Genomic DNA, 72,089 nt, shown 5'->3' on the forward strand with positions numbered 1-72,089 from the left:
TTTAGTTCATCCATTTCAAGTTGGTTTTTTACATGCCATGTTTTACTAAGCAGAATACACAAAAAGAAGCTTTTTTTAAAAATAGAGCAAAATATTTTTTACTTAAGTGGTAAATTTAAGAAAAGATTTCTCAAACCTAAATTATTGACATTTTGGTTCTTTGGACTATTGGATTTAGTTCTTTGCTGTGTGAGCTATCCTTGAATAGCGGAAGGTTTCATAGAATCCTGGCTTTAACTCCCTGCAAAGGTAGGCTGGGAATCTTATGGGCATCTAGTGGGTGGAGGAAGTCCGAGATGCTGCTAAACTTCCTACTAACATAAAACAAAGCCCCACAACAAATAATCATCCATTCCAAAGTGCCACTATTACACATTCTTATTTTGTCTCAGTTCTTCTGATTATATAAACATAAATCTTCCTCTACAAATTCTAACACAAAGAAGTCTCCAGACACAGTCAAATGCCCCCTTGCAATAGAAAGTAGAAGCAAAAGGAGTCAAAATGACAATGTAAGAAACTGCTGCTCTATTAGAAATACCACATTGTGTCATCAATACTCATAATTGAGTACACACCTCTAATTTTGCTACTCGGAAGGTTGAGGTAGGTAGATTTCTGCAATCCTAAGTACGACCAGTACAGGCTCCATAATGAATTATAGGAGAGCCTAAATTATAGAATGAGATCCTACGTCATACACAAAAACAATAAAACCAAAACAAGACCCTAGGGATTATAGTAAGTTTTAATCTTTATATTAACAAAGGATAACAAGTGAAACCAACACTTTATGACAGTTGAAACATTTTAAAACAAGATTTTGAAAGTATAATTACAAATTGGCCAGTTTCTCTGCAATAAGGTCTGATTTCAATTGCGTCTCAGCTAATGCCAAAGTCATCTCCGCATAGCTGGAACCATTCACTTTCAGATTCAAGTCCTGTATCAGTCTTTCTCTCTGTACTTCTTGTTCGTGCAGATGGATTTTGGCCTTTGCCTCTGAAGCACTTGTGGCACTATTACTTGTTTTGCTTGCCTTATACGGATGCACCAATCCATCTCTAACATATTCAAAGGCAGAAGTAGAAAGAGAACAAAAGGTAACTAGTTCCTGCTCCAAAGTGGATGACAAATGATTCATTAGGACATCCTCAGTTCCTAATGTCAGGTACTGGAAGAAACATTTTTCAGGGAGCACTTTGAAGAGATAGTCAAGACACTGGAATAAAACTCCTTGGTTCCTAAAAGTACAAGACAAACGTGCTACAACTGCAATGGACACAAGAGTCACACGCAACATATTATAGTAACCAATTCATATTCACTCATAAACACTGAGATCGATAATAAAAATGCATGCTTTCATTAATAAAATGCTGACTATATCAGTACACATATCCTGTACTAACTTAGTAGCAGTCAAGTTACTGGCCTGATTATGTATCTTTTGCTCAGTAATAACAGCAACATAGTATTTACTGAAAATTCACTATAGAGAAGGGGTAAACTCTAAAATAACTGCTAGGGTCTAAAATATATAAAACAAAAAACTAAAGAAAAGAAATCAAATTTCTATCCATTCAAGCAATACCAGGCCATGTTTGTGACATATCCTAACACAGAATTCTACACAGAGATTATTAGACCACTCAGACACACGAACTTCTCTGAATTGGTTTGAACGGGATATACATTACCTGCAGTATACTGTTAAAATTCCTTCAAATGTTGTTCTTGGCTTCCAAGAGAAGAGTGCCCCACAACTTCGTAGCTTTTTATAAAGGTATATTTCTCTAAAGTCATTGATGATTTCACATTTCATGTGTTTCAAGAGCCACATCTTCATTAGATTCGGGGCATGGGCAGGTGATGTGACAAGAAAACAGTATTTGTGCAATACGGCAAGAAGTGAGAAAAGATCTTCCATATGTTCTACAAGAAAAGCACATCACAAATCCTATCCTTAAATTCTGTCTGCTATCAACCAATTTTCAAAATCTTCTGATTCAATTAAGCATACAACAAAAAATTAGCCCTCCAGTTACCTATTGATTGCTTCGTTGGGAACGCCAGTAGGTGGTTCATACTAAAAAGATCTTGTAGATTAAAATCAAGGTTGCCACATACAATATAATCATGTACAGTATTTTTATCCTTTTCTCTGTCACTAATGTTTAACAGTAAAGTGCAGCACAATTTGTTAAATACTAGAAGTGGTGAAAGAGGCATGACGGCAGTCATTATGTGTGTAGGTTCTGTCTTAGAGGATTGTTCACAAAAAGACGTTTCCTCATCCTTGCTCCCAGAGGTCAACTTGACCCTTTTTCTCTTCGCTCCTGTTTCCACTGGCATCAAGTACGCTTCTGGGTGAGAACTCATACTCAACCTTGTCACCTGACTTTGACACTTCATAAGCTGAAAGCTGGACCTGTTGCCTTGATCCATTATCAGTGATAAAGTCATTTCATTAGGAGATCTGTGAAAAAACGAGAATTTGGTTTATTCTGCACATTTTTTTAAAAGAATCAAATAAATGATTAAATGTTTACAAAAAACAAGAAAACAGTTATTCTCTCCTTCCCTAGGAAAAATCATTTCAATGCAAAATTTTAAAGAGTTGGGAGTAAAAGCCACACAGACTTGAAAAGGTCTGTGATGTCAGTACATCAATCACACTCCTGGGTAGTCCCCACACCCAAGAGGAGCTGGCTAATACAAACTAGATTTCCTGGGTTTTTAAAAAAGGGAAATAACATAAAGTTTGTGGGTAGAGAGGTGGAGGTAGATCTGGGAGGAGCTGAGGGAGGAGGCTTAATATGATGAAAATACATTCTATGAAATTATCAGTGAATGAATCTTATTGAAATACATAAAAAGAAATTACTCATTTTTAAGTTCTGGTAATAATTTAGAATAAAATACCACTGAAGTAAACCTTCCCTGAGTAACTTAAAATCTAACTGTTAAATATAGATTATTTCCTATCTTTCACAAAAGTTTTTGTGATTGATATTCCTTATAATTGACAAATATGACTCAGGTTTATTTAGGCACATTCCAACTCTATCACGTTATCAAGGAATGGTGATGCATACCAAAGATAGGAATTTCACTATCTGCTGGGGTATACTAAAGATTAGGCAAAGGATTTTAAAGAAACAACTTGTAATAATCATACTGTTGATATTTTGATTCCATGACTATCATATACAGATTGTGTAATGAAGAAAGAATAATTTTGTTGGTGTAACTGAGAGCTGGGGTTTTTCAGCAAGAGGGGGAGAAACTGAGCTACAAGACTCGTAGTGATAAGACTGTAAAGTCTTTACTCCAAATTGGAAGTATCAGCACGGATTTATGCTAGATTTTACCACTAAGAATAAAACCCCACAGTCAACCAGCCAACCAAAGACAGCTCTTATCTCTGCATATAAAAATCCCAAAAGAACAATCCATTGAGCTACAAACAAGCACCTTGTCCTGACCAGGCTTTTGTTTCTAATTACAAATCACATCATTTAAGGGCATACGTATCCAATTCCTGAAGAACTGTTCTTAACAATGTTATTCTGGCTGATAAATCCCAAAGCATTTTTACATGCTTTCTGATGGAAGAAGGCATTATCTATTCAGTATTCTTTTAATATAAATTCAAACATTTAGTCAATGACTCAGCTTTGAGATCTAACTTCTGATTTAGGGGGCACACTGTGTGTGTGTGTGTGTGTGTGTGTGTGTGTGTATGTGTTAAAATACTTACAGATGACAAACTTTTGCTTCAAAATAATCTGGAAAGTTGTGAATAAAGGTGCATATATAACAAGATTAGTAATAATTTGATAATTATTAGACCTGAGTCATGAGATGATATCACCATGTGGTTTGGTATGTTTGAAATTTTCTATACATAAAAAGCATTTAAAAAAGTAATCATGTTCACCATACTAAGGATATAAAAGCTTGAAAATTATGAAACAATAAAACATGACCAGGTGAACCTAGGAAGGGATAAATAGAACAAATGTAAATGAAAATGTGGAATAAACAGTGGACTAGAAAATTGGAGATAAAATTAGTGAATAGACTATATCAGAGCCAACGAGATGAACAGAAGGTACAGAGGTAGGCTATGAAACATGGAATACAGAATGAACAAGTGTAACATCACTTCTAGTATCTTTCCTGAACCGCTTTTAAAAAAGTCAATTCTCAAAGTCTGGAAGTTTAACAGCCTAATGGAGAATATAAAGAAATCCATATCCAATCACATCATGATGAAACAGTTATAAAAGGAATAATAGTATAAGCCTAAAATAGTAAGAAAATGAAGGACTAGAAATTTTAAAAACTAGGAAACAATTCAAAATCATAAATCATTAAAGCGAAATTATTCGACTGAAAAGTCTAATAAAATGAACAAAATTCTGGAAAATTGCTCATGAACAGACACAAGATTTAGAACGAAAACTGCTGACAGCACAGTTGATAAATGTTTGTACGTATCACAGCATTCAATTACTAGAAAACATAAGCAAATGGTGTTTAAGAATAAAATCTGTGTTCTCCACAACTTTTAGAGAAATTGATCACCAGTTAAGAATTATCTCAAAATCCACTGCTTTCCAGATCAGTACAACCAAATGGCAAAGCCCAAATAATTTGGATTTTATACAGTCTTCCATAGACCAGGAAAAACAAAACAGCGCGGCTTACTAGGAGACTGAGCTTACAGGATGATTTAAACTCAGGAACTCTGGGCTAGCCTGGGCAACAAAGCAAGACTTGACATGAATAAATACATATGAACAAATGAGCAAACCGTTACAGCATTGGGACTAAAACCAAGAAAATATTATTGAAAAAAATTTCAAGGCGACTTCACTCGTGTTCACAAATGAAAATATTCTTGACCAAACATGAGGAAACCAAATCTATTATTAATGCACCCAAACTATATAATGAATTTGGGTTTATAAAACTCAGGATTGCAAAATTAGTTTTAGACTAGAAAACGGATTCACCTAACTCACCACATGAAACAAAAAAACCCATCACCTCAAACACCTTAGGAAGTCAGTGAACAGGCAGGCATGGTAATACACTTGGAATCCTTGAGCTGGGATGGCTGGGACACCAGGATCAAGAGCTTGAAGCCAGGCTCGGCAAAACAGAGTTCTAGATCAACTTAGGCTACAGTGAGATCCTTTGTCATGAAATAAAAAGGAACTCACTGAAACAAGATCAACTAGAAACCTCAAATTACTAGGTAAGTTGTTTGAACTCCACACTGTTACAGTCAAATAAACTAGCAGAGTCTCTCCAACTTGTCTGTATGCATATTTGTGCTTCATTGTTTTGTTGGGAAAGCTTTTCTCTCGGCTTCAGACAGTAGAGATATTAGTTCCCTTTCCATGATTTCAACAGCCCGAGAAGAAAAATCTTCTATTATTAGACATTTAGTTATTTAACTAAACTTTCTCCAGTCCATGCTAGTTTAAAGTTTCTACATGCTCCTAATTCTCAATGCTTTGATAAAACATTCCGTATGCTCTTTAATTATCTCCACCCTGGGAATATCATCTTAATTTTGTAAATGCCATGCTCCTCAAATAAACTCAATGCATCTGTATAAAATGGATATTTGTAGAACATTGCTGGCCAAGACACATACAGCTACTAAACAGTAGAAACATGGCAAGTGGAAATTAAAACCTGTTAGACAAACCAAATTTCAAAAGCTCAATATGAAAACAAGTATCTCATTAATAGTTTTTATACTGATTATATGTTAAAATGAAACTTTGCATGGAGGGTACCCAATAAAATACTAAAACTAATTTCACTTGCTTTTATTTCAATTTTTAATATGGCTACTAGAACAATTAAAATTACATGTGCCTTTCATTAATTTCTACTAGATAGGGTTGGTATGTAGCATTTACATAGCATTATTATATTAAAATTTACTTACAGTTTCGAAGATGTGACTTTCATTCCAACAACTAAGTCATCGTCTAGTACACGACACCATGTCTGCTCTACAATATGTTCTGGCTCTTGAAAGGTCTCTGATGACTTCCCCTCAGGGATATGGACAATGTTTTCATCTCCATCACAGAACGGAACAAGGCAGTCCTTAAAGAAAAATGTGTCAAAACAGGTGACTAAAATAAATGCACGGAATGAATCAAAAGGCATACAAGGAAGACCAGCTTTGTGGCTTTATAGCATGAAGAAGCATGCCCAGCCCCGAGCCCCACACACCACATGCTTTTCAAGATAACTATGAATGTAGCCCAACACATTTGTAGATGATATCATGTTGCAATGTCAAAATGCATTTTAAAATACATTATAATACAGTATAATCATAAATAAATAATAAAAATTATATAATAAATAAAATGTTATAGGTTATGTGTAACTTATTAAAATAAAATTCATGAAACATAATTATATGCTCAGGTCAAGAATCATGACGGGAAGATGAGTTATCTGATATAGAGGCAGTGGGGACACAAAAGTGGATTTTAATACAGTGTGATAATATATACCACAAATATACTGAAAACAGTCCACTTTGGAACTTGCACTGAGCTCAAATCGAATTTGGCTGAAGTTTTATTGTTACTGTCCGGGCCATTCCCATGTCATTACCATAAATATATAATAACAACAGAAACCAGAGTTAGGGGAAATAACTGTATTCCTTATTGAATCTTTACTTTTACGTCTAAATACCATTTGTACACCAATCCTCACAATACCATAGCCTCCTTTGTTGGTTGTATTGTTCTCTACATTTTATAGATACAATTGAGCTACAGAGAGGTGAAGAACTTGCCTGAAGTCACACAGCTACGAAGTGGCAGAGCTGGTTTTGTACTTAAACAGACTAATATTGGCTCCTTGAACAAATGTTTTTCAATATTATGAAAGTCTACCCTGTCACTCTTCTTTTCGATCCAGTAAGCAATATTTTCTACTTTATTATAATTTAAATAACTCAAACAGATTGCACATTGTCAATTGAATAAATGATAGTCACATGATTAACTTTACCTCCTCATCACTTGACGTACTATCAACTTTCCCGTAAATTGAGTTTAAAAGAGCCTTCCAAGAGTTTGCAATAAATTTATCCTTAAATGAGATATGTTTCTGTAATTTGTTAAGAAAAACAAACGAAGCCTGTAAAATAGAAAGAAAAAGTTACCAGAGACAGTTTCAAATGAAACTGGACACGTCGTTAATTCAGGAAGTACTTTGTGCAAATAAGCTCTGCAGAGAACACTTTCAGAGAAAAGCTCTTTTGTTTATAGATTCTCTTTCTCTTACATAAGAAGTGCTTTGTGTTCCCCGGAAGACACGGAAGTAACTGCTGTGGAGTTTATGCACCAAACTGAGCATACTGATACATTAGCATCCATTCCAATGCTGAGTTCAATAACATGTATCACTATGAATAAAACTGAGGCCTCCAACAGAACAATGGCCACAATCTGTTTTATGCTTGTTTTTTCCTAGTCAACTCCACTGACAAAAAAAAAATCTACTGAAAACTATTGAAGAAACTAACTTTGGCTCAGAACAGGGAATAGGGCAATACATTTCTTTTATTGTGCAAGCTAATTAGATTTCAGCTCTAAGGATGAAAAAAATCTTGGAATATATTTTGCTACTAAAAGTGTAAATAGTCTTGTTGAATTGACAGAAGTTGCTTCATTTAGATAGACATGTGAGGCTGTTTAAGTATTAATCCAGCTTCTAATAAAATGTCTTTCCATATTTAAAAACCTTTTGGGTTCCTTTCTTATGAACTAAAGTTTTTTTTTTTAATCAATCGCTAGACGATGGAGGAGGGAGACTGAATTATTTACCTTATTTACCTTACCTCATTACAAACTGTGTAAAGTGTAGCTACCATTTTGAAACATCTCATGGTGGCCTCCTCCTACTTGCTTCACAGTGCTCCTAGTCCATTGCTCAGGTACTTGGTGGCTTGTAATTGGGGTTGGAGTGGACGTATCTATTCAAGGTGAGCTGACTGAAAGTGAACCCTCAGAAATTAGCACTTAGTCTCTGTCAGTTCTTTCTCTCATCATGTCCCCTGTGCTCCAGGACAAAATAGCACATCTCTAGTTTCAAATATTGTGTAGTTTGGTTATTAAACCATAAAACTAAACCAAGCTCACCGGAAGAAATTTAGTCAATAAAGCATTTCCCTCCTTTCCCTATACACATAATCCTGCAACCAATAGATGGCTTTACCTTTCCAGAGTTTTGCCATGTATGTTAAGGACTACTTTCATTCGTCTCCTTATAACCAGAAACCCGAGCAAAAACCAGTATAGGGACAAACTGCACTGCTTGACACCAAGCCTTGCTCTAATATTCCTTACTGTGATGCTACTATACATGCCCCAAATGCCACAGTTTGGGAAAGTTTGAAGACTAAGAATGAAGTCAGCACCCACGAAACTATATCCAAGTATATGGAAGCACTCTGGGGGCTGCCTGGGAGGCCTGAATAGTCACAAATGTCTTATTCTAGCCAGAAGGCAACACTACATGGACTCTTAACATAACTTCTTTGCTTGTCTTCTGAGTTTACCATTTTTTTCTACATTTTCCTACGAAGTGTTTTTAGTCTTGTATGTTTTCTGAACACTTCTTAAATTGAACCATTCTGTGTACCTCAGATTTTAAGGTTGGTCCTGTTGTCCCTAACAGCTGGATATCTTTCCTTCTCGGCGCTCTACAGCACTTCATCTCATGAGCACAATTCACTTCTGTTGAGGAGGATCTGTGTTAATGTCTAGGTGTGGGGCATTACAAACAATGATGATCAGCATCTTGCTACATGCTCACCAGCTTCTTCAAGGTATGGGTCCTCCATTTTCTTCCCTACTAACAACTATGTTGATGCAATGGACTCTAGTTTTAGCTCTACGGCACTTAATCTTTCTAGTCTGCATATTTCATCATATACAAAATGAGGAGAAGGGGAGGAATAGTTAATCTCTAAAGGACCTTCCTCTTCCCAGATGACCCTGGCTTCTATCAAGTTGACAAAAAAACTTAAGAGCACAGGATCGGTGAAGGTATTTCCAAAAATAATAAACTTAAGGGGACAAGACCCATTCTGGATGTGAGGCAGCATCCATCACCCCACGGACTAAGGGTATGAAAGTTAAAAGGGGAGAGGAGAAATCACATTAACACAAGCACACTCTCTGCTTTGTGGATACCATGAGATGCCTCGTGGATACCATGCGATGCCCAGCTGTGCTCCACCACACCCCTGCTGTCACGATATTCTGCCTCATCTCAAGCCCTAAGCAACTGCAGCTGGCCAGCCAAGAACTGAAATATCTGAAACTGTGATCCAAAAGAAATCCTTCCCTTAGAGCAGTGGTTCTCAACCTTCCTAACGCTGCAACCCTTTAATACAGTTCCTCATGTTGTGTGACCCCAACCATAACATTATTTTCATTGCTACTTTATAACTGTAATTTTGCTACTGCTCTGAATCATAGTATAAATATCTGACATGTAGGATATCTGATATGTAACTCCTGCAAAAGGGTTGACTTCCCAAAGGGGTCATGTCCCACAGGTTGAAAAATATTGCCTTAGATCCTATGTTAGGAACTTTGTCAGTGATGAAAACTAATACAGTTGGTATATTTAACCAAAAACAATCATTGTTTTGCAGAGATTTTTTCATGGTCTGTCTGAGAGTCTCATTTATGCTGGCTTGGAACATGGTATATACTGACCTTAAACTCTTGTTACCCCCAAGTGCTGGGGTTATAGGCATGTGCCACCATGCCTGGCTTTTGTAGAGAAGTTTATTAGGGAAAATTTGAAAGTAGACTGTTATATGTCTGTTAATGTGCTATAACCTATTATACTCACTGCCCTTCTAAGAGAGATGCTGTGACATACTGATTCTGTAGGTCAGGATCCTTTTAAAACTGGGCTTCTGTTATTTTCATTCATATAGCTTGTTAACCCTACTAAATCCTACTGCAAAAAGTTATCATTTCTAGACAATATACTTATATGTAACAGCATAGTAGTTTGGGTTATTATTTTTGAGACAGGTCTTGCTCTGTTGCCTAGGCTGTCCTGGAACTATGTATAGCCAAAGCTGGACTCAAACTAACAATTAGCCTGCCTCAACCTCTCAAGTGCTAAAAGCACAGGCCTGCAACACCACACTCATCTTTATAATATTAATTTATTTTTACAGCAGTGCCCCAAACATAGAGCTCTCTGAAATACCCTTTTTCTAAACACTGAGTTGCTGAATACTGTAACCATCCCCTTTCAATGTTATTTACTTCAGTTAGAACTTGTTAATCACAAGGCAGAAGGAAAGAGCAGATTGAGACACTAACTTCTAATTGTGCTTCCAGTGCTGGAAGTACCAAACAATAATTTTCATGTTCCTCTTCAGCAAAAGAGTCTTCACTGCAATCCAGTGGTTTAGTCTAATAACAGAAAAGATCAAAACAAGCTTTGAAATAAATGGAAAATTCAGAGGATTAAAAAACTACAATCACTATTTATCTAAAGGGCAGTTCTTCATGCAAAACAAATTATGTATTTTCAACATCTGGGAATTGGGCAAGTATCACTACGGGTCCTACTGCTACCACCTAAAATTTGTATACTGTATCACAAATTTGTATACTGTATCACAAGTTTGTATACTGTATCACAAATTTGTATACTGTATCACAAATTTGTATACTGTATCACAAATTTGTATACTGTATCACAAATTTGTATACTGTATCACAAATTTGTATACTGTATCACAAATTTGTATACTGTCTCATTATTCTCTACAAAACCCTGGAGCAAGGACCAATCATCTTCATTTTACAAAAGAAAACAATTAGAGAGATTCTAATTCTACTTAAATATGAAACTTCAGGGAAAATCATTTCTCTTATGATAAAGACTTCAAGATTGCTTCACCTTTTTCTTGTATTTGAAAACATTTATTACATTTATTTTTTTTTCTGGGACTGGAAGTGTTCCACAGCATGTGACCCAGCATGTGTGTGGAGGTCAGAGGACAGCCTGTGGAGGTCAGCTTTCTCCTTCCACCATGTGGGTTCTAGGCACACAACTCAGGTCATCAGGCTAGGCAACAAAGTACCCTTGCCACTGAGCCATTTCATAGTCACTTATTTCCTCTTCTAAGAAGTAGTTTCACTTTCTTTTATTCCTTAATTAATGCAATATTATTTGTCAATACAAAATGATATTTCAGAAGCAACAATAAAGTTTGCTTACAGCATTACCATCATTTGAGTGACCCTTAGATATACATATACCACAAAACAAGTTTATATGAAAAGCAAGGTCAATTTATATAACATTTGTTGAAAAGGACAATGCATACATTTAAAGGAGTCAGTCTATATACTTTTAAAGTGAAAAGTATGAAATCATTTAGATAGAGATACACACTATTTAGAGTGAGGATCAAGCTTTTTAAGTACTAAAATGGCTCTTAAATCATACTATGTAAACAGAACTTACTGAATAGCTTATTCTGACAAAATCTGTTATTGCAAATGAAGTCAGCTGATCTGTGTTCTGAGCATCCTCAAAAATGACCAGTACTTGTTCAGTTCCAACTCCAACAAAGTCATTTATCAGGACTAAGCTAAGTTGTTCCCACTTAGCAACAACCTGAAAGAATGGGAGTGTTACAAGAGAAATACGGAAAGGAAAAATATGAACCAACTAGGAAGTCTTTTTGTTTTGTGCAATTATAATCTGTTAAGTTCATTCTCACAAATGACTGATGAAAGTTGCAATACAAAAGCTAAAGATACAGCTACTAGAGGATCCAAAACCATAAGGAACTATGACAACTTTGTAAATAGCAAGATACTTATGTCGTATTTTATTAATGCTTATCTAAAGACTATCACAGTCCTGATTTTTGTGTTCCAATCTCATGATCTATGTACAAATTCAATCACTTCTCATAACTAAAACTTTGGAAGCCTAATATTTAGCATGAGTAAAACTCTAGTGAAGATTCTTTATCTAGCATGGATAATTTAAGGATGACCCTATTTCTCATAAGCCTCAGTGGACACGCTGTTTACAATCAGACCAATTCCCCAAGGAATTCAGTAGCACTGGATAACCAAAAGGTACCAGTACATGTTTGAAGAGTTCTCAAAGTAAAATACACTCAAGATGAACTTAACAGCCTAACCCCAGTGGTGGTGGTGGTACAAGCATTGTTATCATCAGGGCCAAAAAAGGAAATGAATGGATCCTTAACAGCAGGACACCTAGAAGCATTCTAATTAAATAGAATGATCTGTTAAGTTTATAATAGAATAGGAGGCACGGAGTTTAAAATAGTTTCCTTAAAGGTCCATAGAGATAAAAGCTTTTAACATCACAAATATCAGATCACCTACCAAGGGCAGAAGAGCTACACTTCCCACCCTGAATCCAAGAACACAGACACATTATCTAGATGACACAGGAAGACGGCTTATACTTTGGAAAGAATGTAAATAAGGCATTTCAATCTACATAATGAAATATCAATCCTGGTCCTCCAGGATTAATTTCGAAAGCTGTGATTCTTCACTTGTACAGGGAGGCAGCCTATCTGAAAACCTACATGTCTCCCCACAATTATGGGGCATAATGAACTATGGAAAGGAGACACTGGCAATCAAAATTTGTTAACATGTTCAGAACATGTTTAGGCAATCATGTTGGTGAGATTTTTATGGGTATAGCTTTTGACATTCTTAGGACATGTAAACATCAAAGAACTATGCATGAATGTACATGCACATTTGTAATGACTATCTTTCAAACAGTGCTATTTAACACAAATACAAGTGAACCAAAAATGGGAAGCACACATACAATTTTAAATTTTCAGTAAAAATGTAAAAGTAATATAGTCATTTCTCAATGTAAGTAAGTGGAAGATTAGCTCCTAAACCCTCTGGAGAATCAAGACTCTGTGGATGCTTATTGGTTTAGTATTTGTATATAATATATAACCAAGCATAGTGGTGAATGCCTTTAATCCTAGTACTCGGAAGGTAGAGGCAAGCAGATCTCTGAGATCAAGGCCAGCCTGATCTACATAGTGAGCTCCAGGACATCTAGGACTGTTACACAGAGAAATCCTGTCTCGAAAAACCAAATAACAATAATAACAATAATAATAATAATAATAATAATAATAATAATAATTTACCCATATTTTGCCACATACTTTAAAATATCTCTAGATTATTTATAACGTCAAATACACTGAAAGTACAACATTTCATTGATTATACTGTACTTGTTAGGGCACAGAAACAAGGAAAAAGGTTTTTCATATTCAATACAAACCCTAGATTTTGTCAAATATTTCAAATCTGCTGTTGGCAGAATCAGTGTGTGCTGACCACTTAGATAGGAAGGGCTGACTATTTAACCCAGTCTGCCCAGAACATTACCATTTCAATTAGACGTCATCAATTAAGAATCAAAATATTTCACTGCATTTTCACTAAATCTTTTTTTCAAAGACAAGGTCTTACTGGCTCTGCCTTGGTTTACCCACTGTTGGCATTACAATGTAGCACCATACCTAGCCCTTTACTAAGTCTGATATCTCAGGTCGACTTGCCATTTTTAATATCTTTTAATTCAGACCACTCCTATTTCAAATACTGCACAACTTCCTGAGACTATTAAACAGGACAACTAGAGAACATATGAATCTCTTCTATTGAAAACACAAATATCCGTGCATACCTGACATCGGCCTCATATTCTTGTCAAAACATGCAGAGACAGTTTCCACTTGAGGGAAACCCTAAGAGAAAATGTAGTCCTATCACTGAATTAAACATCTCTGGGGCTTTTATGAAGAGCTGGTCTGGGAGCATGATGACTTAGATTTTCATTATTTACTTGAATTTATGCCTGTTTGTATTTCTTGTAAGCTACCTCAATTCCTTCTTGGAATGAAACAGAATGAACAGATTCACAGCTTCCACAAAGAAAGATTGTTACTTTCCACATGGGGACAAAACTGCTATTAAAGATAGTTTTATTATTTAAATGAAAAAGTATTCATTCTACTATCTAAAACCTCTCACAGAAGGTCTTCATAGCAAAGGCTCAGTATTCAATATTAAAAATGTTTCATTCCATTTTAAATCCTACATGGTTACTGTTTTCTCTTAACTGCTAAGTATAATTGTTCAAGTATAATCACTTTACGTCCTATAACTTAGATATTCCAATATGATTACATTAATAAAAATTACAAATAGTTATAGTAAAAGACAAATAAATATAATTGTAGGTATATATTTATGCTTCCAAACTCAAAGGCTTTATTGACTTCAAACACCAAGACCCCAAACTATTATAGAGAGACTTCAGACAACTTCAGGAAAGAAAAACAAAAACAAAAAAACAGTGAAACAGCTACAAAGACTAATGCTAAAAACTGACTTACAAAATAGGGATGCTTAGAAAGTCTAAAAATGGTTGGACGTGATGGTAGCACAAGGGTGTAATCCTAGGATTCAGGAAAGCAGGATGAAAAACTTAAAGCCGTCTGAACTACATATGAAGACCTAGTCCTATTTCAAAAAAACCAAAACAAAGCAAACACAGGAAAAGAAAAGCCCAGGCTACCAACTGAATTACTGTAAGACTGAGATCAAACACTGTACCTTCAATTTCTTTTCTGAAACAGCACAAGCCTTGGAGTTGAATGACACGATGAAAAATCGGTTTCCTTTACCTGAATCTAGAATTTGAACGGAACAAGGATCTAGAAATGGAAGCTGGCATACTCTTACAGGAACACCATTTTGGAACAAAACGAGCTGATTCTTTTTTGTAAGGGCAATCAGAGACATTCTTAACTGGTTGTTGACCATCTCAGCTGCACAGACATGCACATGAGTTACTACACTACTGTAAGCAAGAGGGATAAGGTAGCTATTGCTTAATATTTCTTGACTTTTAAGAATATATGCACAAAGGTTGGAATTGGAAAATTCATAATCTGATTCTGAAAGCTTATGGGTACATTTAGCCTCAGGTGGTTCTGCTAGACCCAAAAATACTACCCCAAAATTTTCAATCTCACCTACCCACTCAATAGAGGAAAGTTTAACTGATATATTAGTAACTTTCCCAATTTGGGACGATATATAGAAGAATTTGTCAAGATATTGCCAAAAAACTATGGGGCCATCAAAGATCTGTAAGCTGTCATCCAATGCATGGTGAAGTTTAAAACTCAAATGCTTTTCAAATTTGTTTGGATTGTGAAGAAACAGTATATAATATTTGAAAGCTCTACTACTGTATTGTGTACATTGTATCAAAATGCAAGGGAGGTTAACTCTAGTTCTGAAATCTGACACACATTTACAACACAGAATTTTTAAATGAGAAGCTTTCTCCTTAATGTTTAAAAAACCCGTGGATATCAGAACAAACGTTTCTGTTCCTCTGTCAAATACCATCCTATTGACATATAATACAGATGTATCTGTGGGCACTTCACAATCTCCTTTGGACAAATGAAACACAAGGATTTCCCCATTATAACACAAGAATTTTGCTTGCTCATTAAATGGCATTGCTTGTTTGCCAGCCATTCTAATACATCAAGTCTCTGTGTTGATCCAGTTCCAAACGCAAATGGATTCCAGTTGAGGCCTTTAATCCTAAGGGGGGAAAAAAGAAGGACTCAATGGAACAGGCAGAGTAGAAAACATAATTTGTTAGAAAATTATCACAGAGGTCATCATACATTTCATTTGAAGTAAATATATTAAAACTTCTTACACAATTGTGACAACGTTCTATGGAAAGAAGGCCTTGCTATATAAAAGACCCTTGCTGTCCCTGCCCTCATAATTCCTCTGCCTCTGTCTCTGTCTTGCTGGGATTACAGGTACGTATCATGCACCTGGTGACAACGCCATACTTCCTTAAACAACTCTAAGACTGTGAATAACTAAGTCAGAAAAGATACCTGAATGTGCTATCAGCATGGCAAGCTGCATTTTCAAGTTCTATTAAAAGTACCTTCCATCAGGAAGGTATACAAGTGGGAGGACCAGACTTCACCAAGTAAAAAGCAGCCTGATGCAGTGGTATGCCTTGTCATCCCAGCATTCCTTTGTTGAGATGGGAAGCAGAAGCAGGAGAACCTCCTGAAAGCCCCGAGGCCATCTAAGCCTGGAGTGTGCAAAGCAGCAGCAGAAACTAGACTCTGCCACAGCAGGGTAGAAGGCAAGAACTCTTCCAGAAAACCGGAGAGACCCCGAGAACACTGAAAAAAAAAATGACTTCAGATATCTTTCTGGTTCAGGAAATTTCTTATGAGTTCTACTTCCCTCTCTGTTACAAATCTACTAAATCTAATTTGGGTTTTTTATTAGCTTCTTTAGGATGAGATGCAGTTAATCAATGGTTTACTTGTCTTGAAACTCAGACTTCCCTAAATATGTTGATTGCTGAATTCGGTTGCTCCCCACAGACAAGGCACTTGGGCCCTGCTTCCTAAAAACAGTTTGTACAGGCCGCACGATGAAAGAAAAAAACTCACAAATCACTCTGGAAAAAAACAGAAATACTACTTACTTTACAATACATTTTTAATGACCCGAGGAAAAATATTAGTATTCAAAATAGGAGGAAATTGAGGGTGAATACAACTAATGAAAATGAGCAGAAGAATTAAGTAATTGTGATCAATCACTTGTGCTTATTATCTCTGTCAGTTACAATACATGCATTACATCATTTCAGGTTTATGACTATTCTCTCAGAATGAGCATTCTGATTCTTCCTTTATATAAATTCAGACCCTTTTACTGTAATGAAGGTAAACTGTCCCAAGGTTGCAGCATTGCACCATGCTTATAATACTAATCAGCAATGCTGATTTAGAAAAGAGTCATTTTGCCTCTTGAGCCAACCCTGTTAATCATATTGCCATGGCATGCATTTCTCTATTAAGAACAAACTGCCCAGAGGAAGGCAGTGTGAGAGAATGGGTAAAATCAATGTAATCAAAGGAACATCCTCTAAATTCAACAAACACAGAAAACTGTTGTCCTCTCTTGTTTCAGTGGCTGTACATGCAGAGTCACTCTTTTAAGTAACGACAACACATGGAATGAACTAACAATGCAGAAATCACAGAATGGTACTGCTCCATCTGAGTGACAGCACTAAAATACATGAATGAGGGACAAAGTTCATTAATAGGAGATAATTAATAAGTCATTTATGAAAGAGAGAGGTGACTATAGAATTTAACATGACAATAAACTGAAATGTGTATCTTTGGCAATTGTATTTCTGACCTGACCCAAGAGAAACAGACCCACATATGAAAGGATACTACTACTCTAAAATATATACTGCACTACTATTTGCAATATAAAAATTACAAATTTGAATGATTACCAGTACGAAAACAAACAAATGGAACATCACACACTACAGTTAAAAGGAATGTATTGCATATCATGATGGTTAAATTTTAATAAGTAAGGGTACTGAAGTGGGAATTGAGTCTAGAAGAGATTTTAGCTATTCAAATATTTTTATGAATATTTTCAAACAAGTTTTAAACAATGTGTTCAATTTTTCCCATAAAAATGTAAATATAGGAAACACTGTGAGGGAAAATGCTAAATGCCTTACTGTGGTGAACCAGCTACAGATGAGGGATTTATGAGAGAAGACTTGAGTTTTCCTTTTTGGCGGAGGTAAAGGGCTGCTGGAGACTGAGCATCAGGCCTCCAACATGCATGGTACCAGTGAGCTATATCCCCAGTCCCTAGGCTAACAGTTTTGCTTTATTTTTACAATTTATACAAGTAATCTTCAGTATCTGTCAATTTTTAAGAAAGGCAGCATTGTTACGTTCAACTAAACCACCAAACCTAAAGTTTGTTCCAGTACTTTATAAATCTAAGCTTTTACCAGCCTTGGCAATGTTTGCATTTTGCCCTGGATAAGCATTGTGACTTGTCCTGCAACTTTGGCAGCATCCCTGGCTTTTACCCGTTAGAAATCAGATGCACTTCCATTCCCGAGCTGTGACAACTACAAATGTCACTTACATGGCAGAAATAATAGCCCTATCCCCACCTTGATAAGAACAAGCACCTCAAAATAACATCTTTCTTTTTAACTTTCTATAGCCACTTGAACTCGGAGTTCAAAGGTATTTGCCTTGTAAGCGTCTCACACTCCACAACCAAGAGCGGTGGCCACACCTGTAGTCTCCATCAGAGTCAGAAACAGGAGCATGTCTGAGAGTTGAGGCCAACCTGGGCTATAGACCAAGTTCCAGGCCTGCCAGCACTATAATGCGAGACACTACAACAAAAAGTTCTTAACAGAAATAATCGCCGGATATACTCAACACTCACCATCCAAAGTATCCGCAACGGTCAGGAGGAAAAAACAGTTCTCCAAGGAAGCTTAATCTTCATGTCCCAGAAGCACTAATTGACTCCGAACCTCCCGCCCGCGCATTGCACGCTGGGACACCCGGCCCAATAGCAGAGTGAAAAACTCAGGAATCGAAGCCCGATAGAGGCGGTTGCCAGGGGAGACCTAAGGGGGCGGGGCCTCCGAGTGGTGGAAGCGAATGACCTGCCGAGCTGTCAGGGGCTGTGCTTTGGGGAAAGCGTCGGAGTGCTCCAGCCTGCTGGGGGCGGGACAGCAGTGCCAGGAGGACGTCGGAGGGCGGAGTTTCTCCTTAGAGAAGCAAGTGGGAGCCGAGCAGAGAACTTATTCCCGCCTCTACCCCCGGACGACAGTATGGGATTGGACAGTATGGAGTCACTTCCTTCTACCTTCCGGTGTCACGCGACCGCCTCCTCCTCCCTCCCTTCTTGGTCTACCTTTGGGCTGGGCTGACTGGTGATGAGATACTTGGCAGCCAGCTGTGGAAGCGGCAACAGCTACAACTACGATCAAGTCTCCGATCGTGACCATGGCCGAGGTGAGCAGCACTGAACCACTGCTGGGTCCCCGGACCGGGAAGCCGCCTTCCAGGCCCAGGGCCCGTGCGCTCCAGTGCAGGTGCGCTGTGCTGAGTGATCATAGTAAAGACCATAAGCACCTAAGGTTCTGTTTTGTCTCCCATCCAGAATAACGCTCAGAATAAAGCCAAGCTAATCTCTGAGACCCGGCGGAGATTCGAAGCTGAGTATGTGACAGGTGAGCTTGCATTCTAGGGGTTGAAGTGGGGTGTTCAGTGAGCATATCCAACTTTTGTTAGAATGTTTGTGGGTGTTTTTGCTGGCAGATGTTAGAGACCTTTTCAACCCTCACTGGAAAGATGCTGTACGTGTTTCAAGGGTTTTGCCATACTGTGTGAGCTGCTTCAGTGAGGCAGATGGTGTGCTCGTTTCTTCCTTTACAAGGTTAATGTAAGTTAGAAATCAGAATGTCTAGCATCTTGTGTTCATGGGCCTGGTGGGCTATCTGGTTAATGACATAGGTGACACTGTGTGCAGTTCATAGCCTTTCACCAGAAAATAAACCTGGAAACTGTCATTGTACTTTTGCTATATACTTCGTACATAATTTGGTAATCCAGTTCCTTTTATTTTGCTTAATTCCGCTTCTCAAAACCAAAAGTGCTACTCACAAGTTCTTATTTCATCACGCTCTGTACTTGAAAGTTTCTGTAAGTGCAGAATTGATTTATTGGTTAAACATTCAATGTCTCAATGTCATAGATACTTGAGTTGTCAAGTACTTATCTGATCAGTATTTTTAAACATTTAGAATAAGTTATAAATACGGAATTTAAAAGCTTAAGTTGCTGTCTGCCTTGATTGATGCTAATCTAGACCCTTCCACTAAATAGCTTACTTACATCTTCTGAGTTCCTGTTTCCATATCTGTGAAATGTAAATAAGGTTAAAGGATTAAGTGAAGAAACATGTATCAGATTGTCAAGTGTGGAACTAAAAACTAGTGGGTTGTCAATACAGATTTTGCCTTAGTCATTTGGTTACTGTGGATGGAATCAAACTTTTGTATTTTGATTTTAGTGCTTACCAGAAGATTCCTATACCCTTATACTGTTCTGTAGTGTACATCAGTTGATGACCTAGAACGAATAAGGAAATCTGTTCCAAATAGCCTGGTCAGTAAATCTTTTCATACCTCCTTGCCAATTTTCTTCATGTACCAAACTTTGTACCAGAGAGTTGCAAAATCACTCCATTCCCTTTTAGCACAGAGATCTCACTCATGTCTATTATTATAGCTGCATAGCTGGTTACAGTAAGGAGATTCTACAATAGCTTTCTATATGAATACAAGTCATAGCTCTATGGTTTATAGTGTATTAAGACATAACTCGTAACTAATGAATTGATGATTCTATAATAGTCATTTACTTATGCTCGAGGGGTCAAGCAGAAGATAGGTAAGTTATGCAATCTCCAAGGTTTTAAAGGTCATCTTGATTCAGTCTTCTCATTTTTAAAATGAGGGAAGTAAAGTGTAGTAAGATTAAGCAATTTGCTCAGAATCCCTGGTGTTAGAATTTTGGCCTGGCCTACCACTCAGGCCTTTTGGATTTCGCTATAGTAATCTTTAAGCAACATCACAATGTCAGATTAGATCATGTCACTCCCCAGTGTGAAACCTTTCAGTGTCTTCCCACTGTATGTATTTAGAATAAAGTTCCAGTTCTTCTTGGTGGCCTACAAATACGCAGTCATATATTACCTAGCTCTTGGCTACCTGTCTATCCTCATCTTTTATTACTCTCCTTCCTTAGTGCAGAGTTGAACACCCCCAGCATTAAGAGACATACAAATAGCAACCCAGTACACACATACACACACACACAGACACACACACACACAAAGTTAATTAAAGAATATTTAATCTAAAAACATGTGGCTGATGCATTTTCTTTTTTTATTTTTTATTGTTAAATAGCTCTGTTATTTATTGAAATATTTCCAAACTTACAGGAATTTTAATAATTTATCTTCAATTTGTTGTACAAATTATATTTTTTTTTATTTTTATTTTGCAGTACAATTCAATTCTACATATCAGCCACGGATTTCCTTGTTCTCCCACCTCCAGCCCCCCCACCTTCCCCCCAGCCCACCCCCCATTCCCACCTCCTCCAGGGCATTTTCTATTTGACTTCCTTTTTAAAAATGCAGTGACCCTCAAAATTGACATCACACTCCAAAACATGACTCACAGTTTGAAAAATATAGCTACACTGCTTCATTTGTGTTCTTCAAACAGAATGCATCTGTTTGCATCTTGGGACATTTCCATTTCTCTCAGCCTGGGATGCTTTTCCCCAGTTAGTGTGTATGGTTAGGCCTTGTTTTTGTCTTTTCAGGGTTTAAATGTATCTGAGAGGCCTTCCCGGGTTATTAAGTAGCTTCCTGTCCTGCATACTTTCCCTCCTAGCCTGTAATTGTCTTGTTTGTTTATTGTTCATTTCCTCCAGTAGATGATAGATGGGTTTAGTTACTAGTAGCAGCCTATAGAAGTTGAAGGCAGAAGCTGTATGTATTTTTCTCACTCCTCAATACCTTTCACAGTATTCAGTACATAATCATTGAATGAATATAGCACTACTTAAAGATGTGCATTAGAAGATCATTGGAAGAATTGATATTCCAAATTAAGAACTGACCTAACCAGCTCCCGTTTTCTACCAAAAGTCTGGCAAAGAGCAGCCTTCACAATGTAAGCCATACAGACACACTTTTTTTTTTCAGGGAAAGGCACTGTATATGGTGGCATGGGGTGGGTTTACCCTTAAATATATACACTTAGGTGTAGGTGAACCAGCATATAAGTTATCTACACAAGAGTTGTAGAAAGACTCTGTGGGCAAGAAAAGTAGAAGCCATGAAAGACTTTCTCACCTGAAAGTTGCAGGTGTACCCTGGACTATAATAAGGCTTTTTAGTTTGTATGTATTCTCCCTATAAGGTTGTTTTTTAGAAATTAACCTTGGTAACACTGATGTGGTTCTTAATTCATGGAATCCTAGAACTCAAGAGGCTAAGGCAGGAGGGCCTTTGAGTTCCAAGGTGGCATGATTTATTATAGTGGGTTCCAGGTAAGCATGTACGAAAAGTGAAATCCTGTCTTGAAAAAATATAAATAGTAGCCGGGCGATGGTGGTGCAGGCCTTTATCCCAGCACTTGGGAGGCAGAGGCAGGTGGATCTCTGAGTTCTAGGCCAGCCTGATCTATAGAGTGAATTCTAGGACAGCCAGGGCTACACAGAGAAACCCTGTCTCAAAATATATATATATATTATATATATAATATATATATACACACATATATATGTATATAGATAGATTGATTGACAGATAGAATAAAAAATTATATAGATAATGTAAGAAAAAGTTAGCTTTGTGTTTAGAACATCCACTTTTGTCTTTCACAGTCTGTATTGTCATTAACAATACTTTGTTTCATAAAAGGTTTAAGGCATATAAGCCATAATGATGTTTTTCCTAAAGAAAAGTGTTTATTATCCACAAGCATCTCTCTTCAAACATTCATTTGAAAACAGGTTCTTGGGAATTCCAAGCTCATTTTTTTGTGGCTGTAGAAAATATTGCCAAATATGGGTAGATTTTTAAGCAGACAAAAAAAAGAAAATAGAGGTCCACAATTATGGTACTTTTCTCCGTCATTGTTACTGTGAGAAGTTCCACGCTGAGTCTCAAATGAAAACCATTTCCTGTTCTTTTCTTCTTTCTCTTTGTGACATTAATTTATTCAGCTCTGAAAGTACTCATTATCAGCTTAATTCTGTAAATCAGGTTGTCAGAGAAAGGTAAATGATAGAGCCATTTTCCAAACTTGTACAATTTAGTGATGGTGTTAGAACAAAGATAAACTACTAAGTAAGGTGAACTGGATCACAAAGAGTAAGAACCGAAGGAGTCCCTTGGCACGGTGGTATACACCTGTAATCCTAGAAAGTGGGCAGTGAAAGCAGGAGGATTGGGAGTTCAAAAAGGTTAGCCTTGACTACCTAGTGATTTGCAATCCAGCCTAAGCTTCATGAGACCTTTTCTCAAAGAAGACTGATTAAGTGCTATGACAAAGAAAGATACCTACTGCTTGGTGATCTGGTTAGTACTGGGTTAAAAGCAATGTCATGGAAAAGCTCAACAGCTCCCAAACCTTAGGAAAGCTTGCTCTAAAACATGGTGCTATTGGGAAATAGCAGAATCTTTAGGAGCTGTTTGCAGCCAGGCAGTGGTGGCATACGCCTTCAATTCCAGCATTCAGGAAGCAGGGGCAGGGAGATCTCTTTGATTTCCAGGCCATCCTGGTCTACAGAGTGAATTCCAAGACAGCTAGGGCTACACAGAGAAACCCTGTCTTGAAAAACCAAAACCGAAACCAAACAAACAAAAAAGGGCCGATCCCCTAGTAAGAGTTTTTGGGAATGGTACCTTTAAAGATGATGATGGAACCCTGGTTCCTTCCTCTTCCTGTTGTTGGGCCTGATACATGCTATCTGCCTGATGTCCCTCCTCACCACAGGTTCAAAAACAGCTTGGCCATCTGGTGACAGACTGAACCTCTAACACTCGGAGCCAAAATAAACCTTTACTCTCTTCATCTCTGATATTTGTTGTGGTGACAGAAAGCTGACTAACCCAGGTGGTATTTCTTATGAACTTAGGTGGAACTTGGCCAGGTAGAGAAGGTGATCAAGGTGGGTTAGACAGTCTGAGAAAAAGTACTGGATAAAAAGGTATGCAGTACGTTCAGGAAGCCTAGGAAGCTTGCTGTAGTAAGCCTCAAAGCGACAGGTGCACATGGTTGAAAACATTACGAATACAGTGTAGAGAACCTTGGCTGTCCAGGTGATATGTTTGTACTTCAGTACATGTGGAGAGAGAGCCTGCTGTGCTCAAGGCGTTTGTCTGATCTTACAGCTATAGGAATTTATTTAAATGAACTTAGTTGATAGCAGAAAAGTAACAAAGCCTCCATACCATCTAGAAATAGTTAACAGTGGTAGGTTTTTTTTTAATCTTTTGTCTATATCCTTAAAAGCAAAATTAAAAGACTATCCTGATTATCATTTGTATGTTACATTTTTATTGACATGATCTTACTACCCATTTTATAAAGTAGGCAACATTGTATTTTTTTAATATTTGAATCTATTAGTAAAAGACAACTGCCATTTCATTTAGATAATCCCTTTTTGGACATTTAGATTACTTGCATGTTTTTGTTAGTACAACTTTATGAAGCAGTTAAGATTACTTCCTTTTAGACTCATGTCTTGGAATCAAATTATTGTTTTCACAAATAAATACTTGGGACTCATTTCATAGTATATATCAAACTTCCACCATACAAGCTGCCCAAGTTGATTTCTACTGGCCCTGTGGGATAATGTTCGTTTCCCACACCTTATCCATATTTAATGTCATCATTTCTTAACTAATAGTTTTTTAGTTTGCATTTGATTGCTAGTTTGGCTAAACTTCTTTTCATATAAATATATTCATTTATGCATACACCTTTTTTGTTAATGCCACTATCATTGATTTTGGCAGTTTCTTAATGTATTCAAAATTACCCATTATTTTGTGGTTTCTTCAGTCGCTATTAAAGTTGATTCCTCTCACCCAAAGACGTTTCTGCCCTTTTAATTTTTATTTTGTTTTGGTTGAATGTTGGATTTTTAATGGACATAATCTTTAAAGCATGAAAGAATATGTAACCATGTACTTAATGTTCAGCCAAAGGTTTAGATCCATTACCTTAGACACTTCCCATGTAGTATGACGTTTGGGAGACACTTTTCCTGTATTTTGGGTTACTCATTCTCTTGTTTTTCATTAGTTTTATCCCCTAAGAAATCTCCTCCACCAAAGCTTTATTACATTTTTAATTCTTTTCTTACCTTGATATAAAGGCTGAACATATTTTACAATGATTTGCCTCGGTTTGAGACTCCTTCATATTGTGTAACATAACTAATTTTGGAACTGTGTAATAGTTCATAGAATTCATAAAACAATTGATGAACTTCAGTTTTCGCTAGGCTTGTTATCTTACATACTGCTGCTCTGAACATTGCCTAAACATTTCTGCACACATAAAGCAATGATGGTCAAAGGATAGAAATATCAGTGAGACAGGAGAAATAAGTTCAAGAGATCTTTGTACAATATAGTGAGTATAGTTAATAACAGTATTGTATACCTGTAAATTACTAAGGCAGACTTTAAGTACACTTACAATAGAAATGAAATGTATGGAAAAATATCTTTTCATTAGCTTGGTTTATATGTTCTATGATATATACATAAGAATGTTATATAAATGTATATAATTATTTGTCAGTCACTTTTTGAAAAGGATCAATTTTTATCCTTATGATAGATCTAAAATGACCAAATCTCTGCTTCACAGGGCATGAAATGTGGCTTTCTTTTTTTAATTTTTTTATTTTTATTATTAAGAAATTTTTTATTCATTTTACATACCAACTACAGATCCCTCTCTCCTCCCTCCTCGCGTCCCCCAGCCTTCCCCCTCCACCATCCTAACCCCCATTCCTACCTCCTCCAAGGCAAAGCCTCCCATGGGGAGTCAGTAGAGCCTGGTACATTCAGTTGAGGCAGGTCCAAGCCCCTCCCTCCCTGCACCAAGGCTGCACAAGGTGTCCCACCATAGGCACTGGGCTCTAAAGAGCCAGCTCATGCACCAGGGATGAATCCCGATCCCCCTACCTTGCTCTCCCCCTAACAGTTCAAGCTAACCAACTGTCTTATGTATCCAGAGGGCCTAGTCCAGTCCCATGGGTTGTTGGTCCACAGTTCATGAGTTTCCACTAGTTTGGCTGGCCATCTCTGTACGGTTTTCCATCATGATCTTGATGTCCCTTGCTCATAGAGTCCCTCCTCTCTCACAAAGACTTGAGTCATAAACTTGGATGAGAGTGAAGAATTGGTAGTCCTGCTTACTTTTTAATCTTTTGTCTCAGTAATGACCCTTTACATTGCCTAGCAACTATTCTTTTATCTTTCAGTGGGTTTTTAAAATTCATATCTCTATGAAATGTATCCCTAGTCATATATCCTCATTTTTAATGTTTAGTGACATTTGCAGTTTGAAACCACCTGCTAATGAAATACTGCCAGTTCTAGGATGGTGATTTTGTTTTAGTCAGTTATTTTCATAGCTTAGACAATAAGAGTACAATCTGTTTATCTAATTCACAGTGTACTCTTCATTGTTTTGTGGTACTAGGGAGCCCAGGCCCTTACTTATGCTAGGCAAGCACTGTACCAATAAACTACATGTCCAGCCCTAACATGTGCTCTTGATAATAGGGTACAGGAGTGACTTTTCATTACTGAAAATTTAATGTGTAACAGTGATTCTGATTTGATAAGTATTTTAATTCCTACTACTCTGATAAAACACCCTGACCCTGACCAAAAGGCAACTGAGGGGAGAAATGGATTTATTTCACTTACAATCTAGTATTATGGGTAAATGGAGACCAGAACTTCAAATAGCAAGTCACACTACATCTCCAATCAAGAGAAGAGAGAAATGTATGCATATAGGCTCATTTGCTTTCTTACATATGCACCATTCCTCCACTCTTATACAGTTCTGGACTTCTTGTCAAGGGAATGGTGCTGCCCACAATTGGCTGGACCTTGCCACATCAATTAACTTGATTAAGACAGTCTTCCACAGACATGCCCATAGTCCAACCCAATGAACACAATCCCTCATTGAGACTCTTCCTAGGTGGTTCTAGGTTATATCAAGATGACAATGAAAGTTAACTATCACAGTAAAATATCTAGAAGAACCAAGTGTAGTAGCTCAGGTCTAGAATCCCAGCACTTGAGGTGAAGATATGAGGATCAGATGTTGAAGGTCAACCTTAGCTCCATATTGTGTCTGAGGCCTTCCTGGGCTACATGGATCCTTGTCTCAAAATCAAAAAGAAAAGAAAAGAAAAAGAAACAACAATAAAAGATCTCTAGACTTTTGAATAGAATCATAGAAATTCCTCAAGGACTTTTCCCCTCCAGTCACCATTTTACAAAGAATGAGAAAACATAAATTTGATACATTTCACTAAACAATGTAACAATGTTACAAAATTTATGTTCATTGTAGAACTTATTATTTATATCATTTACTTTTTCTAGTTCGCCATGTTTCTTGTTTTATTATACTGCTGTATATTTCCAGTGAACATGACATTCAACAACTCAAAATTACTTAATGATGTATGTAGCCTTAAAAATGCAACTTTTCAGAGTTAGAAAAGAAACTCAAGAAATCCATAAACAGGTGAAGGAATCAATTCTAACAAATTTCTTTCACACCTAGAGCAAAGCAGGTAAAAAAAAAAAAGTCCTTAAGATTTGAGATTTTAACAGCACAGTGAACAAACTTAATTGTAGAACACAGCTGAGTACATTTGTATATTTGTGTATGTGTTTGTGTGTGTTGGAGTGTATACATTTTCCTACCAAACACATAGAGAATAGATACTTTAAAAAAAATTTTTCTACTTTTGGAGCTTTTACAAATACTTTTCATGTGATAAGTAATAAAAGAAGTCTCAGAAAATTCTAAAGCAGCTAGATGATAAAGGCCAGGTTCTCACACCGTTAGGAAACTATATTTGGAGTCATAATAAACAGATACTTAAAAACAAATTAAATTTTAGGAAGCCAAAACAGCATACCTCTATGGATTAATAACCTCCCAGCAATGTGTGTATTTCTTACTTCTGCTAAATAACCCGTGGTTTAATGAGGGTGTCACAATGGAAAGTACCAAAAAAAATGTTAAAACTAGTTGAAAGCTTATATGGAAAAATCAAGAGTAATTTTAGCTGAAGTCAGTAAGCTTGGTTGGTTTTGTGTGTGTGTGTGTGTGTGTGTGTGTGTGTGTGTGTGTGTGTGTGTGTGTGTGAATTCAGAGTCTTTGCTGCCTAGGTATTTGATAACTTTATTTTCTGTTCTGTAAAATTTTAACTTTTCAAAAGGGCAAGAACAATGCAATCTATTATTGAAGATCTGGACCCTGAGAAATGTCCGGGTTGGTGAGGGGTCAGACTTACACAGGAATAATCATTCTGATTCAAAAATGTAAGGTGCATCTATTGTTGGTAGGAATTAGAAGGATGAGGAGGTGACTTTCTGAAGTCCCTGAGCACTTGGAGCTCAGCAGAGTAGAGCAGCATTAGGCCCCACTCCTCTCATGCCCTCTTCCTCCTTACACAGGGACTCTGACATTTGCAGCTGTGACTGAAGGAGTGGGTCCCTTCAAAGTGAGTGCTTATCACTTATTTATCGTGAACAGTATTTCCATATGGCGTGTGTGTGTGTGTGTGTGTGTGTGTGTGTTTTGGAGATTGAACCCAGGGATTCAGACATGCTAGGCTAGCACACTACCATTCTACCACTGAGTTGTATAACTTAGCCTTTCTCTTCTCGGTTTTTAATTTGAAGAAGTATCTTGTTGAGTCACCTGGCTGTCCTTGAATTCACCGTGTAGCTGCGGTAGGCCTTGGACTTGTGACCTTCCTGCCTTGGCCTCCTGAGTAACTGGAATTACAGGCTTGTGTCACCAGGCCTGAATTGTTATTGAGATGGGCCCCACATCCTCCTGTTTTGACTTGGATTAAGAAGAGCAAACACCAAATTGTAGATAATGAGTCCACACCGAGGCCCTGACACAGTTCAGAATATGTAGGAATGACCAAAATCCATTAAGTCTGTTTGGCCTGGATAATTAGCTGGTGACTAGTGAAAATTTAGACCTTGGTGTTCTTGAAGCAACTGAAGTATAAAGGTCCACCTTCCCTGCGACTGACTAAAAATCATCCAAGACTGGTTTCCATACAGCCCTCGCCTGAGAATTATTTTTGTTCAGTTTGCATTTTAAAGGGCTTTTAAATACACATACAAGGCCTCAGCCTTGGGATATCTGTGTCCCTCAAGGTTTAAGATATTTACCATCTAACTGTACACGGGGTAGGGTGGTGGGATTACCAAACCCTGCAGTAGACCACAGGTTCACTAATATGGTCCTTACACCAGCTTGCTGATTCTTGGGTCTCCTCCAAAGTTCACTATCGAGGTACGGAACCCAAAAATGCCTGTGTGGACAGCCCTTATTGGTTCTGATGCATGCTGAAACTTGAGACTTGTTCTGTCATAGAAGATCACCTTTCCCTCAGTCTTCCAGATACGAAGAGATTCAGAGTAGACTATGGCCAACTGCTAAGGGAGTGGGGTTTTGTTTTGTTTTGTTTTATTTTGTTTCCCATTGTTAACTCATCAATAGTCTGTGCTTCTTTCCCAAACCCCTGTCAGGGCTTTTATCTGATCTATACTAAAGATTCATGGAGGAATCTAAGGCCTGTGTATGAAAACAAGAGATTTTGGGGCCAGCAAAATTGCTCAGTGGGTAAAGGTGCATACCACCAACCTGACAAATGGAATTCAATTCCCAGAACACACACGGTAGGAGAGAACTGGTTCCAGAAAGTTGTCCTCCTCTGACAATCACACATGCACTATATATGGACACTATAAATAATACAAATAAACACATGAATAGCACAATGAATTTTCAAAGACAACAGTGGATTTTGTTGTACTAAATATAATTAAGAATGTCCTTTAACTGTGTGATCCAAAGCCGTAGCATGCTGACTGTTCACTTTCTTCTCTGTTCTTGTTCTCCTCCTTCTGTCTGTCTTTTCTGTCCCTCGTCTCTCTTGTTGCCTTTTGCTCTCTGCCTTTTTCTTCCCTTGGCCCTTTCCCTATTTCCTCTTGTTCTTTATCCCTGTTTCTACTTTTCTCCTCCCTCTCTCTGCTAAACCCTACCTCTTCCCCCTCTCCAGCTATCTCTTTCTCATTTCTTCCCCCTGCTCTGATTTCATTTCTGCTTGTCCGGGGTCAAATGGTTAAAACAGTAACAACAGTATTTCCTGTGTAAATACATTCCTATTAATAATAACGCTAAATGGAAACTTCTGGATTCAGAGATCGGTATCCATGAAAACTACCAAAGGAAGAGGGCTTTAAATTTCTAGTAGTGGTCAGTGTCTTGATGATATCACTACCAGTAGTAATAATGTGAAAAATAATGTTTCACTGTTTTTGTTGTGGTTACTTTATACTGACCTTGTATCACTTCCAAATACTTTCCTAAGAAAGTACTTTTCAGTGTAGTCTGGGACCCTGGTGGATGCCCAAGACTCATCCAGAAGTCTCTAAGGTCGAACAGTTTTTATCTTAGTCCTAAGATATCATTTGCTTTTTTTATTGTACTGACATCTGTACTGATTATACAAAAGCAATAGCAGCGAAAACTATTACCTGACTCTATGACCAGAGCCAAGGAAAGTAGTTATTGTAGTACTTACCGTGTTTGTGAAAGGAGAGAGAAAAGGCAGATTTATTTTAGAAAGTCTCTAATGATACAGCAATTTTTTTATTAAACTTTGACCTTTGAAGACATGTGCATTTAATATCTTATGTGAGAAAATGGGGGTGTACCCACAGAACATTTCTACATGCTAAGTGTGTTTGACTTGGGAGCTTATTTAGTCCCCTTTTTCACTGACTGCCATTTTTATTTAGAAGAAGAACTGATAAGTAAACTGTGCTTATGCTAACTTGGGTGTGTGGCAGACATTTTCCTGCAAGCGGATGAAGGCAGCCATAATTTTAAGGAAAATATTCTACTGGTACAATGGCCAAACAAAATGATCCCTCTTTAATGAGACAGAGGCTATGTTAACTCTTTTAAAGCCATCTTATGCTTTCAAATGTCATTTATAATTAAAGGGAAAATCTGCTTGGAATACTAATGAATTTTCAAATTACAGAGCTAAAACTGTTTCCTAAAGGTTATGTAGTACAGAACCACTCATTTTATAGATTAGAAAAATAGAGCCCATATATTAAAGTCTACACCCCAGATGACATTCCACAAATGTATGATTTATGGTCTCATATTTTGTGGTGTTTTAAATTTCCAAGCACTTTCAGATATTCTTTTTCATCTGACCCTTACCCAGGCCTCTGAGTACATAAAACTGTTTGAAGATGAGAAACTGGGAGACTCAAAGAGGTTAATTGTCTCAATGCACTTTATACTTTCCTGCCCTTTCATCTATTATCTCAAGGCCCAGAACTAAAGGCAGTACAGGTGGAGAGGACGGAGACGCTCTACAACTTAGCAACTAAATACTTGTGAAAGAAGAGGAAATGCAGAAGCCATGGAAATTTCCAGAACCGTTTGCTTTAGAACTTAAGAGAGAATGGGTAGTTGAGGAACTAAAAATAAAGACAGAATAGAGTCTGTCAGTAAATGTTGTGGCATCTGCTTTAGAGAACTCTTAAGATGTACAGGCTGTGGACCTGGTTTATTTAAGAAAGATGGCATGCATACCAGTAACTCTAATTCAAGATAAAGACTGTTGAATGCCTTATGAAAAACTTAAATGAAAGCCTGTTGCTGCTCACCAAAGAATTACGTTTGGTCACAGGAAATATTTGTGAGAAGAGGAAATATCTGAAAGAATGCTGCCAAATGGTTGAATTTGGATGTGTGGAGGTGATTACACGGAGACAAGAAGAATCCCCTTACAACAAACTAGTGAGAACAGCATGCAAGGAGGAATATCTGGTATAGACGTTAGTGGGGAATTTGGCATGTGTATGAAGACCCACAATTATAATTGAATATAATTACTCCACTAAATGATTGGAAATGTTGGCCTCAGAGTCTGAAAACATGATGATGCTGCATATTATGATTTACATGTGAAATATTCCCTGAAAAAGCTTGTGTGTTGAAGGTCTTGGTCCCCAGCTGGTAACAGATGAGAAATGACTGGATCATAAGGGCACTGACTTCATCCGTGGACAGATCCATTGACGAGTTCATAGTTGAGTGATCTATTAGGAGACAGGGCCTTGCTGGAAGAAGTTAGTCACTGGGGGGATGTGCACTTGAATAGTATACTCATTCCCTGGCCCCTTGCTGCTTGTCTCTCTACTTCCTGTCTACCATGATAGGAGACGTTTTGTTCTCTGGTACCATTCTGCCATGACATACTACCTTATCACAGGCCAAGAAATAACAGAGACAGTTGGCACAGACTAAAACCTCTGAAACTGTGAGCCAAAATCAATGCGTCCTTGGTTGATCTTGTTGATGCAACCCTGTAATTCCAGTACTTGGGAGACTGAGAAAGAAGGGCCACAAGTTAGAGAGCACCTTATAATCTCACACACACACACACACACACACACACACACACACAAAAAAAAATCTTTCCTTCCTTCTTGGATTTTGTCACAGGAAGGAAGGATTAGCTAGTAAACTCTAGCTAATGGACAGTTTTCCACTTGACTTTTTCAAAAAATGATATTCTGTGCCATGTGCAGAATTGCACACCTCTAATTCTAACTACTAAGACTCAAGTAAGAGGATCACTTGAACTCCAAGAATTCAGACATCCTGGACAGCATCGTTAGACATCTTCTCAAATCGGTAGTCTTTAGATAATTTTATTCTGCTCTCACTTAGGAATCCAGTCAATTCTTTAGATTACATTTTCACCTGAAAAACATCCCTATGTGTGTCTTGGAGAAATATGGCTTTGTCTTCCAGATTTTTCTTCTCCTTTGCCATTATTTTTGCTATTTTTCACAGCAGAATTAACCTGATTTAGATGTTCATTATTGTTTTTTTCCCTAGAAAAGTCAGAAAAATATGATCCACGTGATGTTGAAAGGCTTCAGCAAGATGATCATTGGGTTGAAAGTTACTTAGTTTGGAGACATAATGTTGTGGATGAAACACTGAAGATGCTTGATGAGAGTTTTCAGTGGAGGAAAGAATTTTCTGTCAATGGTAAGCTATTGGACTTCACCTTGACAGGGTGATACCATCTGTATAAATGTTATTGTTAGATGTTTGTCTGTATTTGCATATATCCTGAGCAGTCATCATTAACACTAGAATATTATCTTTAGGGGCCTAATCACACTTTCAAAGGGACCATTTATGACAAAAATCTTAGAAGGAGAATCATTCATAAGAAAATCAGATCACAGAGAACCAGGTCACTCATTGTCACTAAAAGCATGGTTACCTAGTCTGTGTTTGGTTCGATTCCATTAAACAATGGCAAGATAGTCTTCCATATTAGACCTAGAAATAAGAAGATATTGCTGTCCTGTTTTGTTTTTTCAGTTGTTGCCCATGCCTTTCCATACCCCAGAGTACCTCATGTTTGTGAGTGTTCCATAACTGAATGGGGAGCCCAGAAAAGCAAGCTTTTCCCCAAGGAGTCCTGTGGCAGCCTTCTCTAAACTCTTCTACTAGATTAAAATTTGTCATCAAATGGGTGTTTGAAATCTTAGAGGAAATTTTACAGTAGTTTTCAGATATGTGAAGAACTTTGCAGGAAGGTTACCTATTGCCTCCTTCTAAAATGTTAACAAGAAGAAGTAGACAAAACTGCCCATTTCAACTACCTATAAGCATGAACTTGGGAGTGACTGAGTCTAAAGACTTATGCAAAATAGTCAACAAATCTAGAACAAATTTTCTCCCTATTCTTTATACTAGAGTCCACAACAAAGGGCATACCTAAAATCTAAGAAGTCAAGTGATGGGAAATGTAAAAATGTAGGCAGTTTAAACAAAGAAACATGTATTAATCAAGAAAAAAAGCACATGTCTGCAATTTCTAAATCACAGACAGAATAAACTTATTTGCAATAAAGTTTGTTGTATGTGGCTTTTTTCCCTTTCTTTCTTTCTTTTCTTTTTCTTTTCTTTTTTTTTTTTAGCTCATGGAGAATCTCATACTAAATTCAACAATGTGTGTATTCTTGCACAGGTTACTAGTTTTGGGTGACAGAGCAAAGATCTGAGATGGGCAGAAGGGATGAGAGAGAAACCTTGACTGTTCTCTGGGAAGAGCTGGTGAATGAAACAAAAGCCTTCCCTGTACTGCCACACTGGTCCTTAGCCTCCCTTAGAGACTCGTTAGGTCTATTTGGTTTTCTTGCTAAAGAATTTGATCTTTTTTCTTGAATTCTTTTCCACTTGCTCTAAAACATTAGAGTTTACTATATATAAAACTTTGCAGAAAAATACCATCTTGGGGGTGGGGAGGTAGCCCAGTAGGTTCGATATTTGTTGTACAAGCATGACTAAGTTTAGATCCCTAGCACACACTTGAAAAGCTAGGCATGGCAACATGCACTTGTAGTCAGAGGACTGGGGGTGGAGGGTGGGGTGGAAATGGGACCCCAGGGGGCTTTGCTGGCCAGCTAGTGTAGTAGTATAACCAAATCAGCTCAGCAAGCTCAAAATCCAGTGAGAGACTTTCTCACAAAAGTAAGGTGACAGTGGAAAGGAAGACAACCCACATCAATGCCTGGTCTGCACACACACACACACACACACACACACACACACACACACACACACAGCAGGGTGGGGTGCTAAAGAGGAAGAGAGGAGATGGATAAATGGCATCTTGTTAGACAAAACTGATTTTTCCCCCTCAAATTCTCAGGTGGTTGTGAATATTTTATTAATGTAGCTTTTTTTTTTTGTTTAGGAGGAACCTAGGGATAGAATCCACGACCTTGTCTGTGCTAAACATGTACCCTCCTACCACTGGACTACACCCAGACTCCTCCTCCAGGATTAAATTGAATGGTCTCTTAGTGTTAACATGTGTTGATAAGTCAAGTCAATTTTGAAACCCAACCAGAATCTGCAGATATCCACAGAAATAAGAGAGTTTTTCCAGTTCTTTCCATTATCTGTAAATCTTTTGTCAGTAGTTTCTCAGCAAGAACTAGCTTTTGTATTACCAGCTACTCTTTCTAATTTTTTAACAAGTTACATTTATTCAAGATTTAAGTTGTACATTGTTCATGTTTGAGTAAGTGATGCTACTATGTAACATTATATTTACAGTGTGTGAGTTTTCTTTTTAGATATGTAGGTTACTATTACTGATCAAAGTTTATTACTTTCTAGATCTTAGTGAATCCTCTATTCCAAGATGGTTATTAGAAATTGGTGGTATTTATCTCCACGGTTATGACAAAGAAGGTAACAAATTATGTAAGTATATTCAATTCATATGCTAGCCTTTTAAGACTTTGAGATGCATATCTATGTCTCTATTAATAATCACAGAACTTTTCCGTATGTATACGCAATAAATTTCCTGTAACTAGAGGTGTGTGGCTATCTTTACCCCTGTCAAATACTATCAAAGCATAGTTTGCCTTATTATAAACTAAGCAGTAAACAGTTACTTGTCTATTTCCGTAATAAGACATCATGACCAAGGCAACTTAATAAAAGAGTTTATTTGGGGCTTGTGGTTTCAGAGGTTTAGAGTCCATGACCATCACGGTGGGGAGTATGGTAGCTAGCAGGTAGGCATGGCACCGGAGCAGTCGTAACACAGTCAAAGTCATTTCAGTTAGTCATTATCTTCTTTCTCAGTTGTTGCTAGCATTCTACCTAGTATATATTTTTTATGGAGAATCTTTTGACAGTTACTAAATATGTAAAATGGACTTTTAAGTCTCTCCTGGTCTCCTCTTAGCTTTTTCTGAAATGTGTGTAGTAATGGGAAGAATGTAGCAGTCGTCTGTTGTTCAGATGACTTTCTGATCCTCCTTTCCACTCGCCCAAATCTAGCTTGAGTTGGTACTAAAGGTAGGAGAGCCTATGTGCATCTTCCTTGCCTTTTCGTTAGCTTGTGAACTGCACTGTATTTTGACTTTCCTCTTATCCTTGCCTCTTCTTTTTCAGTCTCCTTTTCTCATACCTCTTCTGCAGTTTGCTCCTGAAACGTGTTTCCCAAAGCCCGTTCTTTTCTCGGTTTCTTATACTTTGCATCTGCTACTGTCCCATGGGGTCATCTCAGACACATCAGCTTTGGCAACTTCCCAATTCACAGTGCAGATCCCATGCAATTCCCAAGCTGCTTGTGCATACCCAGCTGCCTGCCAGCTGGTATCTCTTCAACACTCAACATGATCTACAACTCACACTTGTGTCCTGCCATCATGCTCCTTCTGGATTGTCAGCTCTGGCTCATTTCTTGGCTCTCTCTATAATTTTAGCATCATTTTGGTTCCCGATTCATCTTTACCAGCCACTTCCTCAGTTCAGCCCTGTCTACCCTGTTCTCTTATTGTCAGCTCCTTCCCAGGTTGTGACCCGATAGGTTTCCTCCCTGGCCTCTAATACTCCAACCTCTATGGCATTGCTCAAGCTAGGTTTTGAAATAGCAAAACCAAAATGACGCTAGGACTTCGGAGTCATCTAGCCATCCCTCCCCTGCTTCTGTTCTGCTTCTCTTCTCACCATCCCATTTCAGTCTTAGCTGTCAGCACCCTAAGCTTTTCCATGTCCCACTCCCCTGCACGGCACTCCTCAGGCCTCCCTCCTGCCTGTCTGTGTATCTCTTCTGGTTGGAACATATTTTCTAGTGTTTGATCAGACCAGTGGCTTTCCTCTTAAGCATAGTGCAAAGCACTTCTGGGTTATTACAAAATGATATTTGTTCACCTGCGTTCTCTCTTCAGCTCACTTAAAAGTGACGTCTGTTTATTTCCTAAAGGAGAGAAAAGTAGTTTGCCTCTCTTCTACTCTTTAATTTAAAGGTCCCAAGTGCAACTATTTCTCATTTTAAAGAGGGGAGAGATGTTTTTATTCAAAACAAGATGAATTATAAATGAATATGCCAAGGGAAATTATATATATATATATATATAGCCACAAATAAATAATATGCTTATTTTAATCTGTTGTTCTGCTTAAAGTCTGGATCAGAGTGAAGTATCATATAAAAGACCAGAAAACCATAATGGACAAAAAGAAGCTCATAGCATTCTGGTTGGAACGATACGCCAAGAGAGAAAATGGGAAGCCTATCACAGTGATGTTTGACATGTCAGAAACTGGACTCAATAGCATGGTAAGCATTCTTCATTAATCCTAAAGCGTGTCCTGGTTTCCTCTGTATTTCCTGTCTTCTTGACATCTGAATATTGTTGTAAAATGAAGCTAGCAGAATCTAAAGTGGTTATTTTTCCCCTTGCATTGCGTGTGAAGTCAAATGTGGAATAGGGTTTGCAGAGAATTAAATTTGCTTCAGTATTCGGTAGGGATGCTATATTTCCTAGCAATGTTCCATGTCTGATGATGTAGATGGAGAGGTAAGACATGGAGGCTGGCAGGACATGAGTCATTGTGATGAACACTGAACATTTTTAGCATGCTAATATCCACCAGCACCAACCCCCATGCCTAGAACAGAGTAACACAGTCACTAAATATTGAATAAACACATGCATAATCTCTGTGACCTTATATTTTTGCCTTGTTTTGAGGGTGCAAGGTATTCATGTGAGTTTGCCTCTGCTATTGTTGGGCACTTGTTTATACTTCTTGAATTTTTTTATTTTTTATTTTATCTAGTAAGCTTGCGGAACCAGTTTTCTTCAGATGACTTTACCAGCCTGAAAATTTAGTTAAATCACTAGTTACAATAGCAGTATGTTCTTCTATGTACACCAGTAGCCACAGCTACTTATGAAGCTGAGGTATAAAGATTATTTAAACATAAAAGTTTATAAAAGTTTGTTTAAAAAGTTCATAAAAGTTCAAGGATAGCTTGGACAGCATAGTGAGACTGTCTCAAAAAATAATGAGAGATTAGGAAAAAGTCTGTGTGTCCAACATGGCAAAATGGTCAATTAAGTTATACTTCATTGATAGAGTACACACTATGTATGTTGGTATTTGTGAAGAACTTGTAATGATATTGGAGAATACCTGTTTAAGATAAAAAGAACTGTTTTACTATAGTATGTGTGTGGCTGTGTAGCCCAAAATAATGGTGTCTTCAATTTAAACAACAAAACCAGGTTAGAGAGAACAATTAAAAAGAGCTTTAGGAGAGGAGACGGCAGAATGTTTTCTCACATTAAGAGTCTAATACCCTGCATATTTTTAAAAATGTAGTTTCCATTGAGTGGATTTTAAATTACAAAGCAAAACATTTTATATTCTAAATGAAACGAAAATGACTTAGCTAAGTCAACATTCAATAAAGATAGAGTATGATTCTGTTGTTCTTTAGCCACCTATTATTACTTCACAACCATGAACAATGTATGTTAATGTTTTCTGTACCTAATGTAGTGAATTGATAGGAGCTATCTGATGGTTTTTCAAATGACTTACAGAATGTCTTTTCTAATTTGTAAAGAATGACCATTGGTACTATTACATATTTCAGCCATTGTTAATGTTATATAGCACCTGAATCTTTACTGGATAATTTCTTTTTTTATATGACACTTTTAGGATTCACAAAGTCAGCTTATAAAGATGCGTTAAAAAAATGCTTTAGTAAAAGTTGAACTTCAATGTTGACTATAGCCTTTTACCTTCCTAGCTAAAAGAATGGAATCATTTAAAATTATACAAATAGCTAGACTTTAAATAATCAACATTTTAGGAGAGGTGTATCCATTCTCAGCAGTTGAACTAGAAAGAAAAATCTTGCATGCATCATCAGAGGGTGAACACTTTGCACGATAAAGACACCATTCTGAAAAACATCCTGAGAAATTGTACAACAAGCTGTTTCATGAAGCTATGGTATGTAGTACCCAGTGTAGACATACATCACATCCCCCAAAATTAGCAGTATTCAAGCTTTTATGAACAAGGACATTCAATTGAATACATGATTTTAATGACTACTAGATGAAGACTAGTAAGAGTATCAGAGAGTGGTCATGGCTTTTAAATTAGGTAATGTTTGTAGAGCTAGTTTTTTAAGCCCTTTCTCTGGCTCTTACTTAACCATAGATTCTTGAAACTGTGTGCAGTGGATATAATGATTATTTATAAAGGTATTATTATATACTAGGATTTCTCCCATATTAAATAGTTAGAGCTAGGGATGCTTACATTCAGTTTACTGCAATTAAAGGTGCTGCAACTCATGCCAGGAATGACTTTATAGCTTGTCCTATCCAGAATCACCAGGTTTTTAATAGCTGTCCTGGATTACAGCCTGTCTGCTTAGCTTTTCAAACTCGCAGTGTTTATAAGGTGGCTGAGCAGGATTAATAAAACAGCCTGCTAGCATGGAATAATATGGGGAATGAAACATGAATAATGTCCCTAATGACCTAATTTTCTGTTGTTGTATATGAATCAAGAGAACTACCCTGACAGCTGCTTAATACAGTCTCCTAACAATTGGAATGAATGAACAGCACTTGATTATGAGCAAAAAAAAAAAAAAAAACCAACAAAAACAAAAACAAAAACAACAATAATCTGGGTCCTTTTAAATAAAAAGTAAACGGGCAGGTCTGATCAGTGGGATTAAAAAAATTAATACAGTATTTTTATTGAAGCTCTTATAAGGTAAAAATTATATTTAGAAAGTAAATACTAAACCATAACCTATATATGTATAGCTACAAATGAATATTATATATTATTTCAGTTAGTCAGGTTATAAACAGTACCCTTTTCAATAATTCTTTAGCTGTTCAATAGAATTGTAGAATCTCTCTGTGGGGATCACTTTTATATACATAGCATACCCCATGGCTCTTATAGCCTGAAGCATATAACTAGTTTGAAGTAATACAAGTAATTTTTAAAATACCAATAAGTGTCTGACTTCTTTAACTCAATTTTAGAGCCAATTCTTAGCTTAATGACCTAAACCTTAATCCTTGGGGCAATAGATACTTATATTAGCTTATCTCTTAAGAAAAATAGTAATCTCACTTGTATTTAATAATTCATCACCTTTAGAAATGTGTAATTTGAAGTTCTCTAATATGGACAGCCTTAAAGCTTTAATCTTTATTTTTAGGACATGGAATTTGTACGCTTTATCATCAGCTGCTTTAAGGTGTATTACCCCAAATACCTCTGTAAGTAACTTACTCCTTTATAAAAACATAATATGTTGTAATTATAGATGATGTCCAAAAATTATAAAGCTTTATATTGCAGAGTCTCATACCTGGACTATTGTTTTCTGATTAAATACTTTAAATGTCTTCATAGGTAGACATGTAAATCCTCATCATGGTAGATACATAGACAATTTTTTGCAGTAATTTTCCTTTACAGTTACTGGTGCAAGTGAAGTTCTAAACACCAAGACATCCTGTAACATCTGACACACAGCTGTGTGCAATTATACATTTATTTGCAATATGAGCCCATTTTTTACTGATCTTTGTCTAAAATTATATTTATTATGTGGAACTTGCTGCATGCAAGAACAGATAAGCAGTACTGATAAGGCACATTGTACGATAAATACATACAGTATGTTACTAATTGCTGTTTTAAAATTGGCACTAAGAAAATACTGAATCACAATGCACTACATTTGACTCTTGTGTTTAGAGAGTTTGGTATTACTTTGGTTTCTTATGGTGCTGGAGATTGAACCCAGAGCCTTGTACATGCCAGGCAAGTGTTCTGCCACTAAACTAACATCCTCGGCCTTGTTTTGTTTGTTTTGAATGGTAACTCTCCGATAATGACACAAATGATGGACTCCTCGTAAGCTTTGTATGCTCATTTTTCGTCTGTTGGATTTATGGGGAAAATAAGTGGCCAACCCACATAAACAGTCAAATATATTTAACTCCAGTTCTGTAAAACTGAAAGGGCAGGAGAAGCAAAGGGCTATCAAAATGGAAATTCACAGAACTGCCTGCGCATATTTCTGACAGATCCCACAGTTAGGATCTCTTGGGTAACCGAAAGCACAATGGCTATCTAGAATCAGCACCACCTACGGCCCTATACTGCAATCCCTTTAGAGACTGTGAATGTTGGTAAAGAGAATGACAATGTCCAGGTTGGGAAACTTGAACCATCTATTGTTCCTTGTATATCTGGTACACCCTGACTCATTAAGTCTTGCTGAGCAGTGCCCATCAATGGATGCTATAGAATTACTACTTCATGATATTAACTTGCTTCTTTTATGGGCAAAACAAAACAAATGCTTGTTTATTGAAGGATGTAAAGGACATTGTGGTGAGCCATGTAGAAATAATACTAATGTAACTATTACTTTATAAAATACATTCAGCCTTCTAAAATACCTGTTGACTGAAATACTTAAAAGCATTTGTGATGAGCCACTGAGAAAAAAATATACTATAGTTACTTATCAAATATGTCCAGGATTATTTTGAAAGAACTATTCATGGATTCATATAAAAGTGAATGGTAATATTGTTCATTTCAGTTAAATACAGATGATGTCTGTGTTCTACCAAAATCATGTGGTTTTGCAGGCATTGGATTTTATGGGCTCCTTAACTGATTGTTTTTCAAAACATGCCATGAACTATTCTACTTTAGTTATACTCCCACTGAATAACAGGAATACTGAGCACCAGTCTACCTCTTCCTGTTACCATATTCTTTTTGTGTACTTTACTTTGTGCTAGTTTTGTATAACATTCTACAGGGTTCTCTGCTCAGAGAAAAATGAAATTACATATTTGGTTCATCCAGAATAGAAGAATGAATTGGCTATCACAGTCTCCGTTGTGGTTTCTGATATTTTTCCCTCACAGGTGTTGATAGCGCTACTTAATATCCTCAGTTCTGTATCTAAAATAACACTTCTGTGTACTTTGGAAGTATTGGCTTCCTGGAGCTCATAACGTTTAAGAAAAAAATAGTTTCTGTTTCTTAGAATCAGAAGGAAGGGATGGCTCTGTGACTAGTTTAATAGTGTGACTCAAGAAATGATAAGCGAAGCCATAAATTAGACATGTAAATATTTTGAAAGCGCAGTTGCTTTCTGCACTGGTCTGACATGTCACACCCATGTCCTTTTAACCATTTTCTCGTGTACCTTTGTTCAAGCAGCAAACGCAGCAAATGAACAAAGGAATGCATTGCTTGCCAAAGGACAAAGACAGTGCATTGTTGGGCCCCCTCCCCATTCTGAGACAATGGTCTGTCCCAGCACTACTCATACTTCCCTGAAAACTTGGCCAATCAGCTCAATTTGTCCTCACATGTTAGTTTTTTTTTCTAGATCGGGTCAAACTGGTAGAGTATTATAGAGGTACTAAGTCAAATTGAGTGATTCTTTTTTTTCCGTCTTTCAGCAAAAATAGTGATCTTTGATATGCCTTGGATAATGAATGGTGAGTATATTATTTGTGTTTTTCTAAAGCGTTTTGACTTTCATTTGTCTCACTTGGCCCATTCAGCCATGTTTCTACAGCTGTTTAGGAACATGTTTGTATTATACTTGTGTACTCTTAAAAGGCTACAGCCAGGGTACTGAAAGGCTGGTTTTTAAACAAATAAGGCTGACATTCTGTCTCCTCAGACACTGAGAGTTTTTCCACTAGTCTTTTCTAAAACCAGCCTCAAGATAATCTGCCATTTGGGCAAAGCAATTGCAAGAAGCCTCGTTCTGTTTCCCACACATAGGGTGTCTAACAAAACATGTGTTGCCTAGGTTTTCTCTTGGGTTTCAAGTGTGGAGGGACAAGCTGGGAGGAATCTGAAAGTCACTCTCAATCATTGTAGTCACATAGCCCTTTTGACAATCATAATTTTGCTCTGAGTCTTTTGAAATGGCCATTGAAAAAAAATTACCTAGTGATTTTAAAAGGAATGCTGCTTCTTCACATTCTGTTTTCATTGGTGTTTACAGAAGTCCATTGTTGCATGCACAGCAAACAACAGGCTAACTCTGTAAACTAGAATTCAGTTCTAGGAAAAGTCCCTGATTGGCAAACCTTTCATGCTGGTAAAGAATAAACACTTAACTTACTAAAATTTTAAATCAGAAAACAGAGGTCACTACTGACTTTGTGGAATTAAAAAACAATTATAGCAACAAAATTAGAAAACTAGATGAAAATGGTAAATTATTAGGAAGACCTAGAAACTGGCTCAAGAATAATCAGAAGTAGTAGCCAACAACCAAAAAAAAAAAAAATCCCACAAAGAAGCATTCAGGTCCTGGTGGCTTTCCTGGCTAATTCTATGAAATAGTTAAAGAATTCACCCGGATCCTTTGTAAACAGTTCTAAAAATAGGCCACAAAGGACTGATTGTAACTCATTTATGAGTAAATACAGGCCTGATACCCACATAAGATGTAAAGAAAACTCCAGACTGCAATCCTTACAACTGTAGATGCACCAGTCCTTTGAAGGGTATGGCTCAGTGATTGCGCACTTGCCTAGCCTGTGAGAAGCCCTGAGTTCCACCTCTGGTGCTACAGAAGGACAAAACTAACAAACGGTAGCCAAAGAAACAGAAAAAGCATTATAGGCTACAGAGATGCCTCAGTTGGGAAAGTACTTGAGAACTGAGTTGAATCCTCCAAGAACCTGTGTAAAGCAGCCAGTCGTAGTGGTAGCGTGTGCCTATAACCTTAGCCCAAGGAGTGAGGGGTGAGGATACCAACAGGCAGAACTCTGGAGCTGTCTGGCCAGCCAGTCTGATCTAATCAATGAGCTCAGGCTGGTGAGACCTGACAAACCATGACAAAGCAGGATTTGGCTTAAGAATGCGAAGTTGATCCAAGTGGGAAAATCAGGGTAATATACCATATTAATAAAGTGAAAAAGTGACAAAAATCTAATACCATCTCATGATAAAACACTTTAAATAGTAGGACCAGAAAGTGCTGTTTGAAAAAAATGTAGATTTTAAAGGGATCCTAGCAGTCCATACAAGGCTACCTTCCACAAATTCAAGAAGTTCCCCAAATGCCTTTCACGTTTGATCACTCACTAGGACTGCTAGAACTCACTGAAAGCAGTGGTGCTCACTTTTGTGATTTATTGCAAGGAAAGGGTTCAGAGAGACGTTTTCAATGTGAAACAGATCTCTCTGTTGGCATCAGTGTGAGCAGCACACACGCAGTATTGCCAACCAAGGAAATTCATTGAAGCCATGTGCCTTGGTACTCAGAAATTGTCTTGGAGCTCCATTATGTAGGCATCTTGATTTTGCCTGTGGTTAGTCCCTACTGATACTCCATAGACCACTGCTCCTACCTTAAATCACATGTTGGTTTTCCAAGTCCCTCCCAAAATCCTAGATCATGCTGTTCTCATTAATCTAAGGCCCCCAGGCTAAAAAAGACCTCACTTTAGGTAAGGGTAATTTTGAACTGCACAGAACAGAGCTTTTTGGCATTTATGATAACCTACAGCTAGAATCATTTGTGAATTATTTCAATAAAGCTGGCATGAAAAAAATCAGACTTAACACTTCATTTAATTCCAATAGCATGACTTCAATCCTGTCAAATCAGAAGCTGTTTTAAATTGAAAAGGAAAGTTTAAATAGTATTTGAACAAAAGCTTAAATCATAGTGAACCAGAATAAGAATAAAACGTGATTTTCTAAACCACACTTTAATGTTTTTATTATTCTTAATTCTCCTTTTCTCTACTATCACTTTTGCATATTTGTTGCAGCAGTCTGCTTTTAGTTTTTTCCAAATGTGCTAAAAATGTCCCAACAGAAATATTTTTTTTAATTAAGCATAAAACAAACGACAGGACACAGGGCAGAATTGTAACTGTCAAATAGCTACGTTTGATAGGAGTTTATTCTTGCAGCGTCTTTCTCGTGGTTATATAAACTGTGAGGCCTGGGAAAAATGCAGAGGTTTGAGTCAGGAAGGAAGCTGGTTCTGGCTCACACCCATAATGAGCAGGACCTCTTCCTCCTGTTTCTACCTTTTCCTTTGAGAAGGGTTTTCAGATTGAGGGTTTATCAGAAGAAACACAAAGTAAAGGATTCTTCACAACATCATGAAATTCCTTCCTGAATCATAGAGCAGTTTGCTTCATTGTCTAAAAGTCATAGATGTTGAGGCCGCTGAAAGATGTGGTCAGAGGTCAAAACTCTGAAAAGCTTCTCCATGAACATCAGGGTAATTTAGTCTTCCTGAATCTCTGTGGATCATTTGAAACCTGTGAGGGCCATGCATACCATCAAGCCTCCCAGAATTGAAGAACGGTAAGTGCCCTGCCTCATAAGAAACACACTAACAGCTCCTAGTTGAAACTCGTCTCAGAAGTTGCGGGTTAGAACATACAGGAAAGTACTTGACATGTCAAGTAAAGCTCTGTGACGTGATTGTTTTTCTTCAGCTGCTTTCAAAATTGTGAAAAGCTGGCTTGGCCCCGAAGCAGTAAGTTTGTTGAAGTTTGCAAGTAAAAGTGAAATCCAGGAGTATGTCAGTGTGGAATACCTGCCTCCCCACATGGGTGGGACAGTAAGTACAGGCCTTGAAACTTGTAGAATAATGCTGAATAATAAATAGCACTCTACACTGTGTACTCAAAAGGAAAAAGCCGTATCTTTTAAAAATGTTTTATTTATTCTTCTCTCATATAATACATTCTAACAATAGCTTCCCCTCCCTCTACTCTTTCCATTTCCCCTACAAACTCTCATCTCCCCCAGATCCACTCGTCCTCCATATCCCCCCAGAAAAGAGCAGGCCTCCCAGGGACATCACCCAAACATGGCACAAGATACAGTAAGACTAGGCACAAACCCTCATATCAAGGCTGAAGGAGGCAACCCAGTAGGATGAAAAGGGTCCCAAGAGCAGATATAAAAGAGTCAAAGACACCCCCATTCCCACTGTTAGGAGCCTCACAAAAACACCAAGCTAACAACTATAACATATTCAGAGGACCTGGTGCAGACCCATGCAGGCCCTGTTATTGCTGCTTCAGTCTCTGTGAGCCCATATGAGCCCTGCTTAGTTGATTCTGTGGGCCATGCTCTCCTGGTGTTCTCAACCCCTCTGGCTCATACAGTCCTTTCTTCCCTCTTACACAGGGTTCCCCCAAGTTCCTCCTAATGTTTGAGTGTGGGTCTCTGTATCTGCTCCCATCAGCTGCCAGAAGAAGCCTTTCTGATGATAATTGAGCTAGGCACTGATTTATGAGTATAGCAGAATATCATTAGGAATCATTTCATTGACTTTTTTCCATTTGTGCTTGAGTCTACCCTAGGTCTCTGGGCTATCCAGCCTTCAGTTCCTAGTCATCCAGGCAGTATTGAGCATGGGCTCCCTCTCATAGCATGGACCTCAAATTAGACATGTCATTGGTTGTCCACTCCCACAAGTTCTACACCACCATTGCCCCAGCACATCTTGCAGGCAGGGCAAGCTATAGGTCGAAGATTTTGTGGCTGGGTTAATGTTGTGGTCCCACCACTAGAAGCCTTGCCTTGTTACAAAGGATGGCCAGTTTAGGCTCTGTTACTAGGAGTCCTCGATAGGATCACCCTCATAGATTCCAGGGAATTTCCACTGCACTGTTTACCATTGGCCCCCAGGTGCCCTCCAATTCCAGTTGTTTCTCCCATACTCTCTCCCTCCATCCCCCGCACCTGATCCCTCCTGTTCCCATCCCCATCTGCCCCCAGTCCACCTCCAAAATCTGTTCTATTTCCCCTTCCCAGGGAGATCCATGCCATATCATAATGCCCAAGGAAGGATCACTGATACCCCCAGAAAAGGATGCAGTGGTGTAGATACTTTTCACTTACGTTTCAAAGTTCACTAATTTTTTGAATAGCTAATATATGTATATGATTCTAAACTGAAGTGCTGCATTTAGGATTCAGAAGCATATTCAGAAACAGGTCTTCATAAACAGGTCTTCTATTCTTGTCTCAACCACTCTATTGCCTTCCATGATTGTATTTCTTATCTTAATTTCCAGGAATGTGTATTGCGCATGTAGGCAAGTGTACATAAGACTTCCTCCTACTCATCTTTTTTTAGTAGATAGTGTATTTGTATAGTATTGTATATCTCAGTTTTTCCTTCATAACACAGCATAGAGATCATTCCAAATCAGTGTGTGGCAAGATTTCACCTATGTCTGCACCTATGTATGTTAACATGAGCATAAGTTACTGAATTTTGTGTCATCGTCCCCCTCCCCCCCCCCCCCCGCCTCCATCTTTCCTATTCAGTAGTCCGTTAATTTGAAATGCATCCTTTAAAATGTGCTGCCAAAGTTTGGAAGGGGTGTTTGCTTTTGATTGATTTCTTCTCCTTTGTTTTGGGTGCTAAGGATTAAACCAGTGGCCAAATTCATGCTAGGCAAATTCTCTTGCCCAGCCCTCAGAATTTTTTTCTTAACTGATTCGTATTACTTATTAACAGAGATCAGAAACAGGTGGGTGTGTTTGAAATTTATAATGTTGTGGCCAGATGTGGTAGTGCACACCTGTAATCTCAGTATCCAAGAGGTTAAAAAAAAAAAAAAGGAGGATTGCAAAGTTCTGGGCCATCCTGGACTACATGGTGATTCCCCACCTCAAATATTTTGTTAGTATTTACAAAGCTGTTAAAAAGAATACGAAAGTGACTTTTCCTAAAGTTCGAAACCTATGTAAATAATTATAGGTATATTTTTTCTGCCTGGCCAAATTGGGTCTCTCACTGTGTCTGGAACCTACGGATTAGCTGGACTGGCTGGCCATTGAACCCCTAAGGTCCTCCTGTCTCTGCCTCCTGGTACTAGAATTACAGGCTAGTATTACCACATGTGGCTTTTCACATGGGGTCTAAACTCAAGTCCTCCTGGTAGCTCAGCAGTCAATTTACCCACTGAGCCATCTTTAGCCCTCTTGATATTTTGTTTTGGTTTTATGGGCTTTTTTTATATTTTTTACTTGATTGAGGTTTGTTTTACTTGTAATGCTAGGCATTGAACCCAGGTTCTCAAACATGCTAGAGGAGTACTTTACCATTGAGCCACATCAGGAGCCAGTTGTCAGTGTTATTACACCACCTATGTTCTGTGTTGTGTGCAGAGTCTGCTCTCCTGAGAGTTTTGCTGAGCTGTTGTATTCCTCTTCTGTTTTAATGCACACTTTTATGATTTAAAAACCACACAAAGATACTCACGCTACATTTAATGCTTTTGGCCATCTGAACTTCTTGCTGCGAAGTAAGCTAAAGATGTAACTTGATTTTTTTTTTCTTTGAAACGAATCCCATTTTTTTCCTTATTTCACCAATGAAGCATATTTTCTTGGCCCAAGTAATCAATTTTTAACATAGCATGAGAGAAATATTTCTCTCCACATTACTACCAGGCTGATAAGGCATGTTCTCTTCTTTAGGATCCTTTCAAGTATAGCTACCCACCACTGGTAGATGATGACTTCCAGACACCACTGTGTGAAAACGGGCCGATTGCCAGCGAGGATGAAACCTCAAGTAAAGAGGATATAGAAGGTGATGGTAAGGAAACCTTGGAGACAGTGTCTAATGAAGAACAACCAGTTCCGTCAGACAAGGTAATTTGAGGGATAAAGTCGAACGGAATCCAAAGCTGCCGTCTAAAGCTTGGGACGTAGCTCAGTGGTAGAGCACTTGTCCAGCATGCATGCTGCCCTAAGTTCAGTCCCTCGTACATGGGGGAAAAGCCCTGTCATGCTTCCCCAGCTCAGCCTGCATCCTGGAGATAATCCAGTTACCATGCTTCCGCGTCTTGAGAAAATGAAGGAGTGGGGATGAGGTCAATTGAATTGCAGCATACTTTCTTTTCCCTGAATAAAAAGAGCTGAGTCCATGCTCTGTGCAAAACTTGGCAAAGTCCATCTGGAAGGAGTTTTTGTGTCAAAAATATATTTATTTATCTAAGGTAAAAATAAGTGATTAATATAAAACTTCACCTGGGTGAAGTTCCTTTTTATCTTGTTTTGAAGAACTTGTTAATTGTCAGTCTTTACAAAACTTAGCAAGGGCTTGTGTGATAAGTACATTATAATTTAGAACAAATATCTTCAAGAATGTCATGTTTATAAGAGAATCATATAATATGTTTTCACGGTCATGTCAATATATGTTAAACATGTCATTCAGACATGCTAAACATGTTAACACCTATAATTTGCATTGAATCTTGATATTTAGTTGTTCTCCCAATGACTTGTCCAACTTGAACTAAAACTGCTTCATCTTGTCTCCATTGTTTCTTTGTTTTTTAATCTATAGATCAGCCCAACTGAGTCTGCTTCCAAAGCAGATGAAAACGAAAAAGTTGATTCAAAGATGAAAACTTTTAAAAAGCCATTGAGTGTTTTTAAAGGGCCCTTATTACACATCAGGTAACAAAGATCTTTTTCACTGCATTGCTGTAACATATCTTGATCATCTTAGGAGTAGGGAGGACTGTAAGATTAAGGAAACTTCTACCCTCTTGTTTAAACTGTTGAGAGTAGACAGTACAATTTGTTAAGAGTACAATTTGCCTTCTTTTCCTGACTTAGTGACCATTTCTAACTACCCTTTTTATTATTTCTTCCACTGAGTATGTGTCAAAGCCCTTATCACACTTCAGATGGTAATATTGAATATTCATTTATGAATCTTAATGATACATTTGTTTTATTACTGATACTTGTAAAAATAAGGGGATGTATTTGTTGATTTGACCTTCTGAAAGCCCAGTGTGTTCTAGGAAAATAGGGTTTTGATGAAACCCTAATTTCAGACATATTTAGCTCCATTCTAGGTTGTTAATCCAAAAGATTTGGGATTGGGAGCTGGGGGTGCAGCTCACGGGTGGAATTGTGTAAAGCCCTGAGTTTGATCCCTAGCACCAGAAAAAAAAGTCCAGGACTATTTCCTATATTATTATTCAATATTGTTATACCAACACTGGTTAGTGATGACCTAATGTGGTATTCTTGTCCCTTTCCTTAAAACCTTCATGTGTAACTATGTTTGGAGTATATTGGAGTACACCTTCCATCAACAATACAGCTAGACTTCTAAAAAATGCAATCTGAAATTCTCTAATTGACAGAGCTGGTTTGTTTATGTGTGTGTTGATTCTTGGTGGAGGTGGATTTGGATTTATTGCCATTGTCTGTGTAAGAATGTGAGTAAGGGAAAACCACCCAACATAAATTTTGTCTCCCACCGTTTTTCTTTGCCCTTTTTCACCTCTGGAGTTTGTCTGTTTGCACTTTTTCTTTGACTAGTTTGGAAGTCAACATTTCGTGCTTCGCAGAAGGACCATCCAAAGCATAGATCCTAGCCTACAGCTCTTGAGATTCAACAGTGAGAGCAGCTGGAAAGGCAGACTAGAATAGGACAGTTCCCAGGACTGCACTCTGGACATGACCCCACTACCTGCGCCCCCATCAGAGTCACAGAGCTGCTCCTTCGTGTGCACAAGGACCCCACCCCACTAATGTCATCTCCCCAAGCTGCTCCTGATTTTTATACTGTTTACTGAGACAGGCTCTGATATCTGTAACATTGCTGCTTTTTCATGTCTCCTGTTGGACAGGCTCCAAGAGCAATTAAGCAATTGTGTGTGTTTACCATCTTGCCCAAAGGTGGGCAGGTTTATCCTTAAACACATGTCTTCTCTAGATTAGTGAATATCCTTGATGGGAAGATGTTTCTTGTGTAACACATCAAGTAGAAACGTATCTCCATCTGGGCTTACCAGTGCAAGCCTTCAATTCCAGCAATCGTAAGAGGCAAGAGGCTCACACTTGGACACTAGCCTGGGCTACCTAAAGAGTCTCAAAACGTTAAGATACATAAATACATACATACATAAATATATGTGTATATATACTTAAGTTATATGAAAAAAATGATGTAAGCTATTCAGTTTTCAATTTAAAGCAAAAACACTACGCCAAATGTCCTTCCCTTTGTTTTGAGGCAACTGACACAGTTTGGTTAATGTTAAGCTACATAATTTTTTGGGAGAATTGAATCTTTTCATTTTAGGTTATAGATATTACAGTATCCAATAATAGCAAACTTGGAAGCTTGAGACTTACTAGTTTTACTAGTTTAACTGCCCTCTGGTTGCTACTCCAAATTTCTTTCCGTGTCTATCTTTTCTCCTCCATTACTCAGAAAAGCCATTGTGTAGTAAGAAATTATTCTGTTACTTAAATATATCCCTAATAAGCTTTCTGTGAGATTATGTTCTTTTCTATTGGTGTAAAAAGGTGCTCAAGTCGAAGCTGTTTGTAATTAGGGAGAGCTGGAGCAGTAATGCTGTCTGTGTTCTTTTTATTATAATCCATAACCTCCCAAAGAGCTTACGCAGATCCACCTTAGATTGTGTTGATTATAGGATTAATTCAGCATCTTCATAATTCTCTCTTCTGTTCCTTCCTGTTTTCTTTCTGACCTTAGGGAAAACCATAGTGCTTCCTAGCATGCACAGCATCAGAAGTTTAAAGTACAAAATTATATTAGGAAACTGTTTTTGTAGTCATCTTTTATAAGGAAGTCTCTTCGTACAAATGAGCATGAACTATCGGCCAAACGTTTTTTCAGACTAATGATTAGAATGCTATTTAGTCTGAGTGCTATAAATGCCTTATTTGTTTATCCACCTAGCCCAGCCGAAGAATTGTATTTCGGAAGCGTGGAGTCTGGAGAGAAGAAAACTCTAATAGTGTTGACAAATGTCACAAAAAATATAGTGGCCTTTAAGGTAAGAAACAAAACCTTAAAGCCATGCTAAGTTATGAAAGTGATTGGAGGCACATACTGATGGAAAGAGTAGTCCTCGAGCAGTGGACAACTGTGCATATCATAGTCAGCTTGTGCCCTCTTTTTATTTATTTCTAGTACTTTGAGCCCTGTTGCATTCCCTTCTAGTAGGGCTGATAGTGACTATGGTCTCCTACACTTCGTATTTGCTGACACATTAGGATCCAATAGAAACGACACTCCAGGATATACCAAATGTGAGGGGAAAGGTACTTCCGATTTGATGGTTTTAGCCTTCACTGTTGTAAATTAGATGTTTCATACATGTGCACATATCTGCTCACATACATACAACAAAAGGGAAGCTAGGGCCACGTGTGGTGGTGCATGTCTTTAATCCCAGCTCATGAGAGGCAAAGGCAGGTGGACCTCTATGAGTTTGAGGCCAGCCTGGTCTACATAGCCAGCTTCAGGCCAGCAATGGCTACAAAGTAACACCCTATCTCAAAAAAAAAAAAAAAAAAAAAGGCAGGGGAAGGCCAAGTGTCAGTCAAACTTAAAAGCAGGTTTTTAAATAACTCAAGATGTTTTTATCTTACTGGTGAACAAATAGCATTCTATTCATAACAACCAAGGTGGTTGCATAGACTTCATTCATTGTTTATTAGCTGCACTTTTGTAAGGCCATTCTTAAGCCATGCCTCCAAACCAGCATGAGGTCATGTGGTAACTGTTTCTAACCAGGTGAGAACCACTGCTCCAGAGAAGTACAGAGTTAAGCCAAGCAACAGCAGCTGTGATCCTGGAGCTTCAGTTGATATAATCGTTTCTCCACATGGAGGTGAGTTGTCTTTCCTTACTTTTTTTCTTAATGTATTCTTAAATAATGCCTCATGTTCAGAAGTAGTTGACCCATATATGATGGACTACACAGGATTTTTTGTGTGCTTTTATTTGGTTACAGTTTGGTGGGGTTTTTTGTTTGTTTTGGGTGGTGTTTTATTTAGTTTTCTTGGTTTGGGGGATTATTGTTGTATTGTATTGGGGTTTCCTTTGGGGTTTTTTTTTGAGAAAGAACTTACAGTTGGGTGGGTATGGAGGTAGGGAGAATCAGGAAGGACTTATAGGGGAGGGGAAGAATATGATCAAAGTATATTTAAATGTAAAATTATTTTAAATAGTATTTTTTTTAAATTGTAACAATGTGTTAAGCCATATATCTAGCCCCATGACAGTTGGTGTTCATATGTTACATTATTCTTTGGGAATACAGGCTTAAGAGTCTCTGCCCAAGACCGGTTTCTGATAATGGCTGCAGAAATGGAGCAGTCATCTGGCACTGGGCCAGCAGAATTGACCCAGTTCTGGAAAGAAGTTCCAAGAAGCAAAGTGATGGAACATAGGTAAGCACTTTTACTCACAGCCTCTCAAATGAGATGGAAGACTAAGAATCGGAAATTCCTGCATGGCGGGGAGGGCACTGTCCTTTTCTTACAACTGTTCGATTCTTGGGGTGCCTGGATTGGAGAAGGGGAGCTGCTCACGGACTGACCAGTTGACATGTGTACATCTCTGACCCTCAAGTCCACCTTCTCGGAATGCTTACTTGGTTCACAGACTGTGGCAGTATAAAGTCGAAGGGTAAGGCGGGAGGTAAAGGGCCACTGGTGAACCCTAGTTGAGATCCACTGGCACATGCCCATGTTGGAGTACTCCAGAGCTACTCAGAGAATTCAGCCACTCTGTTCCCACATGAAGAAACCCGTAGATAACAATTAGAAAAGCTGCTCAAAGAAACATGGAAACACAGTTGGATACTTGTGTGCGCCTTTGTATGTCATCTGTGACAAATGTCTTTAAATATGTACTGGAAAGTAAAGGAAACACGAGGAGACTGCTTTCTACTTTGTTTTGCTTTACTCCCTTTTAAAGTGGGATTACAATTTATTGAAGTGACATCAGTTTTGCCTCCCCCCGCCCCACCCAAGAATATTTGCCAACATCCAGAGACATCTTTATTTTTCACAACTCAGGGGTGGGGTACAGTGGGCATCTAGCAAATGCTCCTAAGCTTCCTACAGTCCAAATCATGAGCCCCCCTAAACCAGTAGCGCTGAGGTAGGAAGGCCTGGTTTATAGAGTGGTGAAGGATGGTCTCTCTGCTGCCACATTGACTAGGACCTGAAGGAAATGAAAGAGGAAGGAAGTCACACTGAGACCGATTGTAACGGCACAGAGAGCTTTTGTGGTGGCGGGTAAAGCAAGTTTCAAGAAATAGCCATGTGCTTGGGCTTACAGGAAAAACTGGGGGGAGAGTGTGGCCAGGAGACAGCTAGCTGGGCACTAGACCGTTTCTTCTGAGGAGTGTTGAATTTGGCCCAGCCTAGAGGAGTATTGTGTGGTCGAAGGACAGCTCTTGTCAGGTCAGTAAAGTCCAGGGAAGAAAGTGTGTCACAGAGAAGTGACCAGTAGTCCCAAGTACTGCCATGCAGATAAAGAAAGATGAGGTACTGGCGCTGCCCACTGGTGGGCACATTGCTGAAGGTACTGCTGACCGGAAAGAGCACTTTCAGGATGCAGGAACCGCATCAGGCAGAGCCCATGCCGAAGAGATGGATTTGGACAACTGGGCTAGACTAGAGGTGTGGCAGACTAGAGAGCAACTGTGAAGTTGATGAAGGGTCTTGGTCTTGGTTTTGTTTTCAGTAGTGGTTTGTTTCTGTTTGGGTATTGGGGGTACTTATTGACACAGGGTGTCATTGTATAGCCAAGCATTAGCCTCAAACTTGTAACAGTTCTCCTGGCCCAGCTGGCATTAGACGTGCTCTCCAGTATGCCCAGGCTGTCTTGAGGTTTTAACGTGAGAAACTTGAGCACTGTTTAAATAAACAGCCTGGGAGAGGCAGCTCAGGGCGACAGTGCAAGGTCCTAAGTTCCATCCCCCCCACACACACCCCAAAAAAAATGAGGAACATGGTAATAAGGACCTATAACCCAACGTACAGTGCTTGCAGGTTGCAGCAGGAAGATCAAAAGTTTGAGGCTAGCATGGACTACATAGGAAAACCATGTTTCAAAGAAGAAAATAAAGCTAACAAAAAAACACTGGAGAAGTTGATGCAGGTCCAACTGAGTAGAGGTACCACCTGTTTTTCACGAAATAATAACAATACTTACATTTTCACATCATAGCCTAGGAACAAAACCTATATTCTGTCAAGCTTTGTTTTGGTTTCGTGTGGTTTGCTCTGTTCATGAAATGGGGCTTTGCTATATACTCCAGGGGTGACCAGGGCCTCAAGATCTTTCTGCTTTTAGTTAAAAGCATGGGAAATTTTTGCAAGGTTAAGAGCAAGTGACACAAAAAGAATTCGAGATTAACTCAAAGTGCTTATGAAACACTCAAAATGAGGGGGTTCGTTAAATGTAAGTTGCTTTACTTTCTTTGCTTTGGGTTTTACCAGTTGCTAATGGCTGCCTTCTCCAGAGCTCTCACCTCGAAGGTAGGAGGGATCCCGGTGGCTTGAGACTAAAAGCTCTAATAAAGCACCATCCTCCATTCTAGAAATTGAAAGCTAAGCTGGGTAAATTCTACTGAACAACATACAAAGAAGCCTTCTATTGAATTTCCTGGGGCAGTGGGCCCTATGCACAGCCTCTTGTTCTTTATACACACACATTAGGTAGCTAAAAGGGGACTGGGGGTTAAGCTCAGTGGTTTAGAAGCAGGCACAAAGCCTAAGCTTTCATTTTCACTGGAGAATAAAAGACCCCAGAAGATAATAGATAAATATAGACTGAGCTACTTTCTGGATTGTGCCTAAGGAGAGGAATGAAACCTTTCGCCTCCAGTACACAACCACTTGCATTTAACTCTGCACTCCCTATTTTACTTTCAGAAAAAATATTTACTAAAGCTTTGAAGAAGTTATGTTTCCTTTGAATTTCTTAGGTTAAGATGCCACACCGTTGAGAGCAGCAAACCGAACACTCTCATGCTGAAAGACGGTGCTTCCAACATGTCAGATAAAACCAGTGAAGATCTATATCTGCAAGTAAGTGTGCTTGCTGCCTGCCTAAACAATCGCCAGTGGTAATCGGCACCAGAAGGCCATCTGTGGTCCACTAATTAAGGGAACTTTTTAATAGAGACAACGAAAGTTGGTTTTTGCCCTCTTTCTTCCCTTTTTTTTGGTTTTGGTTTTGTTTCTTTTGCAGAGTTTAGGGTTTGTTTGTTTGTTGGGGTTTCTGTTTTTTGCTTTTGGAGACAAAGACTCATCTTGAACCCAGGCTGGCCTGGAACTCCTTGTAATCCTCCTGCCTCAGCCTTCCAAGTGCTAGAGTTACTTACAGGTGTGGGTCACCACGCCTGGCTTGGGAGTGCCCTCTTCTTTGTGAAGAGGCCAGTTAGAAATGGTACATGGCAGGTTGCTTTCAGAAGGCCACGAGCATTTAAAGACTCTGACAATTTTACTATGGAATTGGGGCCAAATGGTAAAGCACATAGTGCTTTGGTGAGTACAAAAGGCTTGCACCTTATATAAAAAGGGCTCCATCTAGTACATTTCAATTGGAAAGAAACGAAAGGGCTTCGTGCATCTACCTCAGTGGTGGAGTTTTTACTTATCATGGCAGTGCCCTAGGTGCGATGCCCAAAAGGAAAGAGAAACCAAAGAAACCTAAATAGCCCAAAGGTGTCTGGACCTCCAGGAAGTGATAACTCTGTCCTGTTTCAACTAGAAAATTGGACCTTTCAGAGTAGAGCATGAAGGACATACGTGTCCACCAAACTTTACATTTTTAGCCCCCAACCTTTCAGAGTAGATGGGCCCCATCCCTTTAGTGTTTGGAGTTCTGATATTCCAGTTTGGCATGGTTTATGATTATTTCATTGATATCAATCTTTCGTCCCTTTTTTTTTCTTCCCATTCAGCTCAATCGTTTACTAGAAAGCAATAGGAAACTTGAAGACCAACTCCAGCGCTCTATCTGGTTCCAACAGCTGCTGCTTGCCTTAACAATGGTCTTGCTTGCTTTTGTCGTGTCTTTCTTTTATTCGTTATACAGTTAAAGAAGTGGTGCCTGGTCAGAGGCCTAACTCCTTCAGACATTATCTGGAGAAGGTATACAGACCCCACTCAAACTTCTCTACCCCCGTTCTAGAACTACTGTACATCTGGGCTTCCTGAAAGGAAATATGTAGCATATAGGAGGGTGCCTAGCTTGAAAATCCGTTGTTTGAATAGAGAAATGTCCAAGGCATTGATTATTAGAGACTATAGTTAGTTAGGAAACTAAGTAAAGGCATATGCATTATGTAAATTAATAGCTTAAACGTAATTTATTTTTTTTCTTTTTGATTTGAATGCTTTCACAGCAAAGTTTTATCATGTAAATACATGAGCTGAGCTGAAAAGTCTAAGTAACATGCATTGTTGTAGCCAAAAGATGTATGTAATCTGCTTTTTTAAAAAATACAGAATTACTAGCTGAGCTGACGTAATCGCTTTTCTATACTATGTATGTAAAATATGTATATTGAAAAGTAAACATACTTAAACAGAGTAATTTATGTAATCATGACTTTGTAACTTTGAGACCTCCTTCCAGATGATAGTCAAGATTCTTTTTGGAATGTAAAGCTATTTAACGGCAAACCACCTTAGCCTTTGTGTCTCAGCATTGCTGAGCAGCCTGCCTCTTACTAATCTGGGCTCTTTAGTAAATACTCCGGTTTTGACACAATATGGAAAGCTACATGTGGTTGAATTTTCGTTGATTTCTGGTAGCAGTGCCCAGAAAGAAAGTCTCCAAAACAGCCCCCCCTTTCTAGTCAATTCTATGCAGTTTCATGCCGTTCACTCTGTTTGGACACTGAACCTTTTTGCCTAGTTTAGTATAAGGGCCTACTCTTCCATTGTTCCATCTTCTCCTTCATTCCAGGGCAAAGGAGTCTCCTCTGTGGACCACAGATTATGCCATGTGAACCCTCACTTTTAAATGAAAGGCATTAGGTAATGTTGTTGACAGTCTAGTTGATTTAGCTGATTGTTAGTATAACTAACCTTGGGTTCAAAATGGTCCTTGTTAAAATTGTTGGTGAGAAGGAAACCTTGAAAAGACTGGAGTATCCATGTGTGCAAATATAAAAGCAAAACAAAGAGGCTTAGAGGATGGGAACCACTACTTCCAATGGGCTCTCTGGACCACTTGATACTCTGCCTTTGATATATTCATACGGCTCCTAAATTCCTCCAGAGATACACCTTGCAGAAGCAGAAGCTAATGAAATTAGTTTGTGTTATCATCAACATGACCAGTTTCAGTCACTTTAGGTTCAAATGTATATCTACTTTTGATGAAAGAAAAGTAGTCTGCCTAGCAAATGTATTTGTAGCCATCTTTGGAGATTTATTATTCTCAGGAGTAGAGTTGGGGGCTTTCAGCTTGAAGAAGTTGATTCCAAAACCGAGTTTTGAGGAGTGATGTAACAGAGCTCCTTCAAAAGTCGGCTGAGGAAATAAAACCTTAAAAGGACACTAGTGTAATACTTTGTCTTAATTTGGGTTTTTCTGTTTCAGTTTGCCACCTCCAGATGTGAAACAGACTGCAGTCCACACTAAGTACTGTGCACAGTATCTATGTCCCTGTATGTTCACAGTGACTTCCCAAGTGGTAGATTTGGGGCCTTAATATAATCTCATCCCAAAGTATTTGTCTGTGCTTTTCATTCCTCATCAGATAAATGAAGAATCAATTAGCCAAGATGAGGAATAAAATTGTCCTAACAGTGTCCCTTTAATGTTTCATAAGAAAATGGTGTTGGCACACTAAATACCCTTCCTTGCTTAATGTCTGGTCAGTTGAATTTAGTAACATACCTTGTTAGCATTCATTGTAATGTAACATACATGAATGTAACACATACATTGTTACATCACTCCTCAAAACTGTGGTGAATGTGACTAAACAGAACTGCAGAAAATTAACCATAATGTCAAAGGCGTCTAAACTTTTCTACTAATCTTGATTAATCTATATATTTACATTTTATTTCGTTCTGTCTTCATTTAATTTAATCACATTTGCATGATTATTTTTGGTATTCTAATCAGTAATTTTATCTCTAATCATGTCATTGCCTTTTCGTGATCAAATTGCCAGGGATTTTCATTTTGATTTTTGTTTTCACATGGGAATGGAAATTAATACATTTTCCATGAAAACATTAATAAAAGATCATTAGCTTGATCTGCAAGTAGCCTAAAATGCAATTACTGGTAAACCTAGTCTCAAATTTCATAAAACCATAACTTTTTATATCTTGCCACTAATTTTGACTGGATTTAATAGCACTTTATTGTATAATTATAAAAAATATATTCCTAGAATTGTTGTTGCCAGTGTAATTTCTCTAATGTTCTGGTGCTTTTCATATATTTTCAGTATTTTTATTACTATATTGGTATTTTCTTTGTATAAATTGATCAAAAGAACATGTTTTCTATTTTAATATGTTTTAGAAAATAATTACATTTATGAAATAAATATCATCAGGAAAAAACTCTTGTCTCTAAGTGATAAATCATTGTTTTTAAAAAAAAAACCAATGTTCAGACCATCTCTTTTCTTCTAAAGATCATCATAATCCCATTTGGATCTCCTTTGCATTTTGTAAGGACCTTAGGCTTCCAAAGATGAATTCCATGTCAAGAGACCCTATCCTTGAGTGCATCCAGTTTCTCCCCGTCCCTGTGCCTAGTTTAGGCTGCACCCCAGTGCAGTTTGGGACATTAAACTCACTGCTTTAGCTTGAACCTCTGGAACCACAGAAGTCTAGATTGCCTCATGTCCCCCTACTTGAGTCCTTGCACAGAAGTATTTGATGGGTGACTGGGTGATGGAAGGGCACAAAGACAGCCCAAGCTGGTGACAGAAGAGACCTTTGAAGCTGATACCATTTGTCCCCTCACTATTAGAAGATATAACTTTCCCAAAAAGCAGCCCCTCATGGAAATCAAATGAATAACTGGTCCTCCTACATTGAAAAGCAGCAATACAAGATCAGGGAGGAAAAGGGCCCAACACATGTGACAAAAGAAAAAGTGACTCACAATGACAGAACATGAGCTCGCAGAGTGAAGTACCAACCTGGGACCGGGTGAGCTTTCCTAAAGGAAGCTTCTCTGGGGGGCAAGTTTCACAGGGGAAATCTTCGCTTAGGGAAGGGTTGATTCCAAAAAGCTGCTCTTTCTCCCTGCACTTTTCACCACCCACTGAAGGGTTCTTGACATCACTAGTACCATGGGCCTTCCCAAACACACAGGGCTTTTCCTCCCTCCAGAGACCAAAGGAACGAACTTGAATTCTTCCCATTTATTCCATATGAGACAGTAGTTCAACAGACTGCCTGTGTCCTAGTCACCTCCCTACACTTCATATCTAGGGAAAGGTAGCCCATGTGTATCTTCTCCCTATTGGGTGATTATGTCTTGTACATGATAGGTATGAGAGTGAGGAAATAACATATTTAACCTGCCCACTGAGGCTGGCCTCCCTCTGCCTTCCTAGAACTGTTCATTGGTGAATATCCTGAACATTGCACCTCACTGAGAGCCAAATGTCAGTTCTTCAAACTTCCATGCTTGGTATTCCCACCCCTGCCCTGACACCCCAATAAAATCACCACATCAGATCCTTTCCATTTGCCTACTGATGGTTTCTTTCCTTTGAAAAAAAAAACAGTATTGACTTTTAATGTCCAAAATCTCATACCTTCCCTACCCCACTTATGTGTCCTAAACTTTTGTGCATGTTAAAACATTTGAAGATAACTGGGAACTTAATTCACTCCGAAAAATTGGTAGCCTTTTAAACACAAGGACCTAAGTTTGATCCCCAAACCACACATTAAAAAAGAAAAAGAAAGGAAGGAAGGAAGGAAGGAAGGAAGGAAGGAAGGAAGGAAGGAAGGAAGGAAGGAAGGAAAAGAAAGAAATAAGATAGATAGATAGATAGATAGATAGATAGATAGATAGATAGATAGATGGCCAGGCATATTGCCATACACTTGTAATTCAAGCACTAGGGAAGCAGAGAGGGGAATATAAACACTCACTGGCCAGCCAGTCTATCTACTCAGCAAGCTTCACATTTAGTAAGAGAGACCTTGTCTCAAAACAAAAAAAAAAAGTGGTGGCTAGTGACAAGAAAGACACCTAAGATTGTCCTCTGGATCCCATATTCACACAACACACACCGAAGTTTTCAAGATATGTTTGCTTTAATTGACCAGCCCATTGTCTGTAAAAAGTATATGCACACTCTAGAGCAAGTTTGGTCCTTGGAACACAAGTTGTTCATGTTCCTTTCTCCTAACAGCCTGCCTCAGTTTATCATAAAATCTTGGTTTTTATGGGCAAGGAGAATGAGGATCCTAGAAGTCATTCTTTTTCCCAAGATTACATGACTGTGCAACTTTGGAGCCGAGTTGAGCCACCTTCCCACTTGTAAGGCTGGTTAAAACCACCTAGAGCTAGATCTACCGTGTTGCCCAGGCCTGGCACAGTGGTCATCTCTGGAGTGCTTCAGCAGGTGAGGAGCAGGGACAACTCTCCCACTCTTATGACCTCAGGGCCAGCTCTCCCACCTGCCTCAGATGTTGATTGTTGGGAGTGAGGGGGTGGGGAGCATCTCTCTCCCACTCATGCTGCCATATGACAGGTGAGTCCAACCCAATCTGTGATCTGCTGGAGCACGTGAAGGGTCTGGTCCTGCAGACCCAAAGCTCCAGGATCTCCACTACATAGAGCAACATCAGGATAGCCAAAAGGAGTCCCAATGAGGGCCCAGCATCAATAGTGTAGCAGAAACCAGAGGCCTAGAACTAGACCAATGACTCTTTGCAATGAATACCTGCAAGTAAAGATCTATATGGACAAAGGGATTTACTGCATGACTCACTGTGTCACACTGCAGCTTCCATGATGAGATTTTTTCCCTTTTTTTCTTCTCTTTTTTTCTCTTAAATTTTATTGGGGGGCAGGGAGTGGGCTGCAAGGGCAGAGGGCATATACGAAGGGACAGAAAATGAATGGGATCGAGATGCATGATATGAAAGACACAAAGAGTAAACAAAAAACAAAGTTTAAAAAAAAAGCTGCCACATCTGAGAAACTGGTTTAAATGTAGAATAGGCAGATCCAACATTGGTCTACCTTCACTAAACTATATGAAAATAAAAAGAGAATGAACATAAAAGGTTCCAAGAAAAACAGGTGATAGAAAAGCTGAAAAACTGGTTTCTTGGGACTGGAGAAATGGTTCAGCAGTTCACTTATTGCTAAATAAGTAAGAGGAGCAGTTTGGATCCTAGCACCCAGCTTAAAATGCAGGATGTGGCATTACCTGTAACTGCAGAGCTGGGAGAGACACAGGGAGGGAGGATTGCTGGGCTTGCTGGCCATCAGCCTACTCCACGTTCACCGAGTTAGCCCTATTTCAAAGGAATAAGGCAGGGAGTATAAAAGAGCAGGGCACCCAACACCCCCTGTCCTTATTGTTCACATGTGTGCATGCAGGTGTGCGTGCACACACACACACACACACACACACACACACACACACACACACACACACACTGTAGGGAAAAGGAGAGGGCTAAAGAAACCCACCCTGACCCTGGAGCGCAGAACCATGGAAAGAAACACAGCCTGGATCTGGAACCTGAGCCAGAGGAAGAAACACTTTATCCCCAAACCCAGAACCTAAGAAACATGCCCTCATTCTGAAACCAGTGCCAAAGAAACACTCTTTGTCCCTAGAATCAGAGCCATTGAAAGAAATATGCCCTGGCCTTAGAATTAGAGTCAAAAAGCTAAGGAAGGCCAGTGAAAGAAACACAGTTTGGCTCTGAGATCAGAGCCATCTCTGCCCCTGGCCAACTGACCAGTGAAACCAACCAGTCATAGAAACAGGAAAGTAAGCACCCTGACCCTGGAGCTGAGAACCAGGGAAAGAAACATAGCCTGGATCTAGGACCTGAGCCAGAGAAAGGAACACTTTATTGCCAAACCCAGAACCAAAGAAACATGCCGTGACACTGAAACCAGTACAAAAGAAACACTCTTTGTTCCTAGAATCAGAGCTAGTGGAAGAAATATGGCCTCGCCTTAGAATTAGATTCAAAAAGCTAAGAAAGGCCAGCGAAAGAAACACAGTTTGGCTCTGAAATCAGGGTCATCTCTGTTCCTAACCCACAAAACTAACCAATCCCTGAGCAGAAAAAAACTAACCAATCCCTGGTTAACTCTGCCCCGAAGAGATCCTATATAAACCGCCCTGCCTGGTCAGTTGTGGGCTGTTCTTTCCCACCCTGGTAGAGGCAGACACTCTTCCTGGACTCCTCCCTCCCAAATAAATCTCTTTCTCAAGGAGTCTAAAGTGTGAAGCTCTTCATTCATCTGTGCAGAGAAGGAGATTGCTAAAATGTCCCATAGTGGACTGAGCAGAAAAAAACTTTACAGAGTTGTTCCCTGGGGCGGGGGGGGGGGGGGGCGCTGAGCAAGAGGAGCTGAACAGAAGGACCTTGCTGAGACATCCCTTAGGGGGCTGAGCAAGGGGGAATAAAAAAAGTAACAACTTTTGAACTAGAGCGGGAGATTGCTACATTTCTGCAAGGGTTTCCCCTTTAACAGAGTGAAGCAAAAGAAGCAACCTCTTAGGCCGGAGAAGTAGAGCTCTGCTAGGAAGCCCCCTTAAGTGGGGACTGAGCAAAGCTTAGCTGTAGTGGCTCTCCAGGAGAGGAGCAGAATTGCCATATCCTGCAGGGAGACCATCACCATCACCCCCCCGCCCCCAGTCGCACCAGGTATAGCCTGACTCCCGAACAGTCAGGATACCTTTCCCTGATGAGCTGTCCTAAAAGCTCCAGGAGTGAATCTCCCAAGCAGTCAGGTTACCTTTCCCTCCAGAGCTGAGCTGTCCCATTGCAGCTCCAGTTGCCAGAACTGTCCTAGCAGCTCAAGGTGTCATCTGACTCCTGAACAGTTAGGATACCTTTCCTCCAGAGTTGCAACACAGTTGCTTACATTTTGGTGCCGAAACCTGGGATAGACTCCCTTGGTGCCTGTGTTTTCCCTTTGTGGTCTGAGCCACACTGGGACTCTATCCCTTATCTCCAGTCCGTCTACAACAGATCCAACTTCCAGTTCACCGATTGCTCAGCATTCCATCCATTTCCCTGGGTCTGAGAAAGAGACTGTTGTCAGATTTTTAGTTTTCTAAGCTACAGACAGACTGTTCCAGAATCCCTCAGTTCTTATCTTCTTGAATTTAGTCAAGAGCCATTGATAATTTAAGCATATATTTAGCAAAGCTAAGCAAAGCAAATATTCCCAAAAAAGACTGGAGTGGGCTCTGCGTGTGAATTTTAAAGGGGTTTATACGAATATTTTTAAGTTGGTGGCATACTCATAGAGTAAGAGGATCCCTTTTTCCCCTCCTGTTATGATGGACTGAAGCTCCTTTGGTGGGTATTTCTTCTCATGATATTGTAGAAAATTCCACAAAATATGGGGGCGGTGTCAAAACAAGTGATATTTTAACAATATCAGATGTTTTGAGGCTGCAATCCCTTCATTAGTGCACCTAATTGCTCTAGTTTGATTTGTTGGTGGCAGAGGGCCTTACTGTCAGCTCCTAGAAGCTACCCTTGGGTCTTTGTTCTCTGGCCACCACCATAAGCAGAGCTGCCCTCTTTTCAAATCTTTTCTTTCCAATGGGGCCCAGTTCCCTTTAAGGGTCTGCCTAATTAGATCATTGCTCTACTCAGGGCAATCTCCTTTGAGATTAACTCAAAACTTGTTCTTCTGGAACCTTAATTAAGCCAAAACCTGCAAAGTCTCTGCCATATAGCATAGCTTAATTAGGAAAGTGATGTAACATCACATTCTCAAGCCCTACCCCCACAGACAAGTAGCTAGTTTATAGAAGGCTGTGTTGGGTGGGACCTACCTGAAAGTTTTCCCAATTCAGTACTCCAAGAAACAGGGTCAGAGCTCCACCTTGCCTCTGATGGATGGCTTTGAAGATGTTCCTCACTTGAAAGAATGTCAACTAGAACTTCTGTGATAGGCACCAAGTGACAGCCTCTGGGATAGTTTATCTCTAGCCTAGTCACAGCTTCAGTCCCCACAAATGATCTTTCATGATTAAAATCTCAAGAGAAAGCACATGGCCCCTGTCTTGAACATTAATCTCATCATAAAAGAACTCAAAAAAGATTCTGACAATGAGTTAATTTACTAGGACAAAGGGTATTTCCAGGAATTGGGTACTTTTCTTCATGATGCTCTAGTGAAATCAACTCACTTTTTAAAAAATGTCTCTTTCCTTTAGGAATAATCCATTCACTTCAATGGATTTAAGCTAATTTTCTTAGACATGAGAATTCTCTATGAAAGTGTTAAAACTATAAAGGGGAAAGATAGGAAGAAAGAAAAGGAGAGCACATACCCTTTTTTTTCCCATGACCTGTATGCAGTTCCTAACATTTAAGTTGTCCAATTTGTTTTGAACCGAATTCCAATGTCTTACAATCTCTATTTTCCAGCAAAGCCTCTGTGCATTTTCAAGTGGTTGTGTGCATGTTGAAAATCTCACTGATTTCCTGATACATGTTGCAATTTGTATGTGTATAAATTGCTGACTATGAGAAACTTCCCCAACTTTTGATATTGTGCCTGCTCCCTTTCCTTGCTGGATCTGGGGTTATAATAAATTAAGAAATAATTTGTCTTTCCTGAATGCAATAGTCACCTGTCACTTTTATGAAATAGGCTCTCTTATACTGCCACACAGATTCATTGAGGAAAATTTGTTTGCAGTTAAATTTGTACTGAAATGTTCTCATCCAGGAACATATACATGGGGTAGAGCAACATGAATAGAAGCCAAAAAAAGAGAAAAAAAAACTGTTGTCAACTGTCAACTTAATGTCCAAACAAAGGTGATTTCACTATTCTAATCCTGTGACCCCAACTATTTCCTTCTAGTAGTGGTGGAAACTACAGGAGGTTATTATTAAGAGACACGAAAAACAGCATGACATAGTCTGGAAAATTCAACTTTTTAATGTGGCTGAACTGGTAGGTGATCGAAAGGGAATTGATACAAAAAGCAAATCTTTACAAATCCACTACTTCTCTGAGATTTCTAAAAAAAAGACTTAAGACTGTAGGCATTAAAGGCAGAGAGGTCCATCTCACACAAGTTACATTTTTAAAGTCAACGCTTAGGGCAGAATTTGTTATACTCTGAATTTTCCTTAAACATTTGGAAAGACATTATTATAGCAGAGACAGGCATAGAAATCTCTAAAGTGATGAATGTGAACTTTCTATGTAATAGCACATAAAATATTTGTTTTAATTTTATTGTTTTAATGAGAGGACAGAGGTCCTATATCATAATAAATATATAATGGCTCTTTATTTATTATTTATTTACTTGTTTATTTGGTGCTGAGACAAAAACTCAGGGCTTCATGCATGCTACACAGATACTCTGTCCTTAAGAATATCCCTAGTACAGTAGTATGTCTTTAAAACTAGATAGCAGGGGCCTGGAGAGCTGGCTTAGCAGTGAAGAACACTTGCAGCTCTTCCAGAGGACCCAGGTTGGATTCCCAGCAACCACATGATGACTCACAACTGTCTGTGACTACAATTCCTGGTAATCTGACCCCCTTTTCTGGCCTCTATGGGTACTGTACCTTTGTGGCCCACATACTACATACATGCAGGCAAAACACTCATACACATAAAATAAAAAAATAAATAAATATTTTAAAAAATGAGTAAATAAAACTTGATATCAGAAAGATTCTCTTGCTTTAAGAGGCACAAAGGAATTGAAAGTGAATAAAAATTCATGTATTTATCATCCTCTGAAGAGCTGGACCAGACATTTGTCTTAGTTTCATTTCCAGTTACTGACAAAAGCCACTTAGTGGATGAGGGGCTTTATTTTAGCTCACAGTTCCAGGTTATAGTCCATCATCCAGGGAAGTCACTGCTGAAGGAGCTGAGAGAAACTGCTTACGCTACAACCACAGCCAGAGAGAGCAATAGATGCATACTAGTGTTCAGCTGGCCTCTTCCTTCTTATCAGTCCAGGGCACAGCCCACGAAATGATGTCACACACATTCAGGGGCCTCCACTTCAATTAACAAAATGAAGAAAAGTCCTCACAGGCATGCCCAAAAGCCAACCTAATCTAGACAATTTTTCATTGAGACTCCCTTCCCAGGTGACACTAGATTGTATCAAGTTGACGATTAAAACCAACCATCACAACTTCTGCATTCTAAGTGGTGAGAGCCAAATACAAGTGAGGTTGCTTACATACTTATGGCCAAAGTCAGACTCTATTGATCTTCCTTTAGTCCTTGAAAAAAAACAATCATCTCACTCAATTCTAGAATCTAGTCTCATCATTCCAGCTACAGTACTTGTCAAAGATCAGCAATAACCGCCTTGTTGCTTCATCCAATGGATTTGCTATGACCTGAACTTGAAGTGAGCTCTTGTTATAATATGTGGCTATATCAATAACACTAGGTTTCTGACATAACAGACTCCCCCTTCTACCATTAGCATCTTTCAATTTCCTTTACTGGCACCTATCTATGAACCCTTTAAGATGCTAAAGTTAGAACAGTACTCTCCTCCCTCTCTTTAACTGAACTTCTCCATAGCCATGGTAGCAAATACCATTGGTAAGCCATTACTCCTTGTATATTTGCAGCCCAGATACACTGTTGGAGTTGACACACATGTACGAACTGTCCACTTAGGAGTTGCAAGGGTCCATAACAAATGAGAAAAACAATTCGTGATCACACACTTGAGTTTGCCATCTGTGGTGATACTTTATTTGTTCTGAAATGTGATATTTTATTTGAATGTTAATAAATAAAGTTTGCCTGGAGATCAGAGGTCAGGGAGCCATAAATAGAAGTCAGGCGGTGGTAGCCCATGCCCTTAATTTGATCGCATGGCAGGCAGAGTCTCTGTGTGGTCAAGGGCACAGCCAAGTGTGGTGACATGAGCCTTTAATCCCAGTACCAACCATAGAGACCTGGAGGTCTGTATAGACAGGCAGTGACAAGGAAGTCATGTGGCTGGGCTTACAGCCAATGAGAAGGCAGAACAGGAAGGCAATAAAAGCTCAGTTTAGGCAGGAAGAAGCTCTCTCTGTGGAAGCTACTGTGTGGTGGTAAGCTAAAGCTAGTCATGGCTATTCACTCTGATCTCTTTGACTATTACCTTTGTATCTGACTCTGTGTTCCTTATTTAATAAGGCTGTTTAGAAATTTGTCTACAGCCGTCCAATTTCTATGTCAATGCATGCTTCATTTTAATAGATGATACCACCCTCCCTCCATTTATACCACCTAGGAATTTGACTTTCATCCTTGACACCCTTCCTCTATCTATCTATCTATCTATCTATCTATCTATCTATCTATCTATCTATCTAATCTATCCGTATTTCTATTTCCCTCTCTCCCCTTTTACCATCCCTAAACACATCAGAGCTTCTCTCACCTAGACTCCTACCAGAGTCTCAAGAGATCTGGGCAACTTCTGAATATTGATTCAGAAATACTCAGGATGTAAGAAACTATAGACCTGGTGAAATTTGATGAAAACCTCAAAATAGAGCCAGCAAGATGGCCCAGTAAGTGAAAGTGTTTGCAGCACAAGGCTGATGACCTGAGGTTGGCCTATAGTGGAGAAAACCATTTCCCAAAAGTTGTCCTTTGACTTCCACATGTACAGTGTAGCACATGTAGGCCTGGATTCATACATATACATTGGACGTATACAAAAGAAAATATCAAATGGTTCTAATGTCTTTTAGCCCATGAATGACTTCGTAACTTTCCTTCCAACTCCCTGAATAATCAAGGCTTTGTGTACCTTCCTAGCCCTCTCTCAAATCCTCAAGTGTCTTTATGGCTCAGGCTCATTTCTCTGCCTGATATTTCTTCTGTCCTAACTTCCCTCTCTCACCCCCTTCCCATTGGCTCTCAACTTATCATTGGCTCAGAACATTAAATTTCCCCTCAATTGACAGTACTAGGTTTTTCTTCATAGCACACTCATAATATCTTGCATTTTAAAATCTTTATAATTTCTATTAACACTTCTCTCTCTATTAGATTCTAAATTCTGTAAGAGAAGAGATGTTCATCATGGAGTCCTGGCATGAAGGGAAAAAATGGCTACAATTTTAAAATGAATATTCTTAAGTTCTGTACTTGCCTTCTCCCTGTTCATTCCTGACTCTCCTCCTCATGTGCATAAATTTATATCCATTAGCACAGCTTTAGGCAAAGGATATTACAGTACTATAGGACCTAGACTAACTGGTCTGGGGCCTTACTGGTAAGTGGAAGTAAGTGGGGGCATTATTTTTCTAGAACATGCAAAGATATTTCTTCCATCCTGGCCTCACTAGAGTGGAAAAGTATTGGGGCTTACCCAAAGCTTTGATGAGCAGGCAGTTTTCCCAGCCTTTAAACATTGTTCATATCCTGGCAGGGAGCACTATGACGCATGTAATACTGCATTAGAATACATCCCTATGTTCTATTTTCTAGCTCTATAAATCATCATTTCCTCAAGTAGATTCCTCCTAACATTACTTCCTCCATAGCTCACACTGGGACAAAAAGTTATTTCATATAATGTTAAGAAACATGGCATTGGACAAAATTGTTTCTCCCCAATAGGATTTCTCAGAATCTCTTTCTGTTTTGTTGTGGTGCTAGGGATGGAATTCAGGGTCTTTTGTATGCTGGTAAACTGTCCTGCCACTTGAGCTACAACTCCAGCTCAAATGTGCTAGAATCTGTATGTAGTAATGTGCATAATAATTTTTTTTTTTAGAATAAAAGGTATTCTACAAATTTGCAGACCTCATGTTAAATAAAAAAGTTTAGGTGAATCTCTCTTTTGAACTAATCTCCTGCATTAGGCCCCAACAGACCAATTTAAAAAATCAAAATAGAATCATTCATGTCAAAATTCCCTTTTACTGATCTGAGACTAAGCTTTTACTGACCTGAGAAGTCAGGATTAGAAAAACACCACTGAAATTTCCCAAGCAAAAGAATCGCACACAGCAATAATGTTCTTTCTGCTTCAAACTGCAGACAAAAGAAGCAACTTATTAACTAGATGTTAATGGATCAGTTACCTCCTGCTGCTCTGTCACCTTGTCCCCACTCCCACCATTAACAAAAGTAACTTCCTGGCAATTTCCCTAACCCTGGATTTCTCTCTATCCCCATGATATCTCCCTCTATCATGATATCTCCTTCATTGCCTTCTCCCTCCATTGCTATTCCAGCTCAACCATCCCATTCCCTTATGTTCTCAATCCCCTATCCCCTACCCTCCATTGCCCTCCCCTCATGCCCAGTTTACTCATGGAGATCTCATCTATTTCCCCTTTCCAGGGCAATCCATGCATCCCTCTTTGGGTCTTTCTTGTTAGTTAGCTTCCCTGGAGTTGTGGGTTGTTGTTTGATTATCCTTTGCTTTACATCTGGTATCCACTTATGTGTGAGTACATACCATATCTGTCCTTCTTAGTCTGGGTTATCTCACTCAGGATGATATTTTCTAGTTCCATCCATTTGCCTGCAAATTTCATGATGTCATTGTTTTTCTCTGCTGAGTCGTACTCCATTGTATACATGTACCACATTTTCTTTATCCATTCTTCGGTTGAGGGGCATCTAGGTTGTTTCCAGGTTCTGGCTATTATGAATAATGCTGCAATGAACATAGTTTAGTATGTGTCCTTGTGGTAGATTGAGCATTCCTTGGGTATATGCCCAAGAGTAGTATAGCTGAGTCTTCAGGTAGATTGATTCCCAATTTTCTGAGAAACCACCATACTGATTTCCAAAGTGGCTGTACAAGTTTGCACTCCCACCAACAGTGTAGGAGTGTTCCCCTTGCTCCACATCCTCTCCAACATAAGCTGTCTGCAGTGCTTTTGATCTTAGTCATTCTGACAGGTGTAAGATGGTATCTCAGAGTCATTTTGATTTTCATCTCCCTGATGATTAAGGATGTTGAGCAATTCCCTAAATGTCTTTTGGTCATTTGAAATTCTTCCAGCTTGGGCTACTAGAAATAGTGGAGAGGGTGCCCGAACTAATCTGGCTTACCCCAGTGATCAGACCATTGAATACCCTAACTGTCATCACAGAGCGTTTCTCCAGTAACTGATGGAAGCAAATGCAGAGATCCACAGCCAAACACCAGGCCATGCTCCAAGAGTCCAGTTGGGGAGAGAGAGAGGAGGGATTCTATGAGCAAGTGCATCGGGATCATGATGGGGAAACATACAGAGATGACCAAACCAAACTAGTGGGAAATCAGGAAAGTTGGATCAATGGCTGTGGAGCCTACATGGGACTAGACTAGGCCCTCTGCATGATGAGACAGTTGTGTAGCTTCATCTGCTTGGGGGGACCCCTGGTGGTAGGATCAGAATCCATCTCTGGTGCATGAGCAGGCTTTTGGGAACCCACCACCTATGATGAGACACCCTGTGCAGCCTTGAGGCAGTGGGAAGGGCTTGGATTTGCCTCTACTGGATGTGCCTCTCCATGGTAGGCCCTGCCTTCTTGTGGGTGGGGAGTGGGGGGTGAGTTGGGAGAGGGAGTCTGGGGGTATGGGAGGAGGGAAGAGGGGGATCTTTGATTGTTGTGTAAAATGAATGAAAATTTTTTCTTAATAAAAAAAAATAAATAAATAAATAGAAAAGTAACTTCAAAATGGCCATTCCAACTGGGCCTACCATGCACAAGACTGAAGCTGGAGAAAGGCAGTCTTGGCAACATATCAAGATTCAGTCTCAAACCAAAGCAGAACACAGGGAAATTTTGGTTCTTCTTTATTCAAGTATTTCTCTATAAAGCCAACGTCATTCACTCAGACTATCAGAATACTAAGATGGTCAAAATCAAAATGCCATGACAACTGTAAATAAAGGAGAAGAGGGAAAGATCTTTCTTTTTCTAATTTTCTCAATGTCATTTGTAAAATGAGTCAGTTTGGCCAAAGTGTGGGGTTTGCCAACAAGGACAACAACAAACCCCACATGTAATCTCGAAGACCTTTCAGTGGATTTGCATTCCTGTTTTTCTTTTCCTCCTACAATAGTCTATGGTTTAGTCCCAGCCAGAGTCCAATCTCTGTGTGTGGCTATCCCTTCCTTCCTATTCTGGTCTTTCTCAACCAGTTTTAGGTTTGTTAGCTCTCAGTAGGTTGG

At 38.7% G+C, this 72,089-nt stretch overlaps 2 protein-coding genes across 2 annotated transcripts; one reads left to right on the forward strand and one right to left on the reverse strand.

Moving 5' to 3' along the window:
• Positions 1-760: 760 nt before the first annotated feature.
• Positions 761-18,705, reverse strand: Fancb (FA complementation group B). Its single transcript, XM_059251301.1, has 9 exons — positions 18,486-18,705; positions 14,751-15,758; positions 11,566-11,718; positions 10,410-10,502; positions 7,066-7,194; positions 5,975-6,138; positions 2,049-2,479; positions 1,701-1,935; positions 761-1,244 (listed from the first exon to the last, which is right to left on the reverse strand). Exons 2-9 carry the CDS (start codon positions 15,687-15,689, stop codon positions 836-838), a joined length of 2,553 nt encoding a protein of 850 aa, XP_059107284.1. The 5' UTR covers positions 15,690-15,758; positions 18,486-18,705; the 3' UTR covers positions 761-835.
• Positions 18,706-18,957: 252 nt separating this feature from the next.
• Mospd2 (motile sperm domain containing 2) lies at positions 18,958-59,152 on the forward strand. The gene is made up of 15 exons (XM_059250295.1): positions 18,958-19,063; positions 19,212-19,281; positions 32,872-33,027; positions 35,179-35,265; positions 36,984-37,138; positions 40,070-40,130; positions 42,348-42,386; positions 45,369-45,493; positions 48,376-48,552; positions 49,253-49,365; positions 51,635-51,731; positions 52,475-52,571; positions 53,004-53,133; positions 55,683-55,785; positions 56,664-59,152. The coding sequence occupies exons 1-15, from the start codon at positions 19,055-19,057 to the stop codon at positions 56,799-56,801; spliced, it is 1,557 nt and encodes a 518-aa protein (XP_059106278.1). The 5' UTR covers positions 18,958-19,054; the 3' UTR covers positions 56,802-59,152.
• The last annotated feature ends 12,937 nt before the right edge of the window (positions 59,153-72,089 follow it).

This window comes from Peromyscus eremicus, chromosome X, assembly GCF_949786415.1.
Source record: "Peromyscus eremicus chromosome X, PerEre_H2_v1, whole genome shotgun sequence".
Taxonomy (NCBI): domain Eukaryota; kingdom Metazoa; phylum Chordata; class Mammalia; order Rodentia; family Cricetidae; genus Peromyscus; species Peromyscus eremicus.

What these genes read in the sequence shown, in the direction of transcription:
- Mospd2 (XM_059250295.1), top strand. An exon ending in GAAAGAATTTTCTGTCAATG is followed by an intron (nt 33,028 to 35,178) that starts GTAAGCTATTGG and finishes ATTACTTTCTAG; the next exon opens with ATCTTAGTGAATCCTCTATT. An exon ending in GGGCCCTTATTACACATCAG is followed by an intron (nt 49,366 to 51,634) that starts GTAACAAAGATC and finishes TTATCCACCTAG; the next exon opens with CCCAGCCGAAGAATTGTATT.
- Fancb (XM_059251301.1), bottom strand. Translation starts at nt 15,689, where the DNA reads ATGGCTGGCAAACAAGCAATGCCATTTAATGAGCAAGCAAAATTCTTG. An exon ending in TTTCAGAAAAGAAATTGAAG is followed by an intron (nt 11,719 to 14,750) that starts GTACAGTGTTTG and finishes CCATTCTTTCAG; the next exon opens with GTTGTTGCTAAGTGGGAACA. An exon ending in CCCAACGAAGCAATCAATAG is followed by an intron (nt 1,936 to 2,048) that starts GTAACTGGAGGG and finishes CTTTTCTTGTAG; the next exon opens with AACATATGGAAGATCTTTTC.